General features: G+C 48.2%; 1 long non-coding RNA gene across 1 annotated transcript; it reads left to right on the top strand.

Moving 5' to 3' along the window:
• Positions 1-34,885: 34,885 nt before the first annotated feature.
• On the top strand, positions 34,886-45,642 carry LOC116967987. Its single transcript, XR_004410378.1, has 3 exons — positions 34,886-34,899; positions 45,422-45,442; positions 45,632-45,642. It is a non-coding gene; the product is annotated as an uncharacterized LOC116967987 (long non-coding RNA).
• Positions 45,643-72,089: the final 26,447 nt, after the last annotated feature.

Genomic DNA, 72,089 nt, shown 5'->3' with positions numbered 1-72,089 from the left:
CCTGTGAGCATCTCTGGACACCTGTATACCCCTTGAACTCCTCAAAACACCTCCAAGTCCCTCCACATCACTCTGAACACATCCGAACCGGCCTAAGGCCCTCTACGCCCCTCTAAACCCCTCTAAACCCTTAGAACACAACTGAACCTCTCTAAACCCCTCAGAAGCCCTCTAAACCCTTCTGGACCCCACTAAACAACTCTAAACGCGTCCAAACCCCTCTGAACCCCTCTGAATCCTTCTAAACCCCTCTAAACCCCTCGGAACACCTCGAAAGCCCTCTAACCCTATCTAAGCTCATTCGAAACCCTTTAAAACCCTCTAAACCCCGCTTTAATCTCCGCTAAATGCCTCTAAATTCCTCTGAAATCCTGTAGCCCCCTGTAAACCCCTCTGAACACCGGTAAACCCCTCTAAATCTAAACCACTCTAAACCCCCTGTAAAGCCCTCAAATCCCGTCTAAACGCCTCTAAACCCCTCTAAGCCTCTCTAAACACCTGTAAAATCCTCTAAACCAAACTGAACCCTTCTGAATCTATAACCCCATCTAGACACGTCAATAGCCCTCTAAATCCCATCCAACCCCATAGGAACCCATCGGAACACCTATAAACCATTCAAAAACCCTCTGTCTGCCTCTGAACGGCTCTGAAACCCTCAAAACACTTCTAAACCACTCCAGACCCCTCTCAATTCCTTTCATCCCCTCTAACCCCTCTAAACGCCTCTAGATCCTTCTGAGCCACTCTGGACCCCTCTAAACCACTCCAAACTACTCTAATCCCCCTCTGAACACCTCTAAACCCTTCTAACCCCCTCTAAATCCATCTCAAAACATATGAGCACCTCTGATCCCCTGCAAACACCTCTACACCACTCTATACACCTCTAAACACCTCTAACACCCTCTGAACACCACTGAACACCTCTAAACACTTTCAAACCACTCTAAACACCTCTAAACTCCTCTGAACCCCTTGAACCGCTGTAAACCCTCTCTAACCCCATTTAAACCCATCTAAACAACTCTGAACCGCTCTCAACCTCTCTAAACCCCAATGAATTCCTCTGAACCAATCTAAACCCCTCATCACCCGTGTAAACACCTCTAAACACCTGTTAACTCCTCTAAACCCAACTGAACCATTCTGATGCTCAAAACCCATCTAGATCCGTCTAAATCCCATGTAAATCCCTCCAAACCGATAGGAACCCCTCGGAACACATCTAAACCATTCGAAAACCCTCTGTCTGCCTCTGTACGGCTCTGAAACCCTCTAAAGCCTTCTAAACCGCTCTAACCCCCTTTGAAGCCCGCTGAACCCCTCAAATCCCCTCTAATCCGCTCTAAACGCCTCTAAACAGTTCTGAACCCCTCTGAACCCATCTAAACCACTCCAAACCACTCTAACCGTCTGAACACCCCACAACCCCTCCAAACCCATCTAAATCCAACTCAAATCTTATGAGCACCTCTGAACCCCTGCAAACACCTCTAAACCACTTTATTCCACCCTAAACACCTCTAACCCTCTGAAAACCAATGAACCTCTCTAAAGACTTTCGAACCACTCTAAACACCTCTAAACCTCTCTGAACCCCTCTGAACCGCTACAAATCCCCTCTAAACACATTTAAACCAATGTAAACAACTCTAAACCGCTCTCAGCCTCTCTAGACCGTTTTTAATTCCTCTGAACCAATCTAAACCCCTCTAAACCATTCTAAATATTTGTAAACCTCTCTGAACGCATCTGAACCCTTCTAAACCCCTATAACTCCCTCTAAATCCCTCGAAACAGCTCGAAACCGCTCTGAACACCTGTACCCATACAAACCTCTCAAAACCTCTCTAAACTCCTCTAAGCCCCTGTAAATCCCTCTAAACACCCCCAAACTACATTAAATCCCTCAAAATCCCTCTAAACCACTCTGAACACATAAAAATATAGAAACATAGAAAATAGGTGCAGGCGTAGGCCATTCTGCCCTTCGAACGTGCACCGCCATTCATTATGATCATGGCTGTTCATCCAACTCAGTATCCTTTACCTGCTATCTCTCCATACCCCCTGATCCCTTCAGCCGCAAGGGCCACATCTAACTCCCTCTTATATATAGCCAATGAACTGTGGCCTCAACTACCTTCTGTGGCTCCACTCTCTGTGTAAAAACAATGTTTTTCTCAGCTCGGTCCTAAAAAATGCCCCCCTAATCCTTAAACTGTGACTCCTTGATCTGGACTTCCCCAACATCGGGAACAATTTTCCTGCATCTAGTCTGTCCAACCCCTTAAGAATTTTGTAAATTTCTATAACTCCTCTAAACCACTCTAAACCGCTGTAAACATCTCCAAAATGCTCTCAACACCTATACACCCCTCTAAACCATCTGAACATCTCTCAACACCTCCAGATCGCTCTAAACCACTCCGAACCTCTCTGAACACATCTGAACCCTTCTAAGCCGCTCTAAACTCCTCTGGACCCCTGTAAACGCATCTAATCGCCTTTAAACACATTTTAGCCCACCTCAACCTCTCGAAACCCTTCTAATCCCCTCTAAACCACCTGAACATCTCTAAACACCTCTATAAACACCTGTAATTGTGTGTACTAGTCATGTCCCTACTACTTATATCATTCCACTTACATGTTTTTCCTCTACTTGCGAAATTTGTGTAAGGTGTCCTTGAGATTATTGAAAGGCGCCCATAAATAAAATGTATCATTATTATTATAAACCCATTAAACCCCTCTAAACTACTCTAAACCAATCTAAACACACCTTAACTCTTCTAAACCACTCTAACCCCCACTAAACATCTTCAAAACGTGCTGAACACCTCTAATCCACTCTGAACCCCTCTGAACACCTCTGAGCCACTCAGAACCCCTCTAAATCACACCAAACCGCTCAAAACTCCTCCGAACACGTCTGTACCCATATTAACATATATATATACACCTCTAAACGCCTCTAAGCCCATATACATCATTCTAAACCCCACCTACGCGCCGTTAAGTCCCTCTCAATCCCTCTAAACCACTCTGAACCCTTCTAAACCCCTGTAAACCATCTGGCACCTCTGAACCCCTCTAAATCCCTCGAAACCTGTCAAAAGACCACTAAACCCCTTCAACCCTCTGAAACTCTCTCTAAACGTATCTGAACCCCTCTAAACCCCTCCAAACAGCTAAACCCTCTAAAAAGGCTTCTAAACCCGTCTGTCTCCTCAGATTCTGGTGAACTTCTACCGCTGCACCATCGATAGCATCCTTACCAACTGTCTCACAGTATGGTATGGTAACTGCTCTGTCTCGGACCGGAAAGCACTGCAGAGGTTGTTGAAAACTGCCCAACGCATCACCGGTTCCTCACTCCCCTCCATTGAGTATGTCCAAAGTAAGCGATGCCTGCGAAAGGCACGCAGCATCGTCAAGGGCTGCTCTCACTCCAGCCACAGACTGTTTACCCTCCTACCATCTGGGAGGCGTTACAGGTCTCTCCGTTGCCGGACCAGCAGGTACAGGAACAGATTTTTCCCTGCGGCTATTACTTTACTTAACTCTGCTCCTTGGTGATTGTGCCCCTCGCCCCCGCCGGACATTCCTTCCACCAGAAAAATTGCACTACTACTACTGTATGTACGTGTATATATTTATTGTTCATTATTCTATGTTCGCTCTTATGGGTGAGATGCAAACTGCATTTCCTTGTCCCTGTACTGTACACTGCACAATGACAGTAAAGATCGAATCTGTATCTGAATCTGAAAACCCTGTAAACCCCTGTAAACCCCATCCGAACACCTTTGAACACATCTGAACCCCTCTAAACTGCTCTAAACTGCCCTAGACCCCTCTAAACGCATCTACACCTCTTTAAACACCACATAGCCCACCTGAACCCCTCTAAACTCCTCTAACCTCCTCGAAACCCATTAAACCCCTCTAAACCCATCGAAAAACCTCTAAACCAATCTAAACACATCTTAACTCGTCTAAACCACTCTTAACCCCTTTAAACACCTCTAAACATCTCCACAACGCTATCAACCCCCCTAAACACATCTGAACCGCTCTGAACCACTCAAACCCCCTCTAAATCCGTCTATACCTCTCTGAAAACATCTCAACCCCTCTTAACCGCACTAAACCCACCTAAACCGATCGGAACCCCTCTGAACTCATCTAACCCCGCCAAAAACTCTTTGTACCCCTCTAAACCCATCTAAACCCCTTGAAACCCCTCCAGACACCTCCAAACCCCATCTAACCCCCTCGATACCCCTCCAAACACCCCCAAACACCTAAACCCCTCGACACTCATCTAAACCCATGGAAACCCCTCCTAAACCCTCCTAAACTCCTCCAAACACATCTCAGCCCAACTGAACACGTCTAAACCCCCTTTAACCCCTAAACCCCTCCAAACCACTCTAAACAACTCTGAATACCTCTGAACCCCTCTAAACTCCTCTAACCCCAAACACCCAAACTCCTCTACCCCTCAAAACCCCTCTAAACCCCACTGCACACCTCTAAAAACCTCTAAACGCCCCTGAACCCCTATAAACCATCCAAACACATCTGAGCACATCTGAGCACATCTGAAACACTGTATACCCCTCTAACTCACTCTAAACCCCTCTACATTCACACTACTCTGGATCCCTCTGTACCCCTCCAAGCCTAGCTTAGCCTCTTTAAACACCTCTAAACCCCTCCGAACACATCTGAACCCCTCTAAACCCAACAGAATCCATCTAAACCCCTCGAAACACAACTGTACCCCTCTAAATCCATTCAAACCACTATATACACGTCTAAACCACTGTGCACCCCTCTGAACACCTTTGAAACGTTGTAAACACCCTCTGAACACATATGAACCCCCCTCTATACCCATCTAAACAAGTCTAACCCGCTCTCTACCTCTAAACCCCTACGAATCCCTCTGAAGCCTTTTGAGCCCCTCAAAATGACTGTAAATCCCTCTAAACCCCCCTGAACCCCACTGAATCACTCTGAATCACTCAAGACTCCTCTAAATCACTCTATATCCCCCTGATACACTCTTAACCCCTCTAAACCCCTCTGAATCGCTCCATACCGCTCCAAACCCTTCTGAACCCGTCTGTACCCACATACACATTGCTAAACATCTCTAAATCACTCTTAAACCCCCCAAAACCCCTCTGAACCACTCCGAAACATTCTATAATCCTCCAACACCTCTAAACCCTTCTAAACCGCTCCAAACCCATCGAAACCCAATGAAACCCCTCTAAACATAGAAACATAGAAATTAGGTGCAGGAGTAAGCCATTCGGCCCTTCGAGCCTGCACCGCCATTCAATATGATCATGGCTGATCATCCAACTCAGTATCCCGTACCTGCCTTCTCTCCATACCCTCTGATCCCCTTAGCCACAAGGGCCACATCTAACTCCCTCCTAAATATAGCCAATGAACTGGCCTCGACTACCCTCTGTGGCAGGGAGTTCCAGAGATTCACAACTCTCTGTGTGAAAAAAGTTCTTCTCATCTCGGTTTTAAAGGATTTCCCCCTTATCCTTAAGCTGTGACCCCTTGTCCTGGACTTCCCCAACATCGGGAGCAATCTTCCTGCATCTAGCCTGTCCAACCCCTTAAGACCAACTCTAAACCGCCCTGATCCTCTCTAAACAACTCTAAACCCCATCGAAACCCCTCTAAACACCTCTAAACACCTCTAAACTAATCTATACACATATTATTCCAAGTAAACCACTCTAGACCCCCTAAACTCCTCTAAACATATCTAAACCGCTCTCAAACACTCTAAATTCATCTGAACCACTCCGAACCTGTCATTACCACTCAAAACCCATCTACATCCTCCTAAAACTTTCTGAACCCCTCCAAATCCCTCGAAATCCCTGTAAATCTCTCCAAACCACCTCTAACCCCGCTGAACACGCATGCGCCCCCTCTAAACCTCAGAAACAACTCTAATTCACTCTAAACCTCTCTAAACACATCTGAGCCCCTTTGAACCCCTCGAACCAACTCGATACACCTCGACGCCGCTGTAAACCTCTCCAAACCCCTCGAAACCCGTCCAAACGCCTGTAAACTCCTCTACACCCCACAGACGCCCCTCTGAGCCACTCTAAACCCTCCGATCGCCTCTGAACCCCTCTAAACTCCTCTGAACTGCTCTAAACCACTCCGAACCCTTCTCAATCCCTCTAAACCTGTCTAAACACCACTTTACTCCCCCAACCCTGCTAATCCCTCCGAACCCATCTATTCATCTCTGAACCACCTCCAATAACTCTAAACCCATACTGTAAAGAGCTTCAATAACGCACTGTTGACTTTACTACGTTTATTAGTAATTGTCAAGTCAAACTGAAATGCAAGAAACTTGCGAGCAGAGAAATGCTACAATTGAAATCACGAGAAGTGATTAAAGTGGGCGGAACCCCAGCCTGCCGAGTTCTGCCTGGGGGTCAAAAGGGCACAGGGCACCAGAAGCCAGTGAAGGAGAGACAAGAAACTTGCGAGCAGTGAATCCAGCAGTAAATCAAAAAGACTGTCCGAAAAGACTGCCGCGAGAGCCAGAAAAGGCAAGCAGGACTGATTTTTCTACAGACCCGATTGGCAGCCGGTTTTTCACCTGATAAAGACAAAAACTGTTAAAGACCAAAACTGTTAAAAAACCACCAAACTGTTAAAGACCAAAACTGTTAAAAACCACCAAACTGTTAAAGACCAAAACTGTTAAAAACCACCAAACTGTTAAAGACCAAAACTGTTAAAAACCACCAAACTGTTAAAGACCAAAACTGTTAAAAACCACCAAACTGATAAAGACCAAAACTGATAAAAACTAATCTGCCAAAATAAAAGAAAGAGAAGATAAAAGGTGGAAAAGAAGTGTTTGGTCTGAGTGAATCCAGTTCATCATTTCGGGGTAGATAAATCAAATCCCTTTCAAGCGGGGAAACTGCAAAAACATTAGAAGACTTGACAGTGAAAAACCGGGCGGGGCCAGGATATCTGGAAACCTGGAAAAAAGACAGTTAAGTCAAGATAAATCATGGCTGATGAAGTTGCTGGAAAGTCAGCTGAGCAGCTCAAGCTGAAGAGGACAACAGCAAAACGGGCATTCTCTCGTCTTGTTAACAGCATCATTAGGAACCATGAAGAAATGTCTGAAGAGGAGCTCAGGAACAATTTCAACAAACTCATGCAGGAGGCCGAAAAAGTCATGGAAGCCAATGACGATGTGGAGGCTGGACTCATTGCAGAGCTGGAGGCGGAGCTGGACGCAGATGAAGAAACTGTGTTAACTGAACAGCAAAATGCCGACCTGGCAAAGACTGCAAAGGAGTGTAAGTCGAAACTAAAAGAGGTCAAAGGGCTCATCCAGGACACTCTATGGGCAAACTTTGGAAATGTTGAGTTATCCACCTCACTACAGACAGCAGATGGTGCATGTGAACTTGCTGCTGCCACCGCACCATCAACTAGCAACCAAGAAGCATATGAATTCATGCTTAACCACCTGCAGAAACTGGTAGAGACTGCAAAGGAGACGTACAGTCGGTGGAAACGTTGGGTCCCTCTGGATGAGCAAGAGAGCTTCCAGAAACACCTAAGAACACTCGAGCTTCTTGTCCCCAAGCTGGTTTCCAGGAAGGCTGACTTCATACAGGCAAGAATAAAGAAGCACGCTGAAGGAATAGTACAAGCGGCGAATGCTTTCAATTATCCTTCACCAGCCATCAGACTGAGGCCCACGGCCCTTCCTACGTTTACTGGAAACAAGCGTGACTTTTATAGATGGAGGAAGGATTGGGAAGCACTCCAAACGCAAGGTGAACCCACTGGATCAAATGAGGTGAAGAAGGTTCAATTGCTGGACAGTCTGGAGGACAAAATTACAAGAGACCTCCGCCTCACAAGTTATAACACTGCAGATGGTATATTTCGTGTCCTAGAGAACCGGTTTGGAAATCAAACAGCTATTGCTATTGAGATAGTGGAGGAGCTTCAGGGAATCCCACCTGTCAGAGGACATCAGCCACGTAAAATAGTGGAATTAATTCAAGCTGTGGAAAAGGCGCTTAATGACTTGAGCGATCTCGGAGACACAGGCGCTATTAAAAATCCACTGATAACAAAATCAATTGAAACCAAGCTTCCAGAAACCCTTAAGAAGGAATGGCTGGTTTATGTAGCTGACAAGCGGAATGCTGTGGCACCAGAGAAACGGTTTGACAGTCTCTTGTCATTTCTCAAAGAGCAGGAGAGCATATACGGACAGCTCGAGCAACTGAGGGACGAGGAGCCGAGTAGAAAGGAAACTCGGACTGAACCAAGACATGCCAGAACCAAGTCTACCAAGTCAGAAAATGACCACACAAGTTGTGTAGTCTGTGGTGACATAAAGCATAAAAGGAAGCTGTACTTCTGCAAGCAGTTTCGAGGGCTAAAGCTGACAGAGAAAAGAGCTGCAGTAAAGAAGTTGGGAGCATGCAAAAAGTGTCTTGAAGTTCATGATGATGGTTCATACTGCAAACCTGCATACCTGTGTAAAAATCAAATCTGCAAGGATGAACAGAATCCTGAGCATCATTTTTATCTGTGCCCCAATTATGAGATGAGGAAAAGCAGTGTGGATCAGAGAAGAAGTAAATTTGGTCCAGAGGAAGATAAAGGCAAGAAGAAATATACAGTGGACCAAGAGGAGTTTTTCAGCAAACTTCCACCAGAGTTGGCAAAACAATGCCGAGATGTGTTCTCGGACACTGCATCAAGAGCCTTCAACACTGCAAAGCATCAGCCAAGCCTCCTAAAGGAAGGTGGATTGCAAGAGCATCCAGTGATTTTGATGCTTCTGGAGGTCGTAGCAAATGCTGGAAAAAAGGTTGGGACATTAATTGACTTGGCTTCAGATACCAACTACATAACTCACAAGGCTGCGAGTAGACTGAACCTTAGGAGTGAAGACATCACGCTTATCGTCCATGGAGTTGGGGGGATGAAGGTCCACGTAGAGACGAGGCGCTACCTTCTAAAGATCCGAGTGAAGACTCCCAAGGGTACACTCAAGTCGCACCAGTTAGTTTGTTATGGATTGGACAGCATTGCAGATGTTCACAAACATGTGACACCACAGCAGCTGCAAAAGTTCTTTCCACACGTCCCACTTGAGGAACTTGTGAGACCAAAAGAGATACATTTGCTCATAAGCCATAGAGAAGGTCAGCTAGCGCCTCAGAGGATTAGAACTGTTGGAGATCTCATTCTGTGGGATGGACCACTGGGAAAGACTGTTGGAGGTTGTCATCCTGAGCTGTTTGAGAAGCTTACCATGTCAGCCCACATGTCCAAAACACACTTCGCAAGATCAATGAGAGCAGCTGCTTTAAAGTATGAGGAGCTCACTGCCCCAGTCCCTGAGGAACTTTCACCAAACGGACAGGTCGCCGTCAAAGTTCAGAAGTCACGTACATCAACCGCCAATCGGGACTTCTTGGATTGGTGGAAGTGGGATAGCATTGGAGCAGCATGCGAGCCAAAGTGCGGGGGTTGCCGCTGTGGGAACTGCCAGCCAGGCGGAAAAGAAATGACTCTTGCTGAAGAGAGAGAGCTCGAAGTGGTAAGGGAAGGCCTCACCTACGTAACAGGAGACCGTCACAGTAAAGACCCACATTGGCATGCTAGCTATCCTTGGTTGGAAGACCCAGCTTCTCTACCAAATAATAAAAGGACAGTGGAAGCCACATTTCTAAGGACGGAGAGGCAGCTATCCAGAGAACCTGAATGGAAAAGTGCCTACACAGCTCAGGTGCACGACATGGTGGACCGAAAGGCTGCAATCAAATTGTCCGAAGACATGATTGCAAACTGGAAGGGACCAGTGTGGTATGTGAGTCACCTTATTGCTCCAAACCCCCACTCTGTCACAACCCCAGTGAGACTAGTGTGGAACAGCAGCCAAAAGTGCAATGGTGTCAACTTAAATGATTTGCTGATGAAAGGTCCAGACGTCCTCAACCAAATTCGCGCCGTCCTCCTCAGATTCAGAGGCGGAATCTATGCTGCTCTGGGAGACATAAAGAAGATGTATAACTCAGTCTGGTTGGAGGACCGTGAAGTACACTTACACAGATTCCTCTGGCGAGATTCCGAGGACGAGGAGCTGGGAGAGTATGCTATCACAAGAGTGAACATCGGAGACAAACCTGCGGGGTGCATTGCACAGTTGGCAATGCGTGAGACTGCTAATCTTCCTTCTTTTACCCACCTCAAGGATGAGCAGCAAGTACTCCAGAAAGACAGCTATGTTGACGACATCCTCACATCTCACAACAGCCTCGACCAGTTGAGAATCATCACAGCAAATGTGGAACGAATCCTAAAAGCTAGTGGGTTTGAGCTCAAGCCTTGGGTTCTGTCTGGCCAAAGTGGGAGGAAGGAGGACAATGATGCTTTAAAGAAAAGCAAAACAAAAAGCATGATCCTACCAAACCAAATGCATGGTGATGATAACAAGGCACTTGGTCTGGGCTACATTGTTGAAGAAGACATGCTCCACGTTATGGTGGGAATCAATTTCTCCAAGAGAAAGAAAAAGATGCGGCTTGGTCAAAGCCTTCTACAAGAGCAAATCAAAACTCAGACGCCGAATCCCCGAACAAGAAGAGAGCTTCTCAGCCAGGTAGCAGGGCTATATGACCCCATCGGCATAGTGGCTCCTGTTAAGCAAAAGGGAGCGATTCTAGCGCAGAGCTTTCCAAGAAGCAAAAGAGGGAAGCTGTTCGGTCAGAGACACATGGGACATGGCACTCTCAGATGGACTCAGGGAGGATGCAATTAAGCTCTTTGAAGAGTACGAACAACTTGGAAAAGTCAAGTTCGTCAGGGCACTGACTCCCTCTTGCTCCGCAACTGAACCCTTGGGAATCACCTTTTCTGACGGAAGTGAGCACACCTACGGGGCAGTGATGTACCTGAGATGGGATTCAGACCATGGCCCAATTGTCAGACTTGTGGAATCCAAGGCCAAGTTAACTCCCTTGGACCACAGAGGAGACGCTGTTAAAGCAGAGATGTGCGGAGCAGTGTTCGCCTCACGCTTAAAGAAGTATTTGAGCTACACAGTCAAATTCAAGTGGAGAAGTGGTATCATCTTGTGGAAAGCCCTAAACAATCCAAAGTGGGAGGCCATCTCTTTGACAGGAGTCATTACAGTAAGAGAACGAGAACATGCTCTAAAATACTTTTTGTGCTGCGCAATTGGGCACAACTTTCCCAAGCACCACAACAGTTCGACTGGTAGCCTATAAAGACCAAGTTCAAACCCCCATTCAAAGTTTGACTTTAAAGCGTCGATCTCCCAAGTGGTTCCATTGGAAGATCGAGTGGGAGGTGTCAAGTCAAACTGAAATGCAAGAAACTTGCGAGCAGAGAAATGCTACAATTGAAATCACGAGAAGTGATTAAAGTGGGCGGAGCCCCAGCCTGACGAGTTCTGCCTGGGGGTCAAAAGGGCACAGGGCACCAGAAGCCAGTGAATGAGACAAGAAACTTGCGAGCAGTGAATCCAGCAGTAAATCAAAAAGACTGTCCGAAAAGACTGCCGCGAGAGCCAGTAAAGGCAAGCAGGACTGATTTTTCTACTGACCCGATTGGCAGCCGGTTTTTCACCTGATAAAGACAACAACTGTTAAAGACCAAAACTGTTAAAAACCACCAAACCGTTAAAGACCAAAACTGTTAAAAACCACCAAACTGTTAAAGACCAAAACTGTTAAAAACCACCAAACTGATAAAGACCAAAACTGATAAAAACTAATCTGCCAAAATAAAAGAAGGAGAAGATAAAAGGTGGAAAAGAAGTGTTTGGTCTGAGTGAATCCAGTTCATCATTTCGGGGTAGATAAATCAAATCCCTTTCAAGCGGGGAAACTGCAAAAACATTAGAAGACTTGACAGTAATACACAAACAATACTGCACTAGCTGTACGTGGTCCGTCACACGAGCTAGAGAGAGATCAAGGGGTGGGGAGGTTACATTTATACTTGTGATATAGGGAGTGGTTAGTAGTGGTGAGGTCACTATGTTAAAGGCACATCTACATCCTTTCCCTTGGAAACAAGCAATACAGTAGTGACATAGCGACCACGTCTCATGCGCTACGAGCAGGTGGGAAAACAGTTAAACAAACAGAGGAGCATACAGCTAAGCAAATTCACCATAACGGACAGGCGGCTTAACCAGTCGGCCGGACCGGGTCCGCAGCTCGCCATCTCCTCCCTCTGCAGGAAGATCATGAGCCGGAGCGGTGGATGGAGCCGGGGAACCCGGAGGAGAAAGAGCCGGCGGAGGCAGAGAAGGGGACGTAGGGGTGGCATCGGGTGGACGGGCAGGCGAGCCAGGGGAAGCAGGCGGCGAGTGAGGCTGAAAGAGCTGGGAAGGCAGGGACCGCGGCATGCGCGGGGCGGCAGGCAGTGTTGCGTTCAGGGGAGGGGAGAAAGGGACGGCATGCGGCGGAGGAGGCTCGTTGACAGGCCGAAGATGTTGGCGGGTCCGCCGGTAAACGGTGCCGTCGTGGTTGACCAGGTAGGAGCGCGGCGAGCCTGCATCACCGACAACGGTGGCAAGCTTTCAAGGACCAGAGGGGGACTGCATCCGGACGACTTGACCGGGGAACAGACGCGGAAGGGGCGGCAGGACTGGTCGTGGGAGCGCTTCTGCACTTCGTGCTTGTGTGCAATGCGCTCCTGGACAGCAGCAGGCAGGAGGAGAGAGGGCACGAGGGACCGCTGGGTCACAGGGAGCGGAGGTCTCGCAGTGCGAGACATCAGCCGTTTGGCTGGCGAGCCCAGGGCAGTGTCGCGGGAGATTGAGAAGGGCTAAGTAAAAATCGGATTCGGACAGTCTGCAAAGTTCCAGCAAGTTCTTGGCACTGCGGACAGCGCGCTCCGCCAGGCCGTTACTCTGCGGGTACTCTGGACTGCTGGTGTAATGACGTAAGTTCCAGCTGGCAGCGAAACCCCGAAACTCGGCACTGGTGAACTGGCTGCCGTTGTCAGATTGGAGGGTCGCCGGGGAGCCGAAGGTTGCGAAGTGGCGGCGCAGCTTGCCAATGATGGCCGAAGTGGAAAGGGAGTGCAGCTGATCAACTTCGAACCAGCTTGAATAGGAATCAACGAGGACCAGAAAGTGCTTGCCACGCCACTCGAAAATGTCGGTGGCGAGGGCCATCCAGGGAAGTTCAGGGGCAGGCTGTTGCAGAAGTGGCTGGCGTTGCGGACGGGGAGCGAGGCTATTGCAGGTAGCGCAGGCGGAGACCCTGTCCCGGATGTCTTGGGCCATGCCGGGCCAGTAGAATTGACTCTGGGCGTGTGACAGAGTGGCTTTGGCCCCAGGATGACCGCGGTGGGCGGACTCGAAATAGTGAGCGTGCAGCGCAGCGGGCACGACCACCTTGTGTCCCTTCACCACCACGCCGTCGTGCAGGACAAGCTCGTCGCGGACCAGGAAGTAAGGTTCAGCACCGGCAGGCAAGCATGAACGACGGTCTGGCCAGCCCCGCCGGATGACGTCGGCAAGCTGCTGCAGGGCAGGATCCAGGGCAGTGTGCTGGACCAGGGATTGCATCTGCTGAGAAAGCACAATGTTAAGGTTAAGCACCATCAGGTCAGACGACTCGTATGGGTGTTGGGCAGTGGACAGCAGGGGTGTCCGGGACAGCGTATCGGCCACAAACATGTCCTTGCCTATGCGGTACACAATTTGAAAGGTGAAGCGCTGGAGCTGCAGCATCATACGCTGCAGGCGGGATGAGGCGGCGTGTATCGGCTTATTCAGGATGGTGACCAGCGGCTGGTGGTCAGTCTCGATGACGAAGTTGTTGCCTAGGATGTAATCCTTGAACTTCGAGCAGGCAAACACTACGGCAAGGAGCTCCTTCTCGATCTGAGCATAACGCTGCTCGGCAGGGGTCATGGTGCGGGAAGCGTAGGAGACAGGTAGCTGCAGCTTGTCGTAGAGCTGCAGGCAGGCGGCACCGAGGTCGAACTTCGAGGCATCGCAAGTGAGGACGATGGGGCGCTTCAGGTCGAAAAATTTGAGAGTGGGGGCGCGGACCAACTGGGACTTCAGGGCTTCGAAAGCCGACTGATGGTGCGGGAACCAAACCCAGGCGGCGTCCTTCTTGGTCAGTTCCCTCAAAGGCGCGCTCAGTTCGCTGAGATCGGGGATGAACTTCCCCAGGTAGTTGACCATGCCCAAGAAACGCTGCAGGCTGGGCACGTCGGCGGGCGAGGACATACCGGAGACGGCAGCCATTTTCTGCGGGTCAGGCTTCAGACGCGAGGCAGTGAAAACGTGACCCACGTACGTGACCTCCGGGACGCGGAAACGGCACTTCTTGGGGTTGAGCTTGAGGTTTATATCACGAGCCCGGTCCAGGACTTGACGGAGGTGGAGGTCATGCTCGGGCACGTCCTTCCCGTAAACCAGTATGTCGTCCACGATTATGGCACACGGCAGACCGGCAAACAGCTGCTCCATGGTCCGCTGGAACACCTCGCTGGTGGAGTTGATCCCGAATGGCATGCGGAGGAAGCGGAACCGTCCAAAAGGCGTGCTGAAGGTGGTCAGGTAGGAGGATCGCTCGTCCAGCGGTATCTGCCAGAACGAGCTCTTGGCGTCGAGGACCGAAAAGACAGTGGCCGGACCGACCTATGCAGCGACGTCCTCTACAGTTCGCATAGGGTAGTGCGGGCGTTTGATCGCCAGGTTCAGGTCCTTGGGGTTGATGCAAATGCGAATTACACTTTTGTCCTTTTTCGCGGCAACGGCCATGGTGGAGACCCACCGGGTGGGATCGCTCACCTCTTTGAGGATGCCCCAGGTGACCATGTCACGCAGCGTTGATTCCACATTGTCCTTCATGGCGAAGGAGACGTGGTGCGGCGGGCGGATCACCGGTTCGACATCGGGTACGACGGCAATCTTGTAGCAGCTGGGCAGCTTGCCCAGCTGATCGTCGAAACGGTCGGGGTATTCTCGCAGGGGGTCCATGAGGGTCCGCACCTGGCGGATATCACGGTGGAAGGAGACCAGGCCGAGGTCTTGACACGCCTGGGCACCCAGCAAGGTAACGTTGTCAGAGTCTAGCAGGTAGAAAGTGAGGGGCCGAGAGGCCTGCAGGATCTTGCAGTGTAGGGTTGCCTTTCCCACGGGAACGAGAACCCCTCCCCCGTAGGCATGTAGGCGGGAGTTGTCAACAGTCACTTTCTCATCGGTTCTAATCTTTTTGAAAAGGCGTATTGACATTACATTTGTTACTGCCCCCGTGTCTAGTTTCGCGGAGAAGGTCGAACCATTAACAGTAACTCTGACCGAAGGGTCCGCTATCAGGTCATGTGCATCTAAGAGTGCAAAAATGCTGGCCTCCACTGGGAGGAACTGGTATCAGACAAAGGGAATTCGTCAGGCTGGTATTGGGAACCAAACTCGCTATCAGCCTGTGCAATGTTGTTTAACATTCTCCGTGGAGCGGGTACTGGCTTGCCCTTGGAGCGGCAAGCTGCAGAGAAATTGTTTAACTTCCTGCAAAAATTACATGTCTTTCCCAAAGCTGGGCACACATTAAACTGGTGGGAGGAAAAGTTGCAGTTGGGGCAACGCCGTGGGCTGCCGACGCCGGGGGCAGGGGAAACCTGTTGCCGTGGCGGGCCAGTGTACCGCCGGCGGGCAGCAGCACTGGCAAAGTTAATGTCATGACCGGCAGGCGACGATGCCGAGGGGACAGCCTCAGCCATGCGGGCGGCGTGTAGTGCCTCGTCTAAAGACAGGTCGGGCTTCCTCAGAAGTTCAGCCCTAAGCTTGTAATCTAAAAGGCCATATACAAGGATATCCCTGGTCACTTGGTCGGGTGTGAGAGCGTCCAGGTGACAACGTCTGGCCATGTGTCGCAACGCGGCGAATTAGTTGTCAACGGACTCGTCAATGACCTGACTCCGATTGAACAATTTGAACCGCTCTAAAATACAGTTAGTGGGGATGTCGCACATCGCGGTGAACTTAGCCATAAGACATACCGGGTCTCGTGCATCTTCACCTGCACCATAGACAAACGACTCGGATCGTTCCAGGGCAGCGGGGCCGGCTATGTTGAGGAGGAGAGACGCCCGCATCTCAGCGGTGGCTGCGGGATGGGCAATCGTCACGTAGTGCTGAAAGTCACGTCTAAAGACACCCCAACGGTGGGCAATGTCCGAGTCGAAGACAAGAGGATCTGGTTTGCGGCACGAGGTAGCCATGGCACGGGAGATAGAAAAGGGATGGGTAACTGGGTCAAAAAAATAAAACCAGGAAAACAGGAGGCGCAGAGTCACGATTGTGACACCATGTAAAACGTTTCAATAACGCACTGTTGTCTTTACTACGTTTATTAGTAATACACAAACAATACTGCACTAGCTGTACGCGGTCCGCCACACGAGCTAGAGAGAGATCAAGGAGTGGGGAGGTTACATTTATACTTGTGATATAGGGAGTGGTTAGTAATGGTGAGGTCACTATGTTAAAGGCACATCTACACATACGAACCCCTCTGAACACTTCTCAACCTCTCTAAGCCCCTTTGAACGCATGTGAACTCCTCTACACCCATCTAACTCCCTTTAACCCCCTCGAAACCCACCAGTGCCCATCTAAACCACTCGAAACCCCTCTAAACCCATTAGAACACCTCTGAACCGCCTAAATCGTGCTAAACCCGTCTAAACAACCCTCTGAACACCTCTAAACCCATCAGTGGAGTTTAGGGGGATTTAGAAGGGATTATTATTATTATTATTATCAGATCCTTTAATAATCCTTTACAGGAAATTAAAGTGCCACAACAGCTTCAAGACAGACATAACACCACACATTTCCTCAGATAGCTTCCATTCTTAATAAGTTAAAATACAATGAATGAATACTAAAAAAGTGCAACATTATTTTGCGCATTGTAAAAATTTATAGCAGCTGGTATACAAGACGTCCTATATCTCTCAGTTTTGCACATTGGTGCAATCAGTCTCTGACTGAAGATGCTGCTCTTGATCACCTTCAGGGCGTGGAGTGGGTGAGTGGGGTTGGTCATTATTGAAACTAGTTTGTTCAGAGTTCTGGCCTCTGCCACCTGCTGGACCGGTAGTTGCTCAGCCCCGACCACTGAGCCGGCCTTCCTGATCAGCTTGTCCAGTCTGTTTTTGTCCGCTATGCGGGCGCCTTCTCCCCAAAAGGCCACAGCAAAAAAACAGAGCACTGGCCTCCACTGAATGGTAGACACTGCACAGTAGGGGTTGGCAGATGTTGAATGACCTAAGCCTCATAAAGAGATACAGTCGACGTTGTCCCTTCCTGTACACAGCCTCCATATGACTCTTCCTATCCAGCTCACTGTTAAGCTGCACACCAAGGTACCTGTGGTTGGCGACCACCTCCACCTCAGTGCCCCTGATGGTGATTGGTTGAGTCCTCCTCCTCCCCCTCCTGAAATCCACACATATCTCCTTCGTTTTTGTGGTATTGAGATGGAGGTTATTGTGTGCACTCCACTCCACAAAGTTGTCTATTGTATCTCTATACTCCTCCTCATTGCCCCTTTTGATGAGGCCGACAACAGCCGTGTCATCTATAGATGGGATTAGATGGGGTTAGAGGTGTTTATATGGGTTTAGAAGTGTTTAGAGGGGTTCAGATAATTCAGAGGTCGGAGGGGTTTATAGGTGTTTGTATGGGGTTAGAGGTGTTGTTTAGACAGGTTTAGAGCGATTACGACGGGTTCAGAGAGGTTATAAAGGGTTTAGAGTGGTTTAGAGGGATTCGGGTGGGTTTAGGAGGATTAAACGGTGCAAGAGGTTAAACTCTAGAGTGCTCCAGAGGCGTTCACAGGGGTTTCGAGCGGTTCAGAGGTATTGGGAGTGGTTCGAATGGGGTTTTGAATGGCTTTGAGGGGGTTAGAGGTGCACAGAGGTGTTTATAGAGGTTTAGGGTTGCTTGGAGTGGTTTATAGAAGTTCGTAGGGGGTTTAGACGGGTTCCGAGGTGTTTAGAGAGGTTCAGAGGGGTGAGAGGGGTTTGGCGGGGTTTTGAGGTGTTTAGACGTTTGGATGGGATTTTGAGGTGTTCAGAGGTATACAGAGGGATTGAGATGGGTTTAGAGTAGTTAAAATGTTATATAGGTATATAGAGGGCTTTAGAGTGGTTTAGGGGGGTTTGTAATGGGTTAAGATGGGTTCTTAGAGGTTTAGGGGGGGTTAGAAGGGTTTGGAAGGGTGTATAGTTGCTTAGGTGGTTTAGAGGGGTTTAGAGAGGTTTAGAGGGGTGTAGATGGGTTTAGAGGGCGTTAGACTGGGTAAGATATGTTTAGTGCGTGTTGAGTGGTTCAGAGGGGTTCAAATGGGTTTAGAGGGTATTAGAGGTATTTAGGGGTTAGGGGAGTTTAGAGGGATTTAGAAGGGATTAGATGGGGTTAGATGTGTGTATAGGGGGATTGAAGTGTTTAGAGGGTTGCAGATAATTCAGAGGAGGTCGGAGGGGTTTAGAGGTGTGTGTAGGGGGTTAGAGGTGTTCAGAGGGATGTTTAGACGGGTTTAGAACGACTTAGATGGGTTCAGAGGGGTTCTAAGGGGTTTAGAGGGGTTCGAGTGGTCTAGATGTGTTTTGCTGGGTTTAGAGGGGGTTAAAGTGAGTTAGATGTGTGCAGAGGTGTCCACAGGAGTTCAAAGGGATTTAGAGCGGTTGAGAAGTGTGCAGAGGGGTTCGTATGGGTTTACAGTAATTGGAGGTGGTTCGGATTAGAGTTGTTCGGAGGGGTTAGCAGGGTTGGGGGAGTTTAGTGGTGTTTCGACAAGTTTAGAGGGGTTGAGAGACGTTTAGAGGGTTTAGAGTGGCTCAAAGGGGAGTCTGGGAGTGTAGAGGAGTTTACAGTGGTTTGGAGGGGTTTAGATATGTGTCGAGGGGGTTGGAGGGGTTTAGAGCGTCGACCAGTTGTTTCGAGTTGGTTCGAGGAGGTCAAAATGGCTCAGAGGAGTTTAGAGAAGTTTAGAGTGATTTAGATGTGTTTCTGAGAGGTTTAGAGGGGTGCATGCGTGTTCAGCGGGGTTAGAGGCGGTTTGGAGGAATTTACAGGGATTTCGAGGGATTTGGAGGGGTTCAGAAAGTTTTAGGATGTAGATGGGTTTTGAGTGGTATTGGCAGGTTCGGAGTGGTTCAGAGGGGTTTAAAGTGTTTGAGAGCGGTTTAGAGATGTTTAGAGGAGTTTAGTGGGTCTAGAGTGGTTTACAGGGAATACAATGTGTTTAGATTGGTTTAGACGTGTTTAGAGGCAGGTTCTGAGTGGTTCAGATGGGTTCAGAGGGGTTTAGAGGAGTTTAGAGAGAATCAGAGGGGTTTAGAAGGGTTCGGGTAGGTTTAGAGGGCTTTAAATGGGTTTGGAGGCGTTCAGATAGACCCAGAGGTGTTCAGAGGGGCTTATAGGGGTTCAGATATGTTCAGAGAGCTTCGGATGCTGTAGTGGGGCTTGGAGGGTTTTAGAGGTGTTTATAGCGGTTTAGTTGTTTGGATGGGTTCAGCGAGTTTTTGAGGGTTTCACATGCATTTAGAGGTGTTCAGAGGGTGTGTGAGGTGTTTTGAGGTCCTTACACATGTTTAAAGGGATTTAGAGGGGTTCAGAGTTATTCAGAGGGTTGAGAGGTGTTTTACTTCGGAGTCTTGTGAGTGACATACGTGAAGACGCCCGCCAGGACGCATGCGTTACATATCGCTACACGCATTGGGAAACGTCAGACGCGGTGGAACGGCGTTCCCCCGCAGCGGCTGTTTAAAAGTCGCAACTTGCAGGTAAGAGTTTACTCTGCGGTCTTTTTTGTTTCCATTTCCAACTACAGGTGGGAACATGGACAACACAAAGAAGACAAGGGCTGCGACAAAGCTGGGGAGGGAGGACCGCGGAGCAGCGGGCAGCCAGCAGCAGACAGCGGCACTTGGATCACCGATAGTGGGATCAGTTGTGCCCGATGTTGCTTCCGCACCGGCCAGATCCACGTGGCCGGGCGGTAAGGCTAGACACAAAACAAACAAGGTCGTGGTCTCAGAGGAGTCCGACTTTGAACAACCGCGGGCGGCCAGCGACCGAGAGCGCTGGAGCCGGATGGAGCGGTGTGTGGAGCATTTGCTCCAACGTGACAGACTCCGGGAGATGGAGTCTGGTCACTGTGGACCCTATGATAAACCCACAGCAGTACCTCTTGAAGGGCTGCAAAGTGCTTCTACCTCATCAGAGGGGAGCACTGCGGGTCAGTTCTGGGCTGACCTGGAAGTGGGGTCCGCAGAAGGAAAGACAAGTGTGCAAGGGGTGCAGGAACGAGATAACCTATTGGACATGGTGGCCAATTTCATACAGCCAGACCAGACTGGTCAAAATCTGGAGCCAAAGCTTGCTGCCAGTAAAGATTGCATGTCTCTAAACCAGTTACAAGAACAGGATGTACTGGACACCACATAAAGACACCTGGCACCGGGCAACTGCATATCCCTGAATGTTCCAATAGTAAACAACTATATATGGAAACACATTGGAACAGAAGTCAGAACTATGGACGTCAAATTACAAAAAGTATTGAAACACCTGACTGTAGGGATAACAGCATTTCCCCGTACAGAGGATGACAAGGATATGTCCCCGGACAAACAAGATGTACTGGCACTACTCTGCAACACCCAACATGAAATAAATAACATCAGGAAAAGTGCCATTCCACCATACTAAACCGAAAATTCGCGGGACTGTGCAAACCTGGGACCACAAAACCACCAATATTTTTGTTTGGAGGCAACCTATCAAAGCAAGTGAAAGAGCTCGATGAGAAAGCAGAAACACTGGGACTAATAAATGGGACTGCAACAAAAACCCACTACAGCCAAAGACAGCACCCCAACGCACCCTCCAGCAGAACTGGTGAAAGCCCGAAATCACGGTACTCAAAACATGAGTCTTTTTTAGGTCATGGCCCAGGCCGACATTCTTGGAAGATGCGGGGACCTCCAACGCCAACTAAAACCGAAAATCCAGACACCAGCGCAACAACATCAGCGAAGAACCTACAAAAAGAAGTAAACCTGCCACTGGTAACTATGGACATAGGTGGGTCTGGTTCCCTACAAAATACAGGGAGCATGGAGGTTGAGGGGAGATTTCACTCTTTTCAGAATGCATGTAACATGTTAACAACCGATATTTACATCTTAAGCAGTATCCAGGGATATACAATAGAGTTTAAACACAAGTACAGCCCTGCAGTTCAACAGAAACCGAACCGAGTGTTCGTGCTTTCTGACAAAGAAAAATCAGAAGCGCAAGCTGAACTGGAGCGGCTTTACGTAAAAGGTGTAATTGAGAAAACTCAACACGAACCATTAGAATTCGTGTCCAATATATTTACCAAAAACAAAAAAGATGGTGGTTGTCGCATCATCATAGATCTGACAAAATTGAATACATTTGTACAATATATTCACTTCAAAATGGAAACCTTTTGTTACTGCTAAACAATTAATTTCCAAAGGTTACTTCATGGCCAGCATCGATTTAAAATATGCTTACTATCCAGTGCCTATACGAGGTGACCACAGATGTTACTTAAACTTCAACTGGATGGGACAACATTGGCAGTATAAAGCACTGCCAAATGCTTTATCATCAGCCCCAGGCTGTTCACAAAAAATTTGAAACCAGCCCTAGCGTTTCTACGGAAACGTAAAAACATGGTCATGGCATATTTAGATGACATACTCATTGTGGGCAAAACTTTGAAATTGGCCAAACAAACTGTAACAGCCACAAAACTGTTATTTGAAAAACTGGGATTTATTTTCCATCCAGTTAAATCTAAACTAACGCCTTCCACTACTATGGACTATTTGGGGTTCACCATTGACTCATTTCACATGTCGGTGACTCAACCTAAGGGAAAGGCTAGAGATTTAATAGAGGCTTGCAATAACCTCATTGACATCAGCAAACCATCCATCAGATTAGTAGCAACATTAATTGGCAAAATGGTGGCTGCCTTTCCAGCCACACAATTTGGACCCCTACATTACCAAAACTTACAGAGAGCAAAAATACAAGCACTCAAAATTAATGCCGGTCACTTTGACAGACCAATGAAACTACCAATCAAAGCTAAAATGGAACTAAATGGTGGATAGATGACATCTGGCTTTGTTCCAACCCAATCATTGTCAGTAACCCTTCCATGGTACTACAAACTGATGCCAGTGCACTTGGGTGGGGAGCCACCAATACCATCACCAGCTGTGGAGGTAGATGGACTGCTCAGGAGGCATCTTTATTACTCACACTGGGCATAAACTACCTGGAAATGTTGGGTGCATTCCATGGCCCAAAGTCATATTGTACTGGGTCATATCACCAGCATGGTTGACTACAGATAGACAATACCACCGTGGTAGCATACATTAACCACATGGGTGGAAACAAATCGACATCATGTGACAATCTGGCTAAAACAATTCGGCAATGGTGTATCCAGAGAGATAATTGGATATCTCCTGAGCAACGAACGGTCCAGCAGGTGGCAGAGGCCAGAACTCTAAATAAACTAGGTTCGATAATGACAAACCCCACTCACCCACTCCATGCCCTGAAGGTGATCAAGAGCAGCATCTTCAGTCAGAGGCTGATTGCACCAATGTGCAAAACGGAGAGATACAGGAAGTCCTGTTTACCAGCTGCTATAAGACTTTATAATGAGCATAAATAACTGCACTTTTTTTTTAATTAATTGTATTTTAACTTGTATTTTAACGTATTTTAACTATTTTAACTTGTTATGTATGAAAGCGTGGTGTTATGTTTGTCTTGAAGCTGTCGTGGCACTGTAATTTCCTGAAAAGGATTATTAAAGGAATAATCTAATCTAATCTAATCTAATCAACCACGTACCTACCAGGAAGACTAAATTTAGTGGCAGACACCAGGTCACGCAAATGTAATGAAAACACCGAATGGATGTTGAATAAATAAGTATTTGCTGATTTTACAGCAAAATATGGAACACCAGATATCGATCTATTCGCATCCAGACTAAACCACAAGGTATCAAATTATGTTTCATGGGAACCAGACCCAGGGGCAGCGGCGACAGATGCATTTTCGCTGCATTGGGGGCAATTGTTTATTTACGCATTCCCTCCTTTCTGCCTCATCAGTCGGGTATTAAGGAAAATACAACAAGACTCTGCGTCTGGTATTTTGGTAGTACCCGATTGGCCTACTCAACCATGGTTCCCAGTGGTACTAAACATGGTATTAGAACCACGTATCACCATCCCACATAGACCAGATTTATTGCTACATCCCATGACAAGGGATAGCCACCCATGCCATAAACATTTGAACATATTAATTTGTAGAGTTCATAAACACCTCTACTACAACTGGGACTGACGGACCGAACAGTGAACATGATCTCGGCGGCCCAAAGACAATCAACCAAAAAACAGTATCTGGTCTATATCAGGGAGTGGGAGATGTACTGCCATAAAAACAAAATCACTTACAGAGACATGAACATCCCTTCTGTTCTGGAATATCTGGCAGGCCTCCACTATGATGAGGGGCTCAGTTACAATGCCATCAACTGCGCCAGAAGCGCCATATCGACGTACCTATGGCAAGGGACAGAGCGTTACTCTGTTGGGACTCACCCACTGGTAACAAAACTTATGAGGGGAATTTTTAATACTACTCCCCCAAGAACCAGGTACTCCCAAATATGGGATGTAAGTATTGTCCTGAAGATGCTCAGGAATTGCTCTCTAGCAACAGCTCTGTCCCTACACCGACTGACATTAAAAACAGTCATGCTAATGGCATTGGTCACGGCACAGAGAGTACAGTCACTGCATAAACTAAGACTGTACAACATGACTTTCTCAACTGATAATATTACGTTTCATATCTATGAGTTAGTAAAGCAGAACAGACAGGGATCAGCAGGCCTCAATATACAATTTCGGTCATACCCAACAGATGACCGTCTCTGTATAGTTAGACATCTCTCATTATACATAGATAAAACAAATATCCTAAGAGGCAATGAGAAGGCACTTTTGGTCAGCCACAAGCAACCACACAAAAGAGTGACGTTCCATACCATCTCAAGATGGCTGAAACTGGTGCTAACACAGGCTGGGGTGGATACTAAAAATGTTTAATCTCATTCCACCATGGCTGCAGCTACATCGGCAGCGATACAATTGGATGTACCAATGGACCAAATCCTCAAGGCATCAGGATGGTCAGGGGAAAGAACATTACAATTATTTTACAATAAACCAGTAATGAAACCTGGAACGTTTGCAGAAACAAGTTTAAATTCTGTAAATTAATGTAAACCCATAAAAAGGTGTTATAATTTGTGTTAATACATTTTATGATTTGAATGTCGAATTCATGTCCAAATTATGTTAACACAATTCCTCCTACAGTCATCAAGGCAGACATGATGCATGGACTCGTTTCCACGGCATGAAACCACAGAGCTTAAAAATCTTCACGCAGTCACTCACGTGAATCCGAAGTAAAATAGTAAGATTAAACGAGACCTTACCAGTTTGAAGTTTGATCTGTATTTTATGAGGAGTTACGATGAGGGATTACGTGCCCTCCGCTCCCACCCTTGATCATATACTTAAGTGGTATCTCTTCTCTAATCTTACTATGTTTAGTCATTACAGTTATCTGTGATTTCCCACCGCTGCTTTGAAGAATGTAACGCATGCATCCTGGCGGGCTTCTTCACGTAATCCCTCATCGTAACTCCTCATAAAATACAGATCAAACTTCAAACTGGTAAGTTATCGTTTAATCTTACTATTTAGAGGGACAGAGCAGTTCAGAGTGGTTTAGAGCGGTCTGGAGGGATTTAGATGAGTGTAGAGGAGTTTAGAGGGGTTTGGATAAATTTAGCGGGGCTTAGATGGGTTTAGAGGAGAACAGAGGGGTCACGATGTGTTCAGAGGGGTTTATGATGGGTTTCCAATGGTTTAGAGGGGTTTCGAGCAGGTTTCTTGGGGTGTAGAGGAGTTTACAGGGTTTTCTTTTTTCTTTTATTTTATTTATTAGAAGTAAGTACAATAAAGTGGTACCTCAGGTGCCAACTATGTTGATATGTACAACTTCAATTTTAATTTGTCTTAAAGTAATGAGAGCGAGAAAGATAAAAGAGAGAAGAAGAACGAGTAGTGTGTATAAAACGAGAAAGAGAGAGTGAGGAAGAGAAGTAAGAAAGAAAAAAGAACACGAGAGAGTTTAGCAGATAGGGGACAGGAGATGAGTTTTTATATTGTCGACCATCTTTCACCCAGACCTGAAACTGTTGGTTTTTTACTATTCACATGGCTTTCGAGGGGTTTAGAGGGTGTTGGTGGAGTTTACAGCGGGTTTCAGGGGCGTCGATGTGTTTAGAGGGGTTTCATTGAGTTCGAGCGGTTTGGAGTGCTTTATAGGGGTTTAGAGGATTTTCGAATGTTTCATAGAAACATAGAAACATAGAAATTAGGTGCAGGAGTAGGCCATTCGGCCCTTCGAGCCTGCACCGCCATTCAATATGATCATGGCTGATCATCCAACTCAGTATCCCGTACCTGCCTTCTCTCCATACCCTCTGATCCCCTTAGCCACAAGGGCCACATCTAACTCCCTCTTAAATATAGCCAATGAACTGGCCTCGACTACCCTCTGTGGCAGGGAGTTCCAGAGATTCACCACTCTCTGTGTGAAAAAAGTTCTTCTCATCTCGGTTTTAAAGGATTTCCCCCTTATCCTTAAGCTGTGACCCCTTGTCCTGGACTTCCCCCAACATCATAGAAACATAGAAACATAGAAATTAGGTGCAGGAGTAGGCCATTCGGCCCTTCGAGCCTGCACCGCCATTCAATATGATCATGGCTGATCATCCAACTCAGTATCCCGTACCTGCCTTCTCTCCATACCCTCTGATCCCCTTAGCCACAAGGGCCACATCTAACTCCCTCTTAAATATAGCCAATGAACTGGCCTCGACTACCCTCTGTGGCAGGGAGTTCCAGAGATTCACCACTCTCTGTGTGAAAAAAGTTCTTCTCATCTCGGTTTTAAAGGATTTCCCCCTTATCCTTAAGCTGTCACCCCTTGTCCTGGACTTCCCCAACATCGGGAGCAATCTTCCTGCATCTAGCCTGTCCAACCCCTTAAGAATTTTGTAAGTTTCTATAAGATCCCCTCTCAATCTCCTAAATTCTAGAGAGTATAAACCAAGTCTATCCAGTCTTTCTTCATAAGACAGTCCTGACATCCCAGGAATCAGTCTGGTGAACCTTCTCTGCACTCCCTCTATGGCATTGGGAGCAATCTTCCTGCATCTAGCCTGTCCAACCCCTTAAGAATTTTGTAAGTTTCTATAAGATCCCCTCTCAATCTCCTAAATTCTAGAGAGTATAAACCAAGTCTATCCAGTCTTTCTTCATAAGACAGTCCTGACATCCCAGGAATCAGTCTGGTGAACCTTCTCTGCACTCCCTCTATGGCAATAATGTCCTTCCTCAGATTTGGAGACCAAAACTGTACGCAATGGAGTGGTTCAGAGGGGTTTTGAGGGGTTTAGACGGTTTAGAGGGGTTTAAGAGTGATTTAGAGATGTTTAGAAATGTTTATGTGAGTACAGACGGGTTCAAAGGGGGTTGGAGCGGTATGGAGGGGTTTAGAGGGGTTTAGAGTGTTTCAGGGGTATATAGAGTGATTTAGAGGAGTCTTGAGTAGTTCAGAGTGATTCAGTGGGGTTCAGGGGGTTTAAAGGGATTTAGAGTGATTTTGAGGGGCTCAGAGGGGTTCAGAGGGATTCATAGAGGTTTAGAGGTCGAGAGCGGGTTAGACTTGTTTAGAAGTGTTTTGATGGGTTTAGAGGGGGTTTACAACGGTTCATAGGTGTTCAGAGGGGTGCAGAGTGATTTAGACGTGTATATAGTGGTTTGAAGGGATTTAGAGGGGTACATTTGTGTTTCGAGGGGTTTAGATGGCTTTTGTTGGGTTTAGAGGGGTTCAGATGTGTTCGGAGGGGCTTAGAGGGGTTTAAAGGGGCTAAGCTAGCCTTGGAGGGGTACAGAGGGATCCAGAGTAGTTTGGAGGTGTTTAGAGGGGTTTAGAGTGAGTTAGAAGGATATACAGAGTTTCAGAGGACTTTGGATGGTTTATAGGGGTTGAGGGGCGTTTAGGGGTTTTTAGAGGTGTGCAGTGGGGTTTAGATGGGTTTTGAGGGGTAGAGGAGTTTGGGTGTTTGGGGTTAGAGGAGTTTAGAGGGGTTCAGAGGTGTTCAGAGTTGTTTAGAGGGGTTAAAGGGGGGTTTATGGGTTAAAGGGGGTTTAGACGTGTTCAGATGGGCTGAGATGTGTTTGGAAGGGTTTAGAAGGGTTAAGGAGGGGTTTCCAGGGGTTTAGAGGAGTGTCGAGGGGTTTAGGGGTTTAGGGGTGTTTGGAGGGGTATCGAGGGGGTTAGATGGGATTGGAGGGGTCTGGAGGGTTTTAGAGGTGTTTCGAGGGGTTTAGATGAGTTTAGAGGAGTTTCGAGAGTTTTTGACGGGGTTAGATGGGTTCAGAGGGGTTCCGAGCGGTTTATGGGGTTTACAGCGGTTTATAGGGTTGAGATGGTTTCGGAGGCGTATAGACGGATGTAGAGGGGGTTTGAGTGCTTCAGATCGGTTCAGATGGGGTTTCGAGGTGTTGTGAGCGTTGTGGAGGTGTTTAGAGCTGCTTAAAGGGGTTAAGAGTGGGTTAGAGGAGTTAAGATGTCTTTAGATTGGTTTAGAGGTGTTTCGATTGGTTTAGAGGGGTTTAATGGGTTTCGAGGGGGTTAGAGGAGTTTAGAGGGGTTCAGGTGGGCTAAGTGGGGTTTAAAGGGGTGTAGATGCGTTTAGAGGGGTCTAGGGCAGTTTAGAGCGGGTTAGAGGGGTTCAGATGTGTTCAAAGGGGTTCGGAGGGGTTTAGAGGGGTTTGCAGGGTTTTCAGATTCAGATACAGATTCGATATTTACTGTCATTGTGCAGTGTACAGTACAGGGACAACGAAATGAAGTTTGCATCTCACCCATAAGAGCGAACATAGAATAATGAACAATACATATATACACGTACATATAGTAGTAGTAGTACACTTTTTCTGGGGGAAGGAATGTCCGGCGGGGGTGGGGGGGGGGTGACTGACAATCACCAAGGAGCAGAGTTAAGTAATGCAATAGCCGCAGGGAAAAAAGCTGTTCCTGTACCTGCTGGTCCGGCAACGGAGAGACCTGGAGCGCCTCCCGGATGGTAGGAGGGTAAACAGTCTGTGGCTGGGGTGAGAGCAGCCCTTGACGATGCTGCGCGCCTTTCGCATGCATCGCTTGCTTTGGACAGACTCAATGGATGGGAGTGAGGAACCGGTGATGCGTTGGGCTGTTTTCACCACCCTCTGCAGTGCTTTCCGGTCGGAGACAGAGCAGTTACCATACCATACTGTGAGACAGTTGGTAAGGATGCTCTCGATGGTGCAGCGGTAGAAGTTCACCAGAATCTGAGGAGACAGAGGAGTTTAGAGGTGTTTATAGAGGTTTCGCTGTTTGGAGCGGTATAGAGGTCTTTTGACAGTTTAGAGTGTTGAAGGAGTTTAGAGGTCTTTTGACAGTTTTCGAGGGATTTAGAGGGGTTCAGAGGTGTTCAGATGGTTTACAGGGGTTTAGAAGGGTTCAGGGTGGTTTAGATGGGTTGAGATGGACTTAACGGCGTGTCGGAGGTGTTTAGAGGGATCCATATGGGCTTAGAGGGGTTTAGAGGTGTATAGATGTTTATATGGGTACAGACGTGTTCAGAGGAGCTTTGGGTGGTTTAGTGTGATTTAGAGGGTTTCTGAGTGGTTCAGAGGTGTTCAGAGGGGTTCAGAGTGGATTAGATTTGTTCAGAGCGTTTTGGAGATGTTTAGTGGGGTTTAGAGTGGTTTAGAGGAGTTAAGATGTGTTTAGATTATTTTCGAATAGTTTAGAGGGGTTTAATTGGTTTATAATAGTAATAATAATAATACATTTTATTTATGGGCGCCTTTCAAGAGTCTCAAGGACACCTTACAACAATTTCGCAAGTAGAGGAAAAGAGGTGTTTAGAGGTGTTTATAGAGTTGTTTTGAGATGTTCAGATGGTTTAGAGCGGTTAGAGGGGTTTCGAGGGGTTCAGTTGGGCTAAGAGGGGTTTAAAGGGGACTAGATGCGTTTAGAGGGGTCCATAGGAGTTTAGAGCGGGTTAGAGGGGTTCAGATGTGTTCAGAGGGGTTCGGAGTGGTTTAGAGCGATTTAGAGGTGTTTAAATATGTCCAGATGGTTTAGAGGGGTGTATAGGTGTTGAGAGCATTTTGGAGATGTTTAGAGCGGTTTAGAGTGGTTTAGAGGAGTTATAGAAATTTACAAAATGCTTAAGGGTTTGGACAGACTTGATGCAGGAAAATTGTTCCCGATGTTGGGGAAGCCAAGATCAAGGAGTCACAGTTTAGAGGGGGTTAGATGGGGTTGGGAGTGGGTTTAGAGGGGTTCAGAGGGGTCCAAACGGGTTTGCAGGGGTTTGGATGGATTCTGAGGGGTTTAGATAGGTTCAGTTGTGTTCGGAGGGGTTTAGATGGGCTTGCAGGGGATCAGAGGGGTTTAGAGAGATTAGAGGGGTATACAGGTGTTCTGAGGTGCTCAGAGCGGGTTGGAGGGGTGTATAGGGGTTTCGAGGTGATTAGATGTGTTTAGATGGGTTCAGAGGTGCTTAGACGGGTTTAGATGGGGTTAGAGATGCTTAGAGGGGTTTAGATGAGTGTAAGGTGGATTATATAGGTTTAGAAGGGTTCAGAGGTGTTCAGATGTGTTTGGAGGGTTTTAGAGAGGCTAAGAGGATTCCAGATGATTTGGAGGGGTTTAGAGGGTGGTTCAGAGTGGGTTAGAGGTGCTTAGAGGGACTTAGACAAGTTTAGAAGGGTTTAGAGTGATTTTGAGAGGCTGAACGACTCGAGTCCCCTCTCATGAACCCGAAACGCCCTAGAAACCCCTCTAACCACTCGAAAACCAACTAAACCCCTCGAAACCCCTCTAAACACCTCTAAGCACCTCGAAACGTCTATCGACACCTCCAATCCCCTGTGAGCACCTCTGGACACCTGTATACCCCTCTAACACCTCAAAACTCCTCCAAAACCCTCCAAACCATTCTGAACACATCCGAACCGGCCTAAAAACCTATCCGCCCCTCTAAACCCCTCTAACCACCTTAGAACGCAACTGAACCTCTCTAAACACCTCAGAGGCACTCTAAACCCATCTATACCCTTCTGGGCCCCACTAAAACCCTCTAAACCCGTCCACACATCTCTGAACCCCTCTGAACCCTTCTAAACCCCTCTAAACCCCTCGGAACACCTCGAAAACCCTCTAACCATCTCTAAGCTCAATCAAAACCCTCTAAACCCGCTTTAATCTCCGCTAAACGCCTCTAAACTCATCTGAAGCCCTGTAGTCCCCTGTAAACCCCTCTAAACCGCTATGAACACCTCTAAACCCGTCCAAACCACCAAACCCCTCTAAATCTGAACCACTAAACCCTCTGTAAAGCCCTCTAATGCCCTCTAAACGCCTCTAAACCCATCTAAACCTATCTAAACACCTGTAAACTAAAACCAACTGAACCCTTCTGAATCTAGACCCGTCAATACCCCTCTAAATCCCTCCAAACCCATAGGAACCCATCGGAACACCTCAAAATAATTCGAAAACCCTCTGTCTGCCTCTGAACGGCTCTGAAACCCTCAAAACAATTCTAAACCACTCTAAACCCCTCTGAAGCCCTCTCAACCCCTAGAATCCCCATCTAATCTCCTCAAAACGCCTCGAGACCCTTCTGAACGACTCTGCACCCCTCTAAACCACTCCAAACCACCATACCCCCCCTCTGAACACCTCTAAACCCATCTAACCGCCTCTAAATCCATCTCAAAACATATGAGCACCTCTGAAACCCTACAAACACCTCTAAACCACTCTATACCCCTCTAAACACCTCTAAGACCCTCTAAACACCACTGAACCCCTCTAAACACTTCCAAACCACTCTAAACACCTCTAACCCCCTTTGAACCGCTCTCAACCTCTCTAAACCCCTATTAATTCCTCTGAACCAATCTAAACCCCTCTAAACCGTTATAAATCCCTCTGAACGCATCTGAACTCTTCTAACCCCCTCTAACTCCCTCTAAATCCCTCGAAACCGCTCGAAACCGCTCTGAACACCTGTACCCATATACACCTCTCTAACCCCCTCTAAACCCCCCTAAGCCCCTGTAAATCCCTCTAACCCCCCTCGAAACTAAATTAAATCCCTCTAAACCCCTCGAAACCACTCTGAACACATAGAAATATGGTAACATAGAAAATAGGTGCAGGCGTAGGCCGTTCGGCCCTTCGAGCCTGCACAGCCATTCAATATGATCATGGCTGTTCATCCACCTCAGTACCCTGTACCTGCCTTCTCTCCATACCCCCTGATCCCTTTAGCCGCAAGCGCCACATCTAACTCCCTCTTAAATATAGCCAATGAACTGTGGTCTCAACTGCCTTCTGTGGGACCACTCTCTGTGTAAAAAAAACATGTTTTTCTCATCTCGGTCCGAAAAGACGCCCACCCCCCCCCCTAATCCTTAAACTGTGACTCCTTGATCTGGACTTCCCCAACATCGGGAACTATTTTCCTGCATCCAGTCTGTCCAAACCCTTAAGCATTTTGTAAATTTCTATAATTCTTCTAAACCACTCTAAACCGCTCTAAACATCTCCAAAATGCTCTCAACACCTATACACCCTCTAAACCATCTGAACATCTCTAAACATATCTAAATCGCTCTAAACCACTCCGGACCTGTCTGAACACATCTGAACCCCTCTAATGACAATACATTGAATTGTATTGTATTGTATTGTATTGTAAACCGCTCTAAACACCTCTGGACCCCTCTAAACCCATCTAATCCCCTTTAAACCCCTCTTAGCCCACCAGAACCCCTCGAACCCCTCTAATCCCCTCTCAACCATCTGAACATCTCTAAACAACTCTATAAACACCTCTAAATTTGTGTATTAGTCATGTCTCTACTTGTTATATCATTCCGCTTACATGATTTACGAATGAGCTTAGAGAGAGTTAGAGGGCTTTCGATGTGTTCCGAGGGGTTTAGATAGTTTTAGAAAGGTTCAGAGGGGTTCAGAGAGGTTTGAACGGGTTTAGAGAGGTTTAGTGTGGTCCAGAAGGGTTTAGAAGGCTTCTGAGGGGTGTAGAGAGGTTATGATGTGTTCTTAGGGGTTTAGAGGGGTTTAGAGGGACGTATATGTTTTTAGGCCGGTTCGGATGTGTTCAGAGATGTTTGGAGGGATTTGGATGGGTTTTGAGGTGTTAGAGGGGTACACAGGTGTCCAGAGGTGCTCACAGGGGGTTGGAGGTGTCGATAGGGGTTTCGAGGTGCTTAGAGGTGTTTAGAGGGGTTTCGAGGGGTTCAGATGGTTTTCGAGTGGTTCGAGGGGTTTCTAGGGGGTTTCGGGGTCTTGAGAGTGTTCTAGAGTCGTTCAGAGGGGTTTAGAGAGGTTTAGAGGGTTTCAGAGGGTTCGGAGATGTTGGGAGGGGGTTTAGAGGGGTTCAGAGGGGTCCAAAAAGGTCGTCAGCGGTTTGGAGGGATTCTGAGGGGTTTAGATGGGTTTAGATGGGTTCAGAGGGCGTTTAGATGGGTTTAGATGGGTTTGGAGGGGTTTAGAGAGGTTAGAGGGGTATACAGGTGTTCTGAGGTGCTCAGAGAGGTTTGGAGGGATTTATAGGGGTTTCGAGGTGATTAGAGGTGTTTAGATGGGTTCAGAGGTGCTTAGACGGGTTTAGATTGGGTTAGAGATGTTTAGATGGGTTTAGATGAGTGTAAGGTTGATTATAGAGGGTTAGAATGGTTCAGAGATGTTCATATGTGTTTGGAGGGTTTTAGAGAGGCTCAGAGGATTTCAGATGGTTTGTATGGGTTTAGAGGTGGTTAGAGGTACTTATAGGGACTTAGAAAAGTTTAGAGGGATTTTGAGGGATTTTGAGATGCTTAAAAGGGGGTTTCATGTGTCCAGAGATGTCCAGAATTGTTTAGATAGGTTTAGAGTTGTTTGGAGGAGTTTCGCAGAGTTTAGAGGTGTTTCAAGCACGTTTCTAGTGGTGTAAAGGCGTTTACAAGGGTTTAGATGTTGTTTAGAGGGGTTTGGTGAGGTTAAGAAAGGGTTTAGATGGGTTCAGAATGGTATATAGAGGTTTAGTTGTTTGGAAGTGTTTAGAGGGGTTATGAGGTGTGTACATGGCTTTAGAGGAATATAGAAGGGCGTAGAGGATTTTTAGCAGTGTTTAGAGAGGTTGATATTGGTACAGACTGGTTCAGAGGGGTTTGGAGCGAGTCGGTGTGATTTAGAGGGATTTCGAGGGGTTCAGAGGGGTTAAGAGGGGTTCAGAGGAGTTGAGAGATGTTGAGAGCGGTTTACAGATGTTTAGAGTTGTTTAGGGATGTTTAGACTGGTTTAGATGGGTTAATATGTGTTGAGATTGGTTTAGAGGGGATTAAAGGGGTTGAAGGGGGTTTAAAGGGGATAGAGGGGCTTAGAGGGGTTCGGAGGGCTTTAGAGGACTTTAGAGGGCTTTAAAGGGATTTAGATGGGTTTAGGAGGGTTTAGAGGGGATTAGAGGGGGTTTCGAGCGGTTTAGAGGAGTTCATATCAGTTCAGAGGGAATTAGAGGGATTTAAAGGGGGTTTAGAGAGGTACAGAAGGTTTCAAAGGTGTTCTGAAGGAATTAGATGTGTTCAGAGGTTCAGAGGGGTTTAGAGTGCTTTAGAGGGGTTTAGATATGTTTAGAGGGGATCAGTGGGGTTTATTGTGGTTTCTCGAGGTTTAGAGGGGTTTCGGGGTTAAAAGGATGTAGGGGGATTCAGAGCCGTTCATAGCGATACCGAAGGTTTTCGTGGGGTTTTGAGGTATTCCGAGTGGTTCCGATGTGTTTTGGAGGGTTTCGAGGTGTTTAGGGAGGTTTAGAAGGATTTATAGGCGTTTACAGATGATTAGGGGGCTTTAAAGTGGGTTTAGATAGGTTCAGAGGGGTTTAGAGGGTGTTTAGAGGGTTTCAGATGTGTTCAGAGGTGTTCAGAGGGGGTTCAGAAGAGTTTAGAAAGGTTTAGGGGGGTTTCGAGTGGTTTAGAGGAGTTAATATGTGTTGTGATTGGTATAGAGGGGTTTGGAGCGTTTTAGAGGGGTTTAGAGGGGGATAAGAGTGGATTGGAGTGGTTTAGAGCGGTTTATAGGGGTTCAGAGGTGTTCTGATGGGTTTAGAGATGTGGTTTGGAGCGGTGTACAAGGGTTCAGTGGTGTTTAGAGAGGGTTAGAGTTGTTTAGAGGAGTTGGGATAGGTTCGACGGTGCTGAGATGGGTTGAGAGGGGTTTGGCTGGGTTTAGGTTGTTTCAGAGCTGTTAAGATGTTTTTAGAGGTGTTCAGAGAGGTTCAGATGGGTTCAGAGGGTTTTAGATTGGTTTGGAGACTTTTAGATGGGATTAGATGGCTTCACATGGGTTTATAGAGGTTCAGAGGGGTTTAGAGGGGATTAGAGGGGTTTGGTGGCTTGGAGAGGTTTACAGGGGTTTAGGGTGTTCAGAGGGATTTAGATGGGTTTAAAGGTGTTTGGAGAGCTTTAGAGGGGTTTAGAGGGTTTTAGGTGGGTGGTGTCGAGGGGTTTGGAGTTGATTACATGGGTGTAGAAATGTTCAGAGATGTTCAGAGGGGTTTAGAGGGGTTTACATGGCATCAGAGGGGTTTAGAGGCGTTCAGTGGAGAGTACGTTTGAAGCTGTAGAAGCGAATCTCACCTCAGCCCTAGATGAGCTACACCTCTACTACGAGCGCAACCACCTACACGCAAACCCTGTGAAGACCCAAGCCTGCTCGTTCCATCACAGGAACCGGGAAGCAAACAGACCCCTTAAGATCACATGGTCAGGAACATCTCTTGAGCACTGCACCAACCCTGTCTACCTCGGTGTAACACTGGATCGCACTCTCTCGTATAAGGAACACGTCAAAAACACCAAATTGAAAGTTAACTCCCGAAATAACAACCTCCGGAAGCTGACCAACTCCAAATGGGGAGCCACAGCACACACATTAAGATCTACTGCTCTGACCCTGCGCTACTCCTCTGCGGAGTATGCGTGTCCTGTTTGGGAGAGATCATCCCATGCCAAGTGTAGATGGTTTATGCATGCAACCTATAACGTAGCTACCTCAATACCACTAACCACGCCTACCCATATCAGTATAACTGTGAGATCCTCCCTTTGTTCCTCCCTGTTGGTTCCAGCACGCCTGAAGACTAGATGCAGTCAGTGCTGGGACGTGTATACCATGTGCTATAATAAATGACTCAGTAAAGGTTATAGTGTGTTAGACTTCACGCCTTTACATGGTGTCAGCAAGTAAGCCTAGCGCCTCCTGTTTATCGGTTTTTATTTCTCCCTTTTGTATCAGTGTTTAATTTCATTTTGACATGGCATCTTCATGCTGAAAGCCATATCCCCTTGTCTTTGACGCTGACATTGCGGAACGATGAGCGACTTTTGTGTTGGAATTCAATCACGTTGTTAACATTGTGCACCGAAATGACCCAGATGCGGTCAAAGCCTCCATTTTGTTGAACCTTGCCGGTCCAGACGACATGAAACGGGCTCAAGCTTTCGTCTACACTCCAGAGGTCCTGGATGACAACGACCAGGTCGTCGCGCCGGCGGAATCTGCTAATGACCCGGTATGTCTCTTGCGCAAATTTTCGGAGATTTGTGAATTGCCCTCCAACCGCATATTGGAGCGGGCTAGATTATTTACTCGTAAGCATCAGCCTGATGAGCCTGTTGAGTGTTTTATCGCCGACCTGCGCTACCTGGCTCAGCGGTGCCGTTTCGATACCATGCGTGATCAACTCACCAGGGATATCCTGGTCACCGGCATGCTAGATCAGAAACTACGTGCAGATCTGGTTCAGAAGCCGGACCTCACTCTAACTCAGGCTATGCATGCCTGCCGTATCGCTGAAGTGGTTGTCCCGCCACATGGGCTGAGGGGGTCCGAAAACCGTACTGTAAACCTAACGGGCTTCGCCGTGCCTCGTCGCAGGCAGGACAATTTTCGCCCTCCGCCGCGTCCCGCCCGCACATCCAGGGTCCCGAATACCAAGAACTGCCCCAACTGCAGTTATGTCCACTCCATGCAGTCCCAGTGCCCGTCATTTGGAAAAGCCTGTAATTTCTGTGGTAAAATGAACCATTTTGCAGCTGTATGCCGCTCCCGTGGGAACGCTCCCCAACCTTCCAGACAATTCTTAAACAACCTTCAGCAGGTTGATAATGACCTCCAATCTCAGTCTTCTGCCGACACTGCCCACGACTCTGAGCTCAGCATTTCCATGGGAGACACCAGTATTTACACTCTCCTCCATAGCCGATCTCGCCTCCCCGATCCTTCTGTGCTCGTTACTGTGAACAACAAGTCCTTCTCTGCGAAGCTGTTGTCTGCTGATCGCTCTATACTGCGTGCTTATGGGGGAGAAGAGCTAACACCTGTGGGGAGGGCCACCTTCCACTGTGTGCTGCAGAAAGCATCCCGTGACCTGTCGTTTTTCATTCTGGACTGTGACTGCGTGACTCTTTTGAGTAATCAAGCCTGCCTGGATCTTGGTCTAGTGTCTTTCGACCGCACGGTCCACGAATTGCGGGTGATGCTGAACCCACTCTCCGAGTACCCCGACCTCTTCGATGACAAATTGGGGAAGCTGCCTCTTGTGTACAATATTGCTACTGACCCCTCTGTCACGCCTGTGATCCGTGCCGCACACAGGGTGTCATTCGCTATGAAGGACAAGGTGGAAGCCATGCTGAACAACATGGTTAAAATAGGGGTGTTGGAAGCCGTCAGCGATCCCACCGAGTGGGTCTCCACCATGGTCGCCACCACGAAGAAGGGTAAGAACGAGATACGGGTGTGCATCAACCCCAAGGATTTAAATATGGCTATAAAACGTCCCCACTACCCTATGCGGACTGTAGAAGTTGTTGCTGCCCAGGTCGGTCAGGCCACAGTATTTTCGGTCCTCGATGCCAGAAGCTCGCTCTGGCAAGTACCTCTGGACAAACGCTCATCAGACTTAACAAGCTTTAGTACACCCTTCGGAAGGTTCAAGTTTTTACGAATGCCGTTCGGCATCAACTCTGCTAGCGACGTGTTTCAGCGATGCATGGTGCAACTGTTTGCCGGTCTGCCGTGTGCCATTATTGTGGATGACATTCTTGTTTATGGAAGAGATGCTGCTGAGCATGAACGCAACCTCCGACGGATTCTTGACCGCGCTCGCCAGATAAACCTAAAGCTTAACCCGTCTAAATGCAGGTTTCGTGTAGCTGAGGTGCCATATATTGGCCACATTTTCACGTCCCGCGGGCTGAAACCTGATCCGCAGAAGACAAACGCTATCTCTGAGCTGCCTGCCCCGTCTGATGTTTCCAGCCTGCAGCGGTTCCTGGGTATGGTCAACTACCTGGGCAAATTAATCCCGAACCTCAGCGATCTGAGCGCGCCTCTGAGGCAACTGACAAAGAAGGACATCGCCTGGTCCTGGTTTCCCCAACACCAGCAGGATTTCGATCACCTCAAAACGAAGCTGATCAGCACACCGACTCTTCGGTTCTTCAATCTGCAGCGTCCAATCGTGGTGACGTGCGATGCTTCCCGTTTTGGGCTCGGTGCTGCCTGCCTGCAGCTCTATGGTGATGTATCGCTGCAGCCCATATCCTATGCCTCGCGGACTATGACGGACACCGAGCAGCGCTATGCTCAAATAGAGAAGGAGCTTCTGGCGGTTGTGTTTGTCTGCTCCAAATTCAAGGACTTCCTTTTCGGTGCCAGGTTCACTGTCGATACGGATCATCAACCCTCAGTCACTTTCCTCAACAAGCCAATCCACATCGCCCCGACCAGACTGCAGCGGATGATGCTGCAACTACAGCGGTTCGACTTCAAGATCGTGTACAAGAAGGGCACTGAGATGCACGTGGCTGACGCCCTGTCCAGAGCTCCCCGGTCCTCCTGCGACAGACATCCCTACGAACAGGAGGACTTGCAGGTTCTCAACGTCAATTTCGTTCCCTCCAAACAGCTGCAGTGCCTGGTTGAGCACACTGCCAACGACCCCGATCTGCAACAGCTTGCTGCTGTCATCAGGCGTGGGTGACCCGACAAGCGCACCTCGTTGCCAGCGGGGGTACTTCCCTTCTTTCTGGTTCGCGATGAACTGGGGCTCCGGGACGGGATCTTCATCAAGGGTCACAAGGTGGTCGTCCCCGCCTCCCTGTATGCCTCGTACTACACCGCTGCCCACATGGGGCATCCAGGAGCCGATGCCACAGTCTCACATGCCCAAGAACAATACTATTGGCCTGGCATGGCAAAGTACATTAAGGCCCGTGTAGCCTCCTGCCCTGATTGCAACTCTCTTGTCCCTCACCAGCAGCGCCAGCCGCTTCTACAGCAGCCGGCCCCTGACATGCCCTGGACATCGCTGGCAGCAGACATTTTTGATTGGCGTGCTAAGCAATACCTCGTGTTGGTTGATTCCTAATCGAACTGGTTCGAAGTTGACCTTCTCCCTGCCATCACCTCTGAGATGGTCATCAACAAGCTGCGCCGACACTTCGTCACCTTTCGATCCCCGGTCCGTTTACACACCGACAACGGTCGTCAGTTCACCAGCGCAGAGTTCAACGCTTTTGCCGTGAAGTGGAACTTCACTAATTTCACCAGCAGCCCAGAATACCCGCAGAGCAATGGCCTGGCCGAGCGTGCTGTCCGCAGCGCCAAGACCTTGCTCGAACAGTCTCGTCTCTCCAACAGTGATTTCTACCAGGGCTTGTTAAACCTCCGTAACATTTCCAGGGACAATACCATGCGATCCCCTGCTCAACGTCTGATGTCACGCGTTTTTCGCCCTCCGATGCCGATCGCACATCAATCCTTGGTGCCAAAGGTCCTTCAGCCTGCAACTGTCCAGCAACGGATTGCTCAACGTCATGAAGTTCAGCGCCGCTCCCACGACAATTCCTGCCGCCCCCTCTCACCTCTGCTGCCTGGCTAGGTCGTTCGCTTGCAGACTTCCACCGGTTTCTCCCGACTCGCAACCGTGGTCGGGGTGGACAATTCGCCACGGTCCCACTTGGTCGACTTTGAAGGGACTATCTATCGCCACAGCCGCCAGCACCTGCTGGCTGTCAACGAGCCTAAGCCATCCCCTGCGGCCCCGCATGCTCCTCGGTTGCGTTTCGAGCCTGCCCCCACTAGCTACCCCTCGACTCGCATGCCCCCATCTGCTCCTCCGGGTTTCTCAACCCCTGTCCGCTCCTCCCCTTCCCGCGCTCCTCTCTCACTGCCTGCTCCAATCTCTCCTGCACAGTCCCCTTCCCTGGGCTCTCCTGTGCCGGTCGGCTCCCCTTCCGCATTCCAGGCTGAGTCTCCGCCTGCGTTCTCCATTCCAGCTGTTCCTGCTCCTCCTCCTCTTCTTTCTGTTGGGGAGGGTGAGGGTGCCATGCGCACCCGCTCGGGTCGGGTTGTCAGACCTCCTGACCGTTACGATGATTTCGTTTAGATTTGCAGGTTTTGTATAATCTCCCTGCCACTGTTGTATCTTTGATTTCTTAATTTCCTAAGGGGAATGATGTAGATGATTTATGCATGCAACCTATAACGTAGCTACCTCAATACTACTAACCACGCCTACCCATATCAGTATAACTGTGAGATCCTCCCTTTGGTCCACCCAGTTGGTTCCAGTACGCCTGAAGACTAGATGCAGTCAGTGCTGGGACGTGTGTACCATGTGCTATAATAAATGACTCAGTAAAGGTTACAGTGTGTTAGACTTCACTCCTTTACACCAAGAAACTAGACCCAGCGTTGAATAACACCTGCCGCTCAATCACTGGCTGCTTGAAGCCCACCAACATAAACAACCTGTACCCCCTCGCTGGCATTGCCCCTGCTGATGTGAGACGGGAAGTCGCCAGCCGAGTAGTGATGACCAAGGCCACCAGTGATGAACGCCACGTCCTCTGCGGACCTGTACCCCCGGCCCAACGGCTGAAGTCCAGGAGAAGCTTTCTCAGCCATGTCCAGCCGCTAATACCATCACGGGAAGAAACCAGACTCCAACTATGGACAAAAAGGCTTGAGAACGACCCCGCTCATACTGACATGGATATCCCTCCTTCTGAAGCCCTCCCTCCGGGCTCAGAAGCACCATGGGTCAAGTGGAAGACGCTCCACCGCCTGAGAACAGGAACAGGGCGATCAAAAGCTGCCATGGCCAGATGGGGCTATGAGACTGGCCAAACCACCTGTGAATGTGGAGAAGAGGTCCATACAATGCAGCACTGCCTTGTCTGCCCCCTACTACCCAACCAGTGCAGCCCAAAGGATCTTGCAGTGTTCAATAAAAACGCAAAGGACTGTGTAAACTAATGGGAAACTGTCAGGTAACCAACCAGCTTCAAATACTTGAAAAGAATAAGTGGACGTTGGAGGCGTTTAGGGGGGTTTAGTGGGTTTCAGAGGTGTTCAGAGGTGTTTTGAGGGGTTTAGAGGGCTTTCGAGGGATATAAATGGGGTACTAGTGGTGCCGAGGTGTTTATAGGAGTTGCGTAGGCTTTAGAGCGGACTCGAGTGGTTCCAAGGGGTTTAGAGAGGTTTAGAGGGGTTCCGATAGGTTCAAAGAGTTAAAGAAGTGTTCGGAGGGGTCCATAAGGGTTTAGAAGCGGGTTAGATGGCTGTTGAGGGGTTTAGAGATGTTCAGATGTGTTAGGAGGGGTTTCGAGGGTGTTAGAGGGGCTTAAATAGTGTTAGGGGGGTTCAGAGGGGTTCATAGGTGTTTGGAGGCGTGTAGATGGGTTTAGATGGGGATTGAAGGGTATACAGGTGTTTAGAGGTGCTCAGAGGGGTGTGCAAGTATATATAAGGGTTCCGAGGTGTTTAGAGGCATTTAGAGGTGCTCAGAGGTGCTTAGAGGTGTTAAGATAGGGTGTGGGAGGTTTAGATTGGGTTAGAGGTGGATTATAGATGTTTAGAGGAGTTAAACGTTTTCTGAGGTGTTCAGAGGTATTTTTATGGGATTAGATGGGGTTAAAGCGGTTTAGAGTATTTTAGACGGTTTTAGAGGTGTTCCGAGCGGTGTAGAGGGGTTAGGATGAATTTACAGGGGTTCAATAGTGCTCAGGTGTGTTTAGATGGATTTCGAGTTGTTAAGAGGGATTTCAATGGGTTACGAGGGCTTTGATTGAATTTGCGGGGTTCAGATCTTTATGAGGGGTTTAAAGGGTTTAGAGGGGTTTAGGGTGGTTTAGAGTGGGTTAGAGTGATTCAGAGGGGATTAGAGGGGATTAGAGGAGTTCAGATGAGTTTAGAAGCGTTGAAAGGGGTTTAGAGGGATTTAGAGATGATTCGATCAGTCAGGTGAGTTTGGAGGGGTTTAGAGGGATTTAGATGGGCTTAGATGGTTTTAGAGGTGATTAGATAGCTTCATATGGGTTCAGAGGGGTTCAGAGGGGTTCGTGCGGTTTGGTGTGATTTAAATAGAATTAGAGGGGCTAGAGGGGTTCAGAAGGGTTAAGAGGTGTTTTTAGGGATTTCGAGGGGTTTTGAGGGGTTCAGAGGGTTTCAGAGGGGTTTAGAGGGGGTTAGAGGTGTTTATATGGGTTTAAAGTGGTTTAGAAAGGTGTGCAGGGGTTCAGAGGTGCTCAGATGGGTTGAGAGGGATGTCGAGCGGTTTGAGGGGTTCAGAGGGGATCAGAGTGGTTTAGAGGGGTTTAGAGCTTTAGAGTGGTTCAGAGGCGTTTAAAGGGGATTAGATGGCTTTACACTGGTTTAGAGCGGTTCAGATGGGTTTCGATTAGTTTGGAGGTGTTTAGGGTGGTTTAGAGGGTGTTACAGGGCATAGGAGTAGTTTGGTAGCGTTCGGAGATGTTCAGAGACGTTTAGAGGCGCATCGATGGGGATTACGGTGGGGTTTAGAGGGGTTCAGAGCGTTTCAGGGGAGTGAGTTTGGAGGGGTTTAGAGGGTTTCAGATGCGTGTATAGGGCTTTAGAGGGATTTAGATGTGCTTAGAGGGATTTAGAGGGGTTTAGATGGTGCTAGAGTGGTTTAGGCTGTTTAGAATGGTTCACAATGGTTTCGAGCGGTGTAGAGGAGTTAAGAGGAGTTTAGAGCTGTTCAAGCGGGTTTAGAGAGGCTTAGATGGGGTTACATGGGTTTAAAGGAGTTCACCAGAGTCTCTTCTTCCTGATGAGACTAAAGAAGGTCCATCTCTCTCCTCAGATTCTGGTGAACTTCTACTGCTGAACCATCGAGAGCATCCTTAACAACTGTACACAGTATGGTATAGCAACTGCTCTGTCTCCGACGGGAAAGCACTGCAGAGTGTGGTGAAAATTGCCCAACGCATCACCGATTCCTCACTGCCCTCCATTGAGTCTGTCCAAAGTAAGCGATGGCTGCGAAGGGCGCCCAGCATCGATAAGGGCTGCTCTCACCCCAGCAACTGACTGACTGTTTACCCTCCTACTATCTGGGAGGCGATACAGGTCTCTCCGTTGCCGGACCAGCAGGTCCAGGAACAGCTTCTTCCCAGCGGCTGTTACATTACTTAACTCTGTACCTCGGTCATTGCCAGTCACCCCCCCCCCCCCCCCCCCCCCCCCCCCCCCCCCCTCATGACACTCATTCCACCAGAAAAAAATGTACTACTACTACATTATGTACGTAAATAGATGTATTGCTCATATTCTATGTTCGCTCTTCTGGGGCGATGCTAACTGCATTTCGTAGTCTCTGCACTGTACACTGCACAATGACAATAACGTTTGAATCTGAATCTGAATCACAGGGGTTTAAATGTGTTTTGAAGGGGTTAGATGAGTTTAGATGGGGTTGGAGGTATATAGATAATTTTAGACAGGGTTAGAGGGGTTGAAGGCGGTTTAGACGTGGTCAGATTGGTTGAGAGGTGTTTAGAAGGGTTTCGTGGGATTTACAGGAGTTTCAATGCGTTTAGTGGTGTTTGGAGGGGTTTGGAGGGGTTTGGATGGGGTCTGGAGGGGAATGGATGTGTTTAGAGGGGTTCAGACGGGTCCCTAAGGGTTTAGAGGGGTTTAGAGGGACATGATGAGGCGGCGCGGCTTTCGTCTGCGTTTTTATTATTTTGTGTCTTATGTTTTTATGTAGTTTTTGTTATTTTTGATGGGGTATGTGTGTGGGGGGTGGGGGTGGTGTGGGGGGGGGGGGGTGGGTGTAACTTTTAAATCTCTCCCTGCACGGGAGACCCGACCTTTTCTTTGTCGGGTCTCCGTTGTCGTTAGGGCTGCAACGAGGACCGGCCTCCAACAGGAAGACCGGGGGCTGTGGTGCCGACTACTCACCTCACCGTCGCGGAGCTGGCCGAGTCCAGAGCGGGTGGAGCTGTGGTGGACGCTGCTGCGACCCGACCCCCGGAGATTCGGTGGCTGCAACTGCGGGTTTGGCGGGCGGCACCGGGAGCCCGCGGGTCGCTGGAGGGAGACCGCTTTTCAGGGCTTCCGCAACGGCGACTTCTCCCACCCGAGTTGCGGGGTTGAAGAGCACCTGGAGCGGGGCTTTACAGCACCGCCCCGCGCGGCTTGGAATGGCTGCGGGACTGCGAGCGCGCGCCGGGGGCTCTAACATCAAGACCCGGTGCGCGACCTTGCATCACCCGGCGTGGCTTTAATGGCTGCGGGACAATTCGCCATCGCCCGCCGGGGGCTTTGACTTTGACTTTGACTCTGACATCGGGGGGGGGGGGGAGTGCAGTGGAGAGATACGTTTTTTTGGCCTTCCATCACAGCAATGTGATGGATATTTATGTAAATGATGTTGTGTCTTGGGTCTATTTGTTTGTGGTGTGTGGCTGCAGAAACGACATTTCGTCTGGACCTCAAGGGGTCCAATTGACAATAAATTGAAGTGTATTGTATTGTATTTTATTGTATTGACGGGTTTAGAGGGGTTCAGATATGTTCAAAGGGTGTTTAGAGGGGTTTAGAGGGTGTAGAGGTGTTTAGATGGGTTCGGTGGTTTTCAGGAGTGTTTAGAGGGGTATAGAACGATTTAGATGTGTTCAGAGGTGTTTAGAGGGATTTAGAAGTTTCAGGGGTGTTTAGAGGGGTTCAGATGGGTTCAGAGGGCTTTGGAGGAGTTTAGCGGCGTTTAGCGGGTTCTGATGTGTTTTGAGTGGTTCAGAGTATTTCAGACGTGTTTTGAGTGGTTCAGAGTATTTCAGACCTGTTTGAAGGGGTTTAAACAGATTCAGAGGGGTCCTTACGTGTTTAGAGAGGTTCGGAGGGCTTTTGGGGGGTTTATAGGGTTCAGATCTGTTCGGAGGGAGGTTAGAACGTGTTTCGAGAGGCTTAGAGAGGTTTAGGGTGGTTCAGAGGGGTTCAGATGGGTCTGTAGATGTAGAGGTGTTTAGAGGGGGGTTAGAGGGATACACATTGGTGCAGAGGTGCTCAGATCTGTTTAGAGGGTTTTGGATGTGATTGGAGAGGTTTAGATGGGGTTAGAGAGGTTTAGAGGGGTTTAGAGGGGTATGAGTGGTTTATAGTTTGGAGGAGTTTAGAGGGGTTGAGAGGTGTTCAGAGGTGTTTCGAGGAGTTTAGGGGGGTTAGCGAGGTTTAGAGAATTTTAGACGAGTGTAGAGGGGTTTAGAGGGGTTCCGATCGGTGAAGAGGGGTTAGGAGGAGGTTGGAGGGGTTCAGAAATGTTCAGAGACGTTTGGTGGGGGTTAGAGCGATTCAGAGGTGTCCAGAGGGGTTTCGAGTGGATTAGCTTACTTTTGTTGGGTTTAGAGTGTTTCAGATGTGTTCGGAGCGAGTTAGAGAGGTTTAAAGGTGCTTAGATAGGCGTAGAAGTGTTCAGATTAGTTTGGAGGTGATTAGAGGGAGTTTAGATTGAGTTAGAGGGGTTCAGAGGGGCTCAGAGGGGTTTGGAGAGTTTATAGCGGCTGAGAGGTGCCAAGAGGTGTTTAGAGGTGTTCATGGGAGCTGCGAGGGGGTTTGAAGGGGTTCAGATGGGTTCAGATGGGTTTTGACGAGGTTAGATTGGTTCAAAGGGGTTCCGCGCGGTTCAGACTGGTTTAGAGTGGTTTAGAGGGGTTCAGAGTAGTTTAGAGGGGTTCAGATGTTTTCAGGGGTATTTTGATGGGTTTAAAGGCGTCCAGAGGGGTTTGGAGGGGGTTAGAGGCGTTTAGAGTGGTTTAGAGGGGTTTAGAGTTGTTTAGAGGGGTGGAGGAGTATAGAGGAGTTCAGATGGATCCAGAGGGGTTTGAAGGTGTTTAACGTGAGTTCAAGGGGGTTTAGACGTGTTCAGAGTTGGTGGATGGTGTTTAGAGGAGCTTCGGGGCGGTTTCGAGGGGGTTAGCAGGGGTTCGATTGATTGATTATACCTTTAATAATCCTTTACAGGAAATTACAGTGCCACGGCAGCTTCAAGACAGACATAACACCACACATTTCCTCAAATAGCTTCCATACTTATCAAGTTAAAATACAAGTAAAAATACAAGTTAAAATACAATTAATGAAAAATAGTGCAGTTATTTATGCGCATTATATAACCTTATAGCAGCTGGTAAACAGGACTTCCTATGTCTCTCAATGTTTCACATTGGTGCAATCAGTCTCTGACTGAAGATGCTGCTCTGGATCACCTTCAGGGCATGGAGTGGGTGAGTGGGGTTGGTCATTATTGAACCCAGTTTGTTCAGAGTTCTGGCCTCTGCCACATGCTGGACCGTTCGTTGCTCAGCCCCGACCACTGAGTCGGCCTTCCTGATCAGCTTGTCCAGTCTGTTTTTGTCCGCTATGCGGGCGCCATCTCCCCAACAGGCCACAGCAAAAAACTGAGCACTGGCCACCACTGAATGGTAGACACTGCACAGTAGGGGTTGGCAGATGTTAAATGACCTCAGCCTCCGTAAAAAATACAGTCGGCTTTGTCCCTTCCTGTACACCGCCTCCATAGGACACTTCCAGTCCAGCTCACTGTCAAGCTGCACCCCAAGGTACATGTGGTTAGCGACCACCTCCACCTCAGTGCCCTTAATGGTGATTGGTGTTGCTTGAGTCCTCCTCCTCCCCCTCCTGAAGTCCACAACTATCTCCTTGGTTTTTGTGGTGTTAAGATGGAGGTTATTGTGTGCACTCCACTCCACAAAGTTACTTATTATGTCTCTATACTCCTCCTCATTGCCCCCTTTAATGAGGCCGACAACAGCTGTGTCATCCGAAAATTTCTGCAAAAAGCAGCTGTTGGTGTTATATTGGAGATCCGCTATGTAGATGGTAAACAGGAATGGAGCCAGCACAGTTCCTTATGGAGCCCCTGTGCTGCTCAAGATGGTGCTTGAGACATTGTTCTGTAGGCGCACGTACTGTGGTCTGAGGGAAAGGTAATCCAAACACCACAGTACCAGTGATGGATCCACTTTAATCTTCTCCATCTTCTCCCCTAGCAGTCGGGGCTGAATTGTGTTGAAGGCGCTTGAGAAGCCAAAAAATGTAATCCTTACAGATGCATCATTAGTGTCCAAATGTGTGTACACCCTCTGCAGCATGTAAATGAGGGCATCATCGACACTGATGTTTAGCTGATATGCAAACTGTAAAGGATCCATTTGCTTTGACACACGTCCTGATGTAGGAAAGGACAAGTCTCCCAAATGTCTTCATAATATGTGAAGTGAGCGCTACTGGTCTGTAGTCATTGTGGAGAGTGGGATGGGTCTTCTTTGGGACAGGTACCAGGCAAGATGTTTTACACAGCCTTGGAACCTTCTGTAGACGCAAGCTCAGGTTGAACAGGTGTGTTAGAATACCACCCAGCTCTGAAGAGCAGGTCTTCAGTAGCCTTGGGCTGGTGTCATCAGGCCCCACTGCTTTCCCTGGCTTCAGTCTGTCCAGCATCATCTTGACCTGAGCAGTATGAAGAGTCATAGGTGGGGCTGTTGGTGGAGTAGGAGGTGGAAAGAGGGGACTCCGTACATGTGACATCTCAGGAGTGATGGTGATGATGGAGAGAGGGAGGGGAGGTGGAGAGGAAGCAGCAATGGTCAGCAGACCAGTTGGGGGAGGCTGGGGTGGTGTGGGGCAGTCAAATCTGTTGAAAAATCTGTTCAGATCATCAGCCAGACTCTGTTCACCATCAGGCAGTGTACCACCTTTCTGCTCCATGCCCGTGATCTGTCGCATTCCAGCCCATACCTGCTTCACACCATCTTGCTGCAGCTGTCGTTCTAATTTGAACCTATAGGCTTCTTTCCCCTCCTTAATCCTCACCTTCAGTTCCTTTTGAAGTTCTTGGATTTTATTCCTGTCGCCCTGCCTGAAAGCCGTTTTCTTCTCATTTAGTAAGGCCTTCAGGCTGCTGGTAATCCAAGGTTTGTTATTAGGGTGGCAACGAATTACCCTGGATGGCATGATGTCATCATAACAGAAATTGATGTAATGGGTAATGCATTCTGTTAGTCCGTCAATGTCTTCCCCGTACTCCTCACAGAACACATCCCAATCTGTTGTCTCAAAACAGCACCTCAGGGCTTCATCTGCCTCAGGATACCAGTCTCTTGATGTTCTGGTGGTGACAGGCAGCCTCTTGGCAGCTGGGGTGTAGGAGGGAGAGAGATGTAGCATGTCGTGGTCTAATCGACCAAGAGGGGGCAGTGCAGTACATTTGTATGCATTTTTCACATTTGCATACAAAAGATCCAGCGTTTTATCACCTCTGGTTGTACTGTCAATACACTGTATAAAAGTGGGCAAAGTCTTAGCGAGACAGACATGGTTGTAATCTCCAGACACAGCAATGAACGCCTCTGGTTACTTGGACTGGAGTCCCGCTATAGTGGTGTGCAGCACGTCACACGCGACTTCCGCCTTGGCAGATGGAGGAATATAAATAACAATGGGTACCACCACAGTGAACTCCCTGGGTAGGTAATATGGTCTTAAACTAACCGCTAAAAGTTCAATGTCCTTGTTGCATATCCGTTCTTTGATAGTAGCGTGATTAGGGTTACACCACTTGTTGTTGACGAGCAGTAAAAGACCCCCACCTTTCTGCTTACCGCTCGCTCCGGTGTCCCTGTCCGCTCGTATCGTCCTGAAGCCGTTGAGACGGATCAAAGAATCGGGCGTGTGTTCCGTCAGCCACGTCTCTGTCAGGCTAACAATGCTGCTCTCCCGGTACACTTTCTGGTACCAGACCAGGGTTTCTAATTCGTCTAATTTGTTCGTTAGACAGCGAACATTTCCCATGGTGATAGATGGAAGGGCTGGTTTGAACGTCTCTCTCCATGTTCTCGTCAACCTCCTCTTGTTTCTCTTCACCCCTGCACGCGTTCCCCGATGTCTCCTCTGTAAGATTTCCCTCGATATGTCATGTCGAATCCCGAATATTGAGCCATGCACCATGCTTAGCAGTTTCTGACGGGTATATACCACGGCAGTTTGCTCCGCCCGTCTGGCCGATATCAGGCACATATTTCCACTCCACTCCCGTTCCCCAGATAGTATGGTTAAGTCTTGATTAAGAACTCAACAACACGCAATAGTTGTAGCTATAACACTTATATGTAGTCTACTAAAATACTAACTAAGCATACACACTAATAATCCTATATAATACTAAAATAAATATACACTACACACAGCTGCACGCGACACGCTGCCGTCTCACCGGCGCCATTGTCCAATCATGGTGACTGAGGTGTTCAAAGGGGTCTGGGGGTGTTTCGAGGGGGTTGGATGCGTTTAGTGTGGTTTAGAAGGAATCCGAGGGTTCTTAGTGGTTCAGAGGGGTTTGGAGTCGTTCGGATGGGTGTAGATTAGTTTAGACATGTCTAGAGGTGTATAGAGGGGCTTAGAAGGCTTCAGAGAGGTTCAGAAGGATTCGGAGGGAATTGCGTGTGTTTAGAGGGGTACAGAGGGGTTAGAGGTGGTTGGAGGGGTTTGGAGATCTTTAGACAGTTTTAGAGGGATTTATAGCGTTTCAGAGGTGTCCAGTTGGCTTAGAGGGGTTTAGAGGGATTTAGAGGAGTACAGCGTATTTTAGAGGTGATTAGAGGGATTTAGATTAGTTTAGAATGGGGTGTTGAGGGGCTAAGAGGGATTTGGAGGTGTCCAGAGGACTCCATCGGAGATCCGCGGGGCTTCGAGGGTTTTAGATAGATAGATAGATAGATAGATAGATAGATATAATTTATTGCCACACAACCAGGGTTGGTGGAAATTTCGGTTGTCAGCAGCAGTACAATAATAAAGAACACACAATAAAACTGTAACACAAACATCCACCACAGCATTCATCACTGTGGTGGAAGGCACAAACATTTAGCCAGTCCTCCTCCATTCCCCCCCCCTCGTGTACAGGACCAGAGTCCAGTCAGTCCAGGATCGGCTCTTCCTCACCGGAGACCGCGGCTTTAGATTGTTTTAGGCCGCAGGCCGGCGGTCGAGATTTAAAGTCCCCGCCGCAGCCAGAAGCACCGTAGACTGCAGGGCCGGCGGTCGAAGCTCCCCTCCAGGGGTGATGGTAAGTCCATGCCGGACCCGCGGTAGAAGTTGGCCGCGGGCCGGCGGTGATGGCTTCTTCTTCCCCCGGGTCCCCCACGAGAGATGCCGGGCTGTAGACGCCGCACCAGCTGGAGCTCTGCAGACCGCGGCTTCAGGCTGCGACTTCAGGCTGCCGGCTGCCCCGGGCCAGCGAAACGGAGCGCTCCCCTCCAGCGAGCCCCAGCGAGGGTCGCCCGCTCCACGCCGAGAGTCCACGCTTCACCCGCGGCTGAAGCCCCTGGCGCGTCTCCGGGAAAGGCCGCGTCGATCCTTGATGTTAGGCCACGGGGGAGGCGACCTGGAAAAAGTCGCCTCTAAATGGAGGAGGCGACCGAAGCGGTTTCCCCCTCACCCCCCTCCCCCACACCACCCCCCCCCCACACAAAACACACGAAGAAACACAAAATACACACTTTAAAACATACTAAAAAAAAAAAAAAGCTGGAAAAACTGACGAGCTGCTGGCATGGCTGCACACTTGGAGCGCCCCCTACAAGGTGTTTAGAGTAGTTTCAAGTGTTGTCGAGGGCTTTTGAGTTGTTTTGCGGGGTTCAGAGGGGTTCCGATGTGTTCAGAGGCGTTTAAAGGGGTTTTGAGGGGTTTAGATGGGTTCTGAGGTGTTTAGAGGGGTTTAGGTGTTTAGAGGGGTTTAGTGGTTAAGAGGGTTTCGGAGCGTTTTAGAGAAACGCTCCTCCGTGGAGTCGAGCGGGGGACAGGTTTCTTCTAGAGCCTTTCTTCTCTGCCGGACAGCAGAAGGCTCCCTGTGAAAGAAAAACTCGACGTCAGTTTACCTGACGGCCCGTTCTTTCACCTCCATAGCGGGAGCGCCTGACTCCCGCTGTGCCGCTGTTGCTCTGCTGGACGTAATGCCGCGAATGCGTGCTGAGCCGGTTCTTCACGGACTCACTCACGTGACTCCAAAGTAAAATAACCCATTATCTGTCATTTTGCACTTTATCAGTTTATTTATTCATGTGTTTTGTAGTCAATGCCTATTATGTTATGTGTGCTGAAGCAAAGCAAGAGTTCCATTGTCCAATCAGGGACACATGCCAATAAACTTGAACTTGAACTTGAACCCAGCTGAAAACCACTCTAAACACATCGAAACCCTCCAAATACGTCTAACCCCATGAACGCCGCTGAAAACCTCTGGACAACTCCAACCCCCTCTGAGCACATCTGAACCCCCCAAACCCATATAAAGCACTCTAAACCCTTCAAAACATATCTAACTCACTCTGAACACCACTGATCCCATCTAAACCCATCCAGAACATTCTAAACACCTCTAAACCCCTTGGAAGCTCTCTGAGCCATTCTGAACCGCTGTAACCTACCTTGAAACCACTATAATTCACCCTGATCTGCTCTGAACCTCTCTAAACCGGTCTAATCACTTCCAAACCTGTCCAAAACCGTCCCTGGACCCCTCTGAAAACCTCTAAACTATCTGGACACAACTGAACCAACCTAAATCCCTCGAAACCTAAAGACCTCTTAAACCCTCCAACCCCCTCTGAAACCCTTTAAACGCCTCTGACCCCCCGCTAAAATCCTGTAAACCCCTCAAAACAACTAAACCTCTATAAACCCCTCTGAAACCCGCTAAAACCCTCCACACTCCTCTAAATCCCTCCGCACCGATCTGAACACATCTGTACCCCTCTATACCGCTCAGAACATCTCTGGACGCCTTTAACCCTCTAAACCCACCTGCATATCCCTAAACCCATCTAATACACTCTAACCCCTTCTAAACTCCTCTAAACACTTCTAAATCCCTCCAAACCCTTTAAACCCCTCTAGAACCCTCTAAACCCATCTGAGCCGCCCTAAATCACTCCAAAATCCTCTAAACTCTCCTAAACTATTGAACCCCTCTAAACCTCTCTAAACACTTCTAAACCCCACAAACACATATGAACGCCTCTAAATCCCTCTAAACCTTTCTACACACCTCCAAGTCGCTCCAGCCGTCGGTAAACGTCTCTGAACACATCTGAACACCTCTAAACCTCTATAAACCCCATGTGAAAACCTGTAAACCCCTGTAAACCAATCGAAACCCCTCAGGACACCGCTGAATAAATCTGAACCCCTCTAAACTACTCTAAACCCCTTTAACCCCTATAAACCCACCAGAGCCCGTCTAAACCCATCTAAACCCCTATACACCAATCTAAACACATCTTCACTAATCTAATTTGGTTGGCGGCGCGACAGACGTCGCAGCGTCCTCTGTAGTCCATCAGTCTCTTTTTTTATTGTATTGTCCTGTTGAGTGTACAGTTTGTGGTGGGTTTTTGACTGTGTATGTGTGTGGGCCGGCGGGTGGGTGGGGAAAACTTTTAAATCTCTTCCCTGCACGGTGAACCGACCTTTTCCCTGTCGGGTCTCCGTTGCCGTTGGGGCCTAGCACCGTGGGGCGACCTCCATCCGGAACGACAGCTCAAGTCACGGAGCCGGCGGAGCTGCGTACCTACCATCGTGTAGCTGGCCGGCTTAGGAGCGTGGAGAGCTGCGGTGGCGCGCGGCTGCGACTCGAATCCGGTGGAACGTGACACCGGGAGCTCGCGGGTCCCCGGTGGGAGACTGCTTTGCGGGGCACCAACAACGGCGACTTCTCCCGCTCGAATTGCGGGGTTGATAGTGACCTGGTTGAAAGTGACTTAGATCGCCCGGCGCGGCTTTAAATGGCCGCGGACTTGCTAGCGCCCGCCGGGGGCTTTGACTTCGACTTCGCGAGAGGAATGTAGAGCAGGAGAGAGACAAGACTTTGCCTTCCATCACAGTGAGGAGGAGATTCACTTTACTGGATGTTTGTGTAAATTGTGTTGGTTGTGTGTATTGGTTCTTTTCTTGTATGACTGCAGAAACCAAATTTCGTTTGAACTTCATGTGAGGTCCAAATGACAAATAAACGGTATTCCACTTGTATTGGTATTGTAATCCACTTCAAACCCGTCTAAACACTTCTAAACATCTCCAACACGCTATCAACAACTCTAATCCCCTCTGAACCCATCTGAAAACCTCAAACCCCTCCAAATCCCCCTAAACCCTCTGCACCCTTCTAAACTCCTCTAAACCCCCCCTGGTGGCCGACTAGGAAAAGGGGAGATGCAGCGAGACCTGGGTGTCATGGTACACCAGTCATTGAAAGTGTGCATGCAGGTGCAGCAGGCAGTGAAGAAAGCGAATGGTATGTTAGCTTTCATAGCAAAAGGATTTGAGTATAGGAGCAGGGAGGTTCTACTGCAGTTGTACAGGGTCTTGGTGAGACCACACCTGGAGTATTGCGTACAGTTATGGTCTCCAAATCTGAGGAAGGACATTATTGCCATAGAGGGAGTGCAGAGAAGGTTCACCAGACTGATTCCTGGGATGTCAGGACTGTCTTATGAAGAAAGACTGGATAGACTTGGTTTATACTCTCTAGAATTTAGGAGATTGAGAGGGGATCTTATAGAAACTTACAAAATTCTTAAGGGGTTGGACAGGCTAGATGCAGGAAGATTGCTCCCGATGTTGGGGAAGTCCAGGACAAGGGGTCACATCTTAAGGATAAGGGGGAAATCCTTTAAAACCGAGATGAGAAGAACTTTTTTCACACAGAGAGTGGTGAATCTCTGGAACTCTCTGCCACAGAGGGTAGTCGAGGCCGGTTCATTGGCTATATTTAAGAGGGAGTTAGATGTGGCCCTTGTGGCTAAGGGGATCAGAGGGTATGGCGAGAAGGCAGGTACGGGATACTGAGTTGGATGATCAGCCATGATCATATTGAATGGCGGTGCAGGCTCGAAGGGCCGAATGGCCTACTCCTGCACCTAATTTCTATGTTTCTATGTTTCTAAATCACTATAAATCCCTCCAAATCGCTCCAAGCCCCTCTGAACCCGTCCGTACCCATATAAACCTCTCTAATCATCTCCAAATCACTAGTCCCCTCTAAAACGTTCCGAAACCCTCTTAACCACTAAACCCCTCTAAACCCCTAAACCCCTCTAAACACCTCAGAACCCCTCTAAACCCCCTCAAAACCTCTTTAAACGCCTCTGAACCCCTCGGAACCCCTCTGAACCCCGCAAAACTACTCAAAAACCATCGAAAACACTTGAAACGACTCTAAGCACCTCTACACCCCTCTAAACCACGCGAATCTCTGCTGGACTCCTCTGGACACCTCCAACCCCCTCTTAGCCCCTCAAATCGCTCTAAACCACCCTAAACTCATCTAAATCCCTCTAAGCACCTCTAAAATACGCTGTACGCCTCTAAATCCATCTAAATCCCTCTAAGCCAACTGAACACCTATGAAGCCCTATAAATCCCTCTAAACCTGTTTAAAGATCTCCAAACCCCTCCAAACACCTCGAACCCATCTGTACCGCTCTAAACACATGTAATTCCCTCCGAATCCTTCTGAACCTCTCTGAACCCTTCTAAACCCCTCTATACACCTCTAGACAAGTCTAAATTAATCTAAACCTACCCGAACGCCTCCAAACCCCTCTGAACCACTGTGAACCTCGGATTCCTTCTAAACCACACTAAACGCATCCAAACCCCTCGAAACACCACCAGACCCCTTTGAACCCCTCTGAACCGCTGCTAACCACATCGAAACCGCCCGAAGCTCCTCTAAACACCTTCCGCCACCTCTGAACACGTGTAAACCCGCTTGAACTAACGTTAAACACCTTCAAACCCCTCTGGATCCATCTGAACTCCTCTATACTCCTCCACCCCTCTAAACCACTCGAAACCCCTCTAAACCCCTCTAAACACCTATATACCCCTCCAAACCCCTCTGTACGCCTTTAAACCCATCAACATACCCCTGAAAACATCTGAACCCCTCTAAACTCCTCTGAACCCCTCTAAACCACTCTAAACCCGTCTGAACCGCTCGGAACACCTTTGAACCAATCTAACCTCGTCAAAACCCCTCTAAACTCCTCTGAACCCCTCTAAACCTACTCTCAACTCCCATGAACACCTCTAAACACCTATTGGCAACTCTCAACCGCTATAATCTCTCCAAACCCCTCTGAGCCCCTCTGAACCCCTCTAACACAATCTAAACTCCCTCTAATCACCTCCAAACTACTCTGAACACTTCTCAACCCCTCTAAACTCCTCCAAACTATAAACCCACTCATACCCCTCTAAACCACTCTAAACCTCTCTAACTCCATCTAAACCTCTCCAAGCACATCCAAACCCCTCTAAACAGATATGAGCACCTCTGAACCAATGTGTATACCTCTAACCCCCCTCTAAACAACTCTAAATCACTACAAACTTCTGAACCATCATAAACCTCTCTAAGCCACTCGAAACACGTTCTAACCCCCCTTCGAACAGATCTGAACCCCTATAAACCCCTCAAAAGCCCGCCAAACCACTCTAAACGCGTAATGACCCCTCTGAATCTGTTTAAACCCCTTCAAACACATCTGAACTACTCTGAACCACTCAAAACACATCAGAAACCGCTAAACACCTCTAAACTCCTCCAAAGCCGTCTGAACCCATCTGAACCCCTCTAAACACCCCTGACACTTCTAAATCCCTCTAAACACCTCTGAACCCATCTAAATAGTTCTATACCCCTCTAAACACTACTGAAAACCACCGAACCCCTCTAAATACCTCTAAACACCTCTAAACCCCTCTAAACACAGTTTGAACATATCTGAACCCCTCTAAACCCATCAACGCCCTCTAAACCCCTCTGAACGCTTCGGGACCCGTCTGAACCCCTCTAAACACCTCCACACCCCTCCAGACCCCGTCTAAACCCCATCAAAACCCCTCCAAACACCACTAAACGCATTGAAACTCCTGTAAACCCCACGAAACCCTTGTAAACACCTCCAAAAACTCTCAACCAATCTGAGTACGACTAAACCCCCTTCAACCTCTTTAAACCTGTCTAAAATTATCTAAACACTTCCAGCCCCTCTAAACTCATCTAACCCCTTCAAAACACATTTAAACCCCTGTGATTCAGATTCAGATTCAAACGTTATTGTCATTGTGCTGTGTACAGTGCAGAGACAACGACATGTAGTTATCATCTCCCCCAGATGAGCGAACATAGAATATGAGCAATACATCTATTTACTTACATTATGTAGTAGTAGTAGTAGTACATTTTTTTCTGGTGGAAGGAGTGTCTGGAGTGGGGGGGGGGGGGGGGGGGGGGGTGACTGGCAATCACCGAGGTAGAGTTAAGTAATGTAACTGCCGCTGGAAAGAAGCTGTTCCTGGACCTGTTGGTCCGGCAACGGAGAGCCCCGTATCGCCTCCCGGATGGTAGGAGGATAAACATTCCGTTGCTGCGGTGAGAGAAGCCCTTAACGATGCTGAGAGCCCTTCGCAGGCAGCGCTTACTTTGGACAGACTCAATGGAGGGCAGTGAGGAATCGGTGATGTGTTGGGCAATTTTCACCACACTCAGCAGTGCTTTCCCGTCGGAGACAGAGCAGTTGCCATACCATACTGTGTACAGTTGTTAAGGATGCGCTCGATGGTGCAGCGGTAGAAGTGTTCACCAGAATCTGAGGAGAGAGATGGACCTTCTTTAGTCTCCTCAGCAAGAAGAGACTCTGGTGAACTCTTTTAAACCCCTGTAACCCCATCTAAATCCCTCTAAACCCGCTTGAACACCTCTAAACTCCTCCTAACTCCTCTACGCTGCTCGGAACCATTGTGAACCTCTCTAAACAGCCTAAACCACTCTAGCACCAGCTAAACCCCTCTGAATCCCTCTAAGCCCATCTAAATCCCTCTAAAGCCCTATAAACGCATCTGAAACCCTCTAAAACTCTCTCAACCCCTCCAAACTCACACGCCTGAACCGCTCTGAACCCCTCTAAACCCCACTGTAATCCTCATCGATACGCCTCTAAACGTCTCTGAACATCTCCGAACGCCTCTAAACCACGCTGATGCCCTGTAACCCCTCTAAACCACTCTAAACACCTCCAAACTAATCGAAACCCATCTGAACCGCTCTAAACCCGTGTAAAGCCATCTAATCCCCTTTAAACACATCTGAAACCGTCTGAACGCCTATGAACCACTCTAAAGCTCTAAACCCCTCTAAACCACTCTGATCCCCTCTGAACCGCTCTAAACCCCTCGACATCCCTCTCAACCCATCTGAGCACATCTGAACCCCTGCACACCTTTCAAAACCCATATAAACACCTCTAACCCCTCCGAATCTGAGGAAGGACATTATTGCCATTGAGGGAGTGCAGAGAAGGTTCACCAGACTGATTCCTGGGATGTCAGGACTGTCTTATGAAGAAAGACTGGATAGACTTGGTTTATACTCTCTAGAATTTAGGAGATTGAGAGGGGATCTTATAGAAACTTACAAAATTCTTAAGGGGTTGGACAGGCTAGATGCAGGAAGATTGCTCCCGATGTTGGGGAAGTCCAGGACAAGGGGTCACAGCTTAAGGATAAGGGGGAAATCCTTTAAAACCGAGATGAGAAGAACTTTTTTCACACAGAGAGTGGTGAATCTCTGGAACTCCCTGCCACAGAGGGTAGTCGAGGCCAGTTCATTGGCTATATTTAAGAGGGAGTTAGATGTGGCCCTTGTGGCTAAGGGGATCAGAGGGTATGGAGAGAAGGCAGGTACGGGATACTGAGTTGGATGATCAGCCATGATCATATTGAATGGCGGTGCAGGCTCGAAGGGCCGAATGGCCTACTCCTGCACCTAATTTCTATGTTTCTATGTTTCTATGAACCCATCTGAACCCCTCAAAACCCCTCCAAATCCCTCTAAACACCTCTTAACCCTTCTGAACCCTCGAAATCTAATTAAATCACACCAAACCGCACGAAACCCCTCTGAACCCCTCTGAACCCATATGCAACTACATAATCACCTCTAAAACCCTCTAAGCCCCTCTAAATCCCTCTAAACACCTCCAAATCCACCTGCCTGCTCTAATCCTCTCTCAATCCCTCTAAACCCCTTTCAACGCTTCTAAACTCCTCTGAACTCCTCTAATCCCCTCTAATCTCCTCTGAAATACTATAAACCACTCTAAACCACACTAAACCCCTATCAATCCTTCAAACCCCTCATAATACATCTGAACCCAGCAAAAAGCCCACGCAACTCCTAGAAACACCTCTGCACCACTAGAAACCCATTAAAATCCCTCGAAAGCCCTCTAAACCCCTCAAAACACCTCTGAACACATCTGAAACCCCCTAAACCCTCCTACACGTCTCCAACTTCCACTCTTCTTGTTTTCGTGTATTTGAAGCTGGTTGGTTATATGACAGTTTCCCGTTCTTTACACAGTCCTTTGCGTTTTTATTGAACACTGCAAGATCCTTTGGGCTGCACTGGTTGGGTAGTAGGGGGCAGACAAGGCAGTGCTGCGTTGTATGGTCCTCTTCTCCACATTCACAGGTGGTGTGGCCAGTTTCATAGCCCCATCTGGCCATGGCAGCTTTTGATCGCCCTGTTCCTGTTCTCAGGCGGTTGAGCGTCTTCCACTGGACCCATGGTGCTTCTGAGCCCGGAGGGAGGGCTTCAGAAGGAGGGATACCCATGTCAGTATGAGCGGGGTCGTCCTCAAGCCTTTTTGTCCATAGTTGGAGTCTGGTTTCTTCCCGTGATGCTATTAGGGGCTGGACATGGCTGAGAAAGCTTCTCCTGGACTTCAGCCGTTGGGCCGGGGGTACACGTCCGCAGAGGACGTGGCGTTCATCACTGGTGGCCTTGGTCATCTCTACTCGGCTGGCGATTCCCGTCTCACATCAGCAGGGGCAATGCCAGCGAGGGGGTACAGGTTGTTTATGTTGGTGGGCTTCAAGCAGCCACTGATTGAGCGGCAGGTGTTATCCAGCGCTGGGTCTAGTTTCCTGGCATGGGATGATCTCTCCCAAACAGGACACGCATACTCCGCAGAGGAGTAGCACAGGGCCAGAGCAGTAGATCTTAATGTGTGTGCTGTGGCTTCCCATTTGGAGTTGGTCAGCTTCCGGAGGATGTTATTTCGGGAGTTAACTTTCAATTTGGTGTTTTTGACGTGTTCATTATAGCAGAGAGTGCGATCCAGTGTTACACCGAGGTAGACAGGGTTGGTGCAGTGCTCAAGAGGTGTTCCAGACCATGTGATGTTAAGGGGTCTGTTTGCTTCCCGGTTCCTGAGATGGAACGAACAGGCTTGGGTCTTCGCAGGGTTTGCGTGTAGGTGGTTGCGCTCGTAGTAGAGGTGTAGCTCATCTAGGGCTGAAGTGAGATTCGCTTCTACAGCTTCAAACGTACTCTCCACTGAAAGCCTCTAAACCCCTCTGATGCCATGTAAACCCCTCTAAACCCCTCTGAACATCTCTGAACATCTCTGAACATTTCTACACCCATGTAATCCACTCGAAACCCCTCGACACCACCCCTCTAAAATCCTCGAAACCCCTCTAAACCTCTCTAAACACCTCTAAACCCATTTAAATCCCTCTGAACACCCTAAACCCCTGTAAACCTCTCCAAGCCACCAAACCCCTCTAATCCCCTCTAAACCCCTCTGAGCCTCTATACACCCATGTGAAGCCATCTAATCCCATCTAAAAGTCTCTAAACCTCTCTACACTCATCTACACCCCTCTAATCCCATCTGAACCCTTATGAACCTAAAGCCCTGAAAACACCTCCAAATTCCTCAAAAACCCATCGGGACCTCTAAACCCATCGGAAACCATATGTATCCATCTGAACGGTTCTGAATCCCTCTAAATCCTTTAACCCCTAAATACCTCTAAACCTTTCTGAAAAATCAGAACTCCTCTAAACCCCTCGAAACCACTCTAAATCCCCCTTAAACCCTCTGAACCACTTTAAACTTCTCTAAACCCCTCTAAACCAGTCTTAACCCATCTGAACTCCTGTAAACCCCTCTAATTTCCTTTAAACGCCTCTACACACATCGTAAACTGTCTGCGTGTCTGTAAACCACTCTAAAGCCATCTAAACTCATCTGATCTCCTCTAAAACCCTCTAAACCACTCCAAATCAATCTAAAACCATCTGAACCCATCTGAACTCCTCTGAACAACTCTCAAAACCTCTTAACAGCTCTGAAACACCCTAAACCCCGCCAGCCCCCTCTCAACCCATCTCAGCACCTCTGAACTGATCCAAACTACTCCAAACAAGTCTAAACCCCTCTAAACACCACTGAACCCTTCTAAACCGCTCCAAACCACACATCTAAACCCTTCAGAACACACGTGAACCCCTCTAAACCGCTCTAAACCGCTCCAATCCCCTTTTATCCGCTCTAAACACATCTAGACCGCTCTAAAGCCCTCTAACACCCTATAAACCCCTCTAAACCAATCACAACACATATTAACTCCTCTAAACCACTCGAAACCCCCCTAAACACCTCAACATCTCAATCCGCTCTCACCCTTTCTAAACTCTTCTGAACCCATCTGAACCCCCTTTCAACCTCTTTCAACCCCTCGAAAGCCCTTTAAACCCCTCTAAACACATCTGAACACATCTGCAACCCTCTAAACCCCCTCAAACCCCCTCTGAACCTATCTAAACCCCCCTGTAAAGCCCTCTAATCCCCTGTACACGCATATAAATCAATCTAAACCTCTAAACACCTCTAAACTCCTGTAAACACCTCTAAAATCCTCCAAAACTCATCGGAACCACACGAAACACCTCTAAACCCCCACGAAAACTTTCCGTATCACTCTGAACGGCTCTGAATCCTCCTAAATCCTTTTAACCCCGACACCCCTCTAAACCTCTCAAACATTTCCGAACTCCTCTAAATCTCTAGAAACCACACTAAACCCCTTTTAGACCCCCTATGATGCCCTCTAAACATCTCGAAAACCCTCTAAACCACTCTAAACCCCCGTGAACCCCTCTGAACCCATCTGAACCTCTGAATCCCTCCAAACCTCTGAACACCTCTAATCCCCTCAGAACACCTCTGAAACCTTCTGAACCGCTCTAAACCCCCTCTAAATCCCTGCGTACTGCTATGACATGCTCTAAACTGCTCGAACCCCCCTCTAATCCATCTAAACCCCTCTAAACCCCTCCAAAACCCTCTAAAGTCCTCTAAAGCCCTCCAAACCCCTCTAAGCCCCTCTACCCCCCTTAAACCCCTCTAAACCCCCTTCAAACCCTAAACCAATCTCAACACATATTAACCCATCTAAACCAGTCTAAACATCCATAAACACCTCGAGACATCTGTAAACCGCTCTCAACATCGCTCAACTCTAAACTCCTCTCAACCCATCTGAACACGTCTAAACCCCTCTAAACATCTCTGAACATATGTAAAACCCTCTAAACTTATCTAACCCCTTCAACACACTTTTAAACCCCTCTAAACCCCTTTACACCCATGCAACCACATCTAAACCCCCTCTAAACACCCCTGAATACCTCTAAACACCTCTAAACACCTCTCAACCCCTATAAAGCCTCCAAACCCCTATGAGCACTTCTGAACACCGGTATATCCCTCTAACACAATCTAAACCCCTCTATACATCTCTAAAGTACTCTGATACCCTCAACGCCTATCTAAGACTCTTTAGAACCCACGGAACACAACAAAAGCCATCTAAATCCATCCAAACACCTCTGGGCACGTCTGAAACCCTCTAATACCCTCCAAAGATCTCTGAATACTTCTGAACACCTCTAAACACCTCCTAACCCCTCTTCACATGTAAACACATATAACCCTATCTAATCCCTTCTAAATCCCTCTAATCTCCCCTAACCCCTAAATACCTCTAATCCCCTCTAAACCACTTTGAACCCCTCTGAACCACTCAACACGCTCTAAACATATCTTAACCAGTCTAACCCCCTCTAAACCCATCTAAACCCCTCTACACATCTCTAAACCCCTCTAAACCACTTACGCAACTATAAACCCTTCCAAACCCCTCTAAACTCCCCTAAACCTCTAAGAACCCATCTGAACCCACTACCATATAACCATATAACCATATAACAATTACAGCACGGAAACAGGCCATCTCGACCCTTCTAGTCCATGCCGAACACATAATCTCCCCTAGTCCCATATACCTGCGCTCAGACCATAACCCTCCATTCCTTTCCCATCCATATAACTATCCAATTTATTTTTAAATGATAAACACGAACCTGCCTCCACCACCTTCACTGGAAGCTCATTCCACACAACTACCACTCTCTGAGTAAAGAAGTACCCCCTCATGTTACCCATAAACTTCAGTTCCTTACTACAAACCCCCCTAAACCACTCTAAAGCCCTCTAAATACCTATATAACCTATTAACCACTAAACCCATCTCAATCCCTATGTATATCTCTGAACACCTCAAACCCCTCCAAACGTCTAAACACCTCTAAACCCCGCCAAACCCCTCTCACCCTTCTGAACCTCTCTAAACACCTCGGAACCCGTCTAAATCCCCTACGAACTTCTATAAACCACTCCAAGCAACCCTAAACATCTATAAACACCTCTGTACACCTCTAACCCCCTCAAACCCCTTCTAAAACCCATACGAACCACTCCCAACACCTCTGAACCGCTCGAACCCCCTTTGAACGCCTCTGAAACCTCTAGAGTTTAACCTCTAGTACCGTTTAATCCCCTCTAAACCCAACGAATCCCTTTATAACCCCTTTTATAACCCGTCTTAATCGCTCTAAACCCGTCTAAACAACACCTCTAACCCCCAACAAACACCTATAAACCCCTCCGACCTCTGAATTATCTGAACCCCTCTAAACACTTCTAAACCTCTATAAACACCTCTAACCCCATCTAATCCCATCTATAGATGACACAGCTGTTGTCGGCCTCATCAAATGGGGCAATGAGGAGGAGTATAGAGATACAATAAACAACTTTGTGGAGTGGAGTGCACACAATAACCTCCATTTCAATACCACAAAAACGGAGGAGATAGTTGTGGATTTCAGGAGGGGGTGGAGGAGGACTCAACCAATCACCATCAGGGGCACTGAGGTACCTTGGTGTGCAGCTTGACAGTGAGCTGGACTGGAAGAGTCATATGGAGGCGGTGTACAGGAAGGGACAAAGTCGACTGTATTTCTTAAGGAGGCTAAGGTCATTCAACATCTGCCAACCCCTACTGTGCAGTGTCTACCATTCAGTGGTGGCCAGTGCTCTGTTTTTTGCTGTGGCCTGTTGGGGAGAAGGCGCCCGAATAGCGGACAAAAACAGACTGGACAAGCTGATCAGGATGGCCGGCTCAGTGGTCGGGGCTGAGCAACTAACGGTCCAGCAGGTGGGAGAGGCCAGAACTCTAAACAAACTGGGTTCAATAATGAACAACCCCACTCACCCACTCCACGTCCTGAAGGTGATCAAGAGCAGCATCTTCAGTCAAAGACTGATAGCACCAATGTGCAACACTGAGAGATATAGGAATTATTGTATACCAGCTGCTATAAGGTTTTACAATGCACAAAATAATTTTTAGTATTCGAGGGATTTAAATGGGTTTCTAGTGGTGCCGAGGTGTTTCTAGGGGTTGCGTGGGCTTTAGAGGGGACTCGAGTGGTTCCAATGGTTTTAGAGAGGTTTAGATGTGTTCCGATGGGTTCAGAGAGGTATGGAGGGATTTACAGCGGTTCAGAGGGGTCCATAATGGTTTAGAGGGGGTTAGAGGGTTGTTGAGGGGTTTAGAGGTGTTCAGATGTGTTCGGAGGGGTTTCGAGGGTGTTAGAGGGGCTTAGAGAGTATTAGGGGGGTTCAGAGTGGTTCAGGGGGGTTTGGATATTTAGAGGGATTTAGAGGCTGTTAGAAGTGTATACAGGTGTTCAGAGGTGCTCAGAGTGGTTTGCATGGGTTTATAGGGGTTCAGAGAAGTTTAGACGTGTTTAGAGCGGTTCAGAGGTGCTCGAGGGGTTTAGATGTGGTTAGAGAGGTTTAGAGGGGTTTACGGGGGATTATAGAGGGTAGAGGGTTTCCGAAGGGTTCCGTGCGGTGTAGAGGGGTTAGGAGGAGTTTAGAGGGGTTCAGAAGTGTTCAGGGATGTTTAGATGGATGTCGATGGCTTTTGATTGGTTTTGCGCGGTTCAAAGGGTTTGAAGAAGGTTAGAGGGGGTTATAGTGGTCTGTAGGGGGGTTTAGAGGCGTTCAGAGCAATTCCGAAGTTTTCAGGGGTGTTTAGAGGGGTTAAGACGTGTTCGGACGGGGTAGAAGGTGTTTAGAGAAGCTTAAAGAGCTGTAGCCGGTTTCAGACTGGTTCAGAAGGGTTTGTAGCGATTTACAGGGGTTTAGAGGGAGTTAGAGGGATATACGGTGGTGCAGAGGTGCCCAGGTGAGTTTAGATGGGTTCAGATGTGCTTAGAGAGGGTTTACATAGCGTTAGAGAGGTTTAGAGGGATTTAGAGGGGTCTGTAGGGCTTTAGTGGACTTTAGAGGGGTTTAGAGGGGTTTAACGGGGTTTAGAGGGATTAGAGGGGGGTTTCGAGCGGTGTAGAGGGGTTCATATCAGTTCAGACGGAACTAGAGGGATTTAGAGGGGGTTTAGTGCGGTTCAGAAGGTTTCAGAGGTGTTCTGAGGGGATTAGAGGTGTTCAGATGTTTGTTGGGATTCAAAGAGGCTCGGAGGGGTCATAGGGTTTCGGGGGGGGGGGTTAGACTGGTTTAGAGATGTGTCGAGATGTTTAGAGGGGCTCATAGGGGTTTAAGAGGGGTTTAGTGTGGTTTCTAGAAGTGTAGATAGTCGGAAGTTTTAGACAGGTTTGGAGGGTTTTCGGGGTTAAAAGGATTTTGGAGGATTCAGAGCCGTTCAGAGTGATACAGAAGGTTTTCGTGGGGTTTAGAGGTGTTTCGAGTGGTTGAGAGCGATTTGAGATGTTGAGAGGTGGTTCGGGGGGTTACGAGTGGTTTAGAGGAGTTAATATGTGTTGTGATTGGTTTAGAGAGATTTAGAGGGTTGTCGAGGGCTTTAGAGCGGTTTAGGGGGCTTTGGAGGGGATAAGAGGGGATTAGAGCGGTTTAGAGCGGGTTAGAGGTGTTCGGAGGTGTTCTGATGGGTTTACAGGTGTGGTTTGGAGCGGTTTAGAAGTGTTCAGTGATGTTTAGAGGGGCTTAGAGTTGTTTGGAGTTGTTTGGAATGGTTCAGAGGGTTTTAGATTGGTTTGGAGTGGTTTAGAGGGTTTTAGATGAGATCAGAGGAGTTTAGATGGCTTTAGAGTTGTTTACAGGCATTCAGATAGTTTACGATGTATGTAGAGGCGTTTAAAGGAAATTAGAGGGGTTTACAGGATTTCAGATGGGTTAAGACTGGTTTAGCGGGGTTTAGAGAAGTTTAAAGTGGTTCAGAGGGTTTAAGACGGTTTTAGAGCGGTTTCGAGGGGTTTAGAGGAGTTCTGAGTTTTCAGAGAGGTTTAGAGGGGTTTAGGGGTTAGAGGATTAAGAGGGATACAGAACCGTTCAGAGGGATACATAGGGCTTTCGAGGGGGTTAGAGGTGTTCCGAGTGGTCCCGATGGGTTTTGGAGGAATTTGGAGGTGTTTTCAGGAGTTTAGGTTCATAACGGTTCAGATGCGATTAGAGGGGTTTAGATGTGTTTAGAAAGATTTAGAGGGGTTTAGAGACTTTTAGATGTGAGTAGATGGCTTCACATGGGTTTATAGAGGTTCAGAGCGGTTTAGAGGGGATTAGAGGGGTTTGGTGGCTTGGAGAGGTTTACAGGTGTTTAGGGTGTTAGATGGGTTTAGAGGTGTTTAGAGAGGTTTAGAGGGGTTTAGACGTGTTTAGAGGGGTGGTGTCGATGGGTTTGGAGTGGATTACATGGGTGTAGAAATGTTCAGAGGTGTTCAGAGGGGTTTAGTGGAAGTTGGACGTGTTAGGGGGGTTTACGGGGTTGCAGAGGTGTTCAGAGGTGTTTAGAGGGGCGTAGGGGGCTTTCGAGGGATTCAAATGGGTTTCTAGTGATGCCGAGGTGTTTTTAGGGGTTGAGTGGTCTTTAGAGGAGACTCGAGTGGTTCCAAGGGGTTTAGAGAGGTTTAGAGGGGTACCGATAGGTTCAGTGAGGTATGGAGGGATTTAGAGGGGTTCAGAGGGGTCCATAAGGGTTTTGAGGTGGTTAGAGGGCGGTTGAGGGGTTTAGAGGTGTTCAGATGTGCTCGGAGGGGTTTCGAGGGTGTTATAACGGCTTAGAGAGGTTTAGAGGGGTTCAGAGGGATTTGGAGGGGCTTCGAGGGTTTAGAGGGGGATAGAAGGGTATACATGTGTTCAGCGGTGCTCAGAGGAGTTTGCAAGTATGTATAAGGGCTCAGAGAGTGCTTATAGGTGTTTAGATAGGCTGAGAGAGGTTTAGAGGGGGGTTAGAGGTGGATGTTACAGATGTTTAGAGGCGTTAAAAGGTTTCTGAGGGGTTCAGATGTGTTTTGATGGGATTAGATGGGTTTAGAGCGGTTTAGATAATTTTAGGCGGGGGTAGAGGTGTTCCGAGCGGTGTAGAGGGGTTTGGAGGAATTTACAGGGGTCCAACAGTGCTCAGGGGTGTTTAGATGGATTTCGAGTTGTTAAGAGGGATTTCAATGGGTTCCGAGGGCTGTCGATTGGTTTTGCGGGGTTCAGATGTACTATGTGGGGTTTCAAGGGTTTAGAGGGGTTTAGAGGGATTTAGAGTGGTTTAGAGTGGTTTGGAGTGTTTCACAGTGGTTTAGAGGTGTTCTGAGGAGTTTAGAAGCATTGAAAGAGGTTTAGAGGGATTTAGAGGAGATTAGAGCAGTCAGGTGAGTTTGGAGGGGTTTAGAGGGATTTGGAGTGGTTTTGTGGGGTTCAGAGGGGTTCAGAGGGGTTCAGAAGGGTTTAGAGAGGCTGAGAGCGGTGTAGAAATGTTTAGAGGTGTTTAGGGGCGTGTAGAGGGGTTTAGAGGGGATTAGATCTGTTTAGAGCGGTTTAGAGGGGTTCAGAGCAATTCAGAGGGAATTAGCGCGGTTTAGGTATTTACAGCGGTTTAGAGGGTCTTTACAGCGGTTCAGAGGGGTTCAGAGGTGTTCAGAGGGTTTTAGAAGTTTGGAGGGTTCTGGAAGGGTTTAGATGGTTTCAGTGATGTTCAAAGGGGGTTAGAGGCGTTTATATGGGTTTAGAGTGGTTTAGAAGAGTGCGCAGGGGTTCAGAGGTGCTCAGATGGGTTGAGAAGGATTTCGAGGTGTTTAGATGGGTTCAGAGGGGTTTAGAGTGGTTTGGAGTGGTTTAGAGGGGTTCAGAGGGGATCAGAGTGGTTTAGAGGGGTTTAGAGCTTTAGAGTGGTTCAGAGTCGTTCAGACTGTTTCATAGGCGTTTAAAGGGGATTAGATGGCTTTACACGGGTTTAGAGGGGTTCAGATGGGTTTCGATTGGTTTGGAGGGGTGTAGAGTGGTTTAGAGGGGTTTCGCGGTGTTCAAGTATGTTCAGGTGGATTTAGAGGGGGTTACAGGGCATCAGAGTTGTTTAGAGGCGTTCGGAGATGTTCAGAGACGTTTAGAGGCGTATCGATGGGGATTACAGTGGGGTTTAGAGGGGTTCAGAGCGGTATAGGGGAGTGAGTTTGGAGGGGGTTAGAGGGGTTTAGAGGGTTTCAGATGCGTGTATAGGGGTTTAGCGGGATTTAGATGGGCTTAGAGGGTTTTAGAGGGGTTTAGAGGGGTTTAGATGGTGCCAGAGTGGTTTAGGCTGTTTAGAGGGGTTCACAATGGTTCCGAGCGGTGTAGATGAGTTAGGAGGAGTTTAGAGGGGTTCAGAAGTGTTATGGGGTTTTTAGATGGATTTAGAGGTGTTCAAGGGGGTTTAGAGGGGTTTAGATGGGGTTACAGGGGTTTAAAGGAGTTCACCAGAGTCTCTTCTTCCTGAGGAGACTAAAGAAGGCCCATCCCTCTCCTCAGATTATGGTGAACTTCTACCGCTGCACCGTCGAGAGCATCCTTAACAACTGTACACAGTATGGTATGGCAACTGCTCTATCTCCGACCGGAAAGCACTGCAGAGTGTGGTGAAAATTGCCCAACGCATCACCGATTCCTCACTGCCCTCCATTGAGTCTGTCCAAAGTAAGCGATGCCTGCGAAGGGCGCTCAGCATCGTTAAGGGCTGCTCTCACCCCAGCCACAGACTGTTTACCCTCCTACCGTCCGGGAGGCGATACAGGTCTCTCCGTTGCCGGACCAACATGTCCAGGAACAGCTTCTTCCCAGCGGCTGTTACATTACTTAACTCTGAACCTCGGTGATTGCCAGTCACCCCCCCCCCCCCTCCAGACACTCATTCCACCAGAAAAAAAATGTACTACTACGACATTATGTACGTAAATAGATGTATTGCTCATATTCTATGTTCGCTCTTCTGGGGAGATGCTAACTGCATGTCGTTGTCTCTGCACTGTACACTGCACAATGACAATAACGTTTGAATCTGAATCTGAATCTGAATCACAGGGGTTTAAATGTGTTTGAAGGGGTTAGATGAGTTTAGAGGGGTTGCGAGGTGTTCTGAGTTGTTTACATTTATTTAGAGGGGGTTGGAGGTGTATAGAGAATTTTAGACTGGGTTAGATGGGTTGAAGGGGGTTTAGACGTGCTCAGATTGGTTGAGAGTTTTTAGAGATGTTTAGAAGGGTTTCGAATGGGTTTCGTGGGGTTTACAGGAGTGTCGTGGCGTTCAGTGGTGTTTGGAGGGGTTTCGAGGGGTTTAGATGGAGTCTGGAGGGGAGTGGAGATGTTTAGAGGGGTTCAGACGGGTCCCGAAGAGTTCAGAGGGGTTTAGAGGGCTTTAGAGGGCTTTGGTGCGTTTAGAGGCGTTCAGATATGGTCAGAAGTGGTTTAGAGGGGTTTAGAGGGGTTCAGAGTTGTTTAGAGCTACTCGGAGGTTTCCAGGAGTGTTTAGATGGGTATAGAACGATTTAGATGGGTTCAGTGGTGTTTAGAGGGATTTAAACGTTTCAGGGGTGTTTAGAGTGGTTCAGATGGGTCCATAGGGCTTTAGAGGAGTTTAGAGGTGTTTAGATGGGTCCAGAGGGATATTTAGGTGTTTAGTGGGGTTTAGCGGGTTCTGATGTGTTTTGAGTGGTTCAGAGTAGTTCAGACGTTTTTGAAGGGGTTTAAACAGATTCAGAGGGGTCCTTACGTGTTTACAGTGGTTTGGAGGGCTTTTGAGTGGTTTATAGGGGTTCAGATGTGTTCGGAAGGGGGTTAGAACGTGTTTCGGGAGGCTTAGAGAGGTTTAGGGTGGTTCAGAGGGGTTCAAACGGGTTTGTAGGGATTTATAGTGGTTTAGAGGGGGTTAGAAGGATATACAGTGGTGCAGAGGTGCTTAGAGGTGTTTAGAGGTGTTGGGTTTAGAGGTGTTGGGTTTACTTTTGTTGGGTTTAGAGGTTTCAGATGTGTTCGGAGGGATTGAGAGAGGTTTAAAGTTGCTTAGATAGGCTTAGAAGTGTTCAGAGTAGTTTGGAGGTGATTAGAGGGGGTGTAGATTGTGTTAGAGGGGTTCAGATGGGCTCAGAGGGGTTTGGAGAGTTTACAGCGGTTGAGAGGTGCCAAGAGGTGTTTAGAGGTGTTCATGGGAGTTTAGAGCGGGGTTAGAGGTGTTCAGAGGGGTTTTGACGGGGTTGGATTGGTTCAAAGGGGTTCCGAGCGGTTCAGACGGGTTTAGATTGGTTTAGAGGGGTTCAGAGGAGTTTAGAGGGGGTGCAGATGTGTTCAGGGGTATTTAGATGGGTTTAAAGGCGTCCAGAGGGATTTGGAGGGGTTTAGAGGTGTTTAGAGGGGTTCAGAGGGGTTTAGAATGGTTTAGAGGGGAGTGGAGGAGTATAGAGGAGTTCAGATGGATCCAGAGGGGTTTGAAGGGGTTTAACGTGAGTTCAAGGGGGTTTATACGTGTTCAGGGGTGGTTGGAAGTTGTTTAGAGGAGCTTCGTGGCGGTTTCGAGGGGAATAGCTGGGGTTTAGAGGTGTTTAAAGGGGTCTGGGGGTGTGTCGAGGGGTTTGGATGCGTTTAGTGTAGTCTAGAAGAAATTCGAGGGGTTCGCAGTGGTTCAGAGGGGTTTGGAGGCGTTCGGGTGGGTTTAGATGAGTTTAGACATCTCTAGAGGTGTATAGAGGGGTTTCGAAGTGTTCAGAGAGGTTCATATGAAGAAAGACTGGATAGACTCGGTTTCTACTCGCCAGAATTTAGAAGATTGACGGGGGATCTTATAGAAACTTACAAAATTATTAATGGGTTGGACAGGCTAGATGCAGGAAGATTGTTCCCGATTTTGGGGAAGTCCAGAACAAGGGGTCACAGTTTAAGGATAAGGGGGAAATCTTTTAGGACCGAGATGAGGATAACCTTTCTCACACAGAGAGTGGTGAAACTCTGGAATTCTCTGCCGCAGAAAGTAGTTGAGGCCAGTCCATTGGCTATATTTAAGAGGGAGTTAGATGTGGCCTTTGTGGCTAAAGGGATCAGGGGGTATGGAGAGAAGGCAGGAACAGGATACTGAGTTGGATGATCAGCCATGATCATATTGAATGGCGGTGTAGGCTCAAAGGGCCGAATGGCCTACTCCTGCACCTAATTTCTATGTTTCTATGTTTCAGAAGGATTCGGAGTGAACTGCATGTGTTTAGTGGGGTACATAGGGGTTAGAGGGGGTTGGAGGAGTGTGGAGATCTTTAGACAGGTTTAGAGGGATTTATAGGGCGTCAGAGGTGTTCAGGTGGCTTAGAGGGATTTAGAGGGATTTAGAGGAATACAGAGTATTTTAGGGTTGCTTAGAGGGATTTAGATGAGTTTATGGTGGTTTAGAGGGATTCTTAGGGGCTAAGAGGGGTTTGGAGGTGTCCAGATTAGTCCAGCGGAGATTCGCGTGGTTTCGAGGGGTTTAGAGGTGTTTAGAGTGGTTTCAAGTGGTTTCGAGGGGTTTCAAGTTGTTTTGCGGAGTTCAGAGGGGTTCCGCTCGTTTAAAGGGGTTTTGAGGGGTTTAGAGGTGTTCTGAGGGGTTTAGAGGGGTTTAGGTGTTTAGAGGGGTTTAGTGGTTAAGAGGCTTTATGAGCGTTTTAGAGGGGTCTAGTGATTTGGAGGTGATTAGAGAGGTTTATATGGGTACGGACGGGTTCAGAGGGGCTTGGAGCGATTTGAAGGGATTTATATTGATTTAAGGGGGTTTAGAGTAGTTCACAAGGGTGCAGAGGGTTTAGGGGGATTTGGAGGGGTTTGAGGTTTTCAGATGGTTCAGAGGGATTAGAGGTGTTGATAGCGTTTTGGAGATGTTTAGAAGTGTTTAGACGGGTTTGAAGTGGATTACAATCCCATTACAATACAATACCGTTTTTTTTGTCATTTCAACCTCACATGAAGTTCAAACGAAATGTGGTTTCTGCAGGCATACAAGAAAAGAACCAAGACACACGACCAACACAATTTACACAAACATCCATGACAGTGAATCCTCTCCTCACTGTGATGGAAGGCAAAGTCTTGTCTCCCTCCTGCTCTCCATTCCTCTCCCGAAGTCGAAGTCAAAGCCCCCGGCGGGCGCTAGCAAGTCCGCGGCCATTTAAAGCCGCGCCGGGCGATGTAAGGCCAGGCTCCAGGTCACTATCAAGACCGCAATTCGAGCGGGAGAGGTCGCCGTTGCCGGTGCCCCGCAAAGCAGTCTCACACCGGGGACCCGCGAGCACCCGGTGTCACCATCCACCGGAGTCGAGGTAGGTACGCAGCTCGGCCGGCTCCGTTTGTTGAGCAGTCGTTCCGGATGGAGGCCGCTCCACGGTGCTAGGCCCCAACGGCAATGGAGATCCGACAGGGAAAAGGTCGGGTCCCCGTGCAGGGAAGAGATTTAAACATTTTCCCCACCCACCCGCCGCCCACACACATACACAGTCAAAACCCAACCACAAACTGTACACTCAACAGGACAACACAATAAAAAAGAGACTGACGGACTACAGAGCACGCTGCGACGTCTGTCGCGCCACCAACCCAATTAGAGGAATGAGGATGTGTTTAGATTGGTCTGGAGGGCATTAGATGGGTTTAGAGGGGCTCTGGTGGGTTTAGAGGGGTTCAAGGGGTTTAGAGTAGATTAGAGGGGTTCAGAGTTATTCAGAGGTGTCCGGAGGGGTTTCGATTGGTTTACAGGGGTTTAGACGGTTTCACATGGGGTTTATAGA

This window comes from Amblyraja radiata, chromosome 43, assembly GCF_010909765.2.
Source record: "Amblyraja radiata isolate CabotCenter1 chromosome 43, sAmbRad1.1.pri, whole genome shotgun sequence".
NCBI classification, from domain to species: domain Eukaryota; kingdom Metazoa; phylum Chordata; class Chondrichthyes; order Rajiformes; family Rajidae; genus Amblyraja; species Amblyraja radiata.
This window is presented reverse-complemented; position numbering and strand designations above follow the sequence as displayed.